General features: G+C 47.7%; 1 protein-coding gene and 2 long non-coding RNA genes across 4 annotated transcripts; 2 read left to right on the top strand and 1 right to left on the bottom strand.

Annotated features, from left to right (window-relative positions):
- Positions 1-41144: 41144 nt before the first annotated feature.
- On the bottom strand, positions 41145-44385 carry LOC147237764 (uncharacterized). 2 transcript variants are annotated; one of them, XR_015106874.1, is made up of 3 exons: positions 44274-44352; positions 42739-42884; positions 41145-42664 (listed from the first exon to the last, which is right to left on the bottom strand). It is a non-coding gene; the product is annotated as an uncharacterized LOC147237764 (long non-coding RNA). The 2 variants fall into 2 exon arrangements; XR_015106875.1 differs by lacking the exon at positions 42739-42884 and having other exon boundaries at positions 44274-44385.
- Positions 44386-54922: 10537 nt separating this feature from the next.
- On the top strand, positions 54923-56506 carry sox11a (SRY-box transcription factor 11a). Its single transcript, XM_086153711.1, has one exon. It carries the CDS (start codon positions 55103-55105, stop codon positions 56216-56218), a length of 1116 nt encoding a protein of 371 aa, XP_086009837.1. The 5' UTR covers positions 54923-55102; the 3' UTR covers positions 56219-56506.
- A 4072-nt stretch (positions 56507-60578) lies between these two features.
- On the top strand, positions 60579-70951 carry LOC147237762 (uncharacterized). The gene is made up of 3 exons (XR_015106865.1): positions 60579-60699; positions 62578-62661; positions 70844-70951. It is a non-coding gene; the product is annotated as an uncharacterized LOC147237762 (long non-coding RNA).
- Positions 70952-72089: the final 1138 nt, after the last annotated feature.

The raw sequence follows: 72089 nt of genomic DNA, 5'->3' as shown, positions 1-72089 counted from the left end.
TGTGGTGCAGTGGTAAGCGTATCCATTTCACAGCAGGAAGGTCCCCGGTTTGATTCCCACTCCTGAGTGGAGTTTCCATGTTCTCCCCGGGTCTGTGTGGGGCTCCTCCTTATTCTCCGGGATCCTCCCACAGTCCAAAGACTGAATTGACCAGACCCAAAATATAAGGGTGAATAGTTGTATGTCTCTATTTGTGGCCCGATGATTGTTCCTGAACCCTGCCTCCTGCCCAATGACAGCTGAGATAGACTCCTGACTGCAGGAAAAGTGGGATAGATCATGAATGAATGATTGAATAGTCCTTCACATTAGTAGCTTCAATAAAAATTGTCACTAAATAAATAGAGTAGAATAGAATATTTGACCCTCTGTATGCCCCAGGGGACGAAGCTGGGTTTTATCTGCAAGAGCGGTTAGGAACGAAATGCCATCCTCAGCAGCCGCAAACATGGACAAGATCCTCTCCAAAGTGTGTAAATAATGGATCTCCCAAGCTTCCTTTTGAGGAAGTTCTCCGGGAGTGTGGCCATGCGGTCTATGAGTACCAAAGAAGCTCAAAATTCCCATCCCAGATACATTTGTGGTCTTTTGAGTCGAGGCAGGAAAAAAAGTCAGAATGACCACGGGTCACGGTACAACCTGAACTGCTAGTAAAAGCTCTACGAAAAGAACTAACAAAGTTCATACATCACCCAGAGACTGAAAACCAATGCCGGTGTCTGGAAGACAGCGATGTTGAAGTTGTGTATTATCGATTGTGCCACCTGGAATGCGTCCCCATAACAGAATCATATTGACAAGAATCACTGATGGTATGGAGTTTGTTTGTCCGCCCTGTGGACAAATTCAATTCTATTGATAAAAGCACGTTCGGAGGATCAAGTAAATACTTCCACGACGGCACATGGAGAAGGATTAGAGTGTGATATGAAGCTGAAATTCACATGCCATTTAGGCGTGTGAGGGAGCAAATGTTGTATGCCTCTGTACAACTTCTGAATGAAAGAGTAAATGGTTGTATCTACATATGAAGTATGAATGAAAGGGTGAATGATTGTATGACTCTCCAATGTTACGGTCCAGGGCGAAGCCTCTCTCTCACTCAATGACAGCTGGGATAGATTACAAACCCCCGTGACTCTGAGTGGTATAGATTATTAATGAATGAAAAAAGCTAAATAATCAGATCCATCATCTCTGGTAAAAAAAAAAAATCCCCTAATTTGCTCTTTTTAAATCAAACCGGGACATCCTGCTGCATACGTTGTACCCAGATTGATATGGCCGCAGCGATCACCTCTCAGTACGACTCATTTCTTCATTCCATTCCACTCGTCTTCCTCACGGGGTCACAGCCACGCCCGATCCCAGCTGACGACGGGCCAGAAGTCGATCATTCCGACTCTCAGTCACTCCGATGAGCGATTTCAGCCTGCGAGGGGAAATTAAGGTACCGGGAAAAAACCCATGGCGGCACAGTGAGAACACGCTGAACCCCACGCGGAGAGGCCGAGATTGAACCGCCAGCTATGCGGCGGGAATATCAACTGCTCAAGCATCATGCCACCCCGCATTTAATATGATTGAAAACCAATGCATCCCTCAAACAGATCCAGCAAAAAAATCTAAAATCCTCATAAAGGACGCATTATGAAACGAATATCAGATAACTTTGAAGCAAAAGGTGAACTAGAATAAGTATTATACTACTGACATGTGTTGTATTGCATGTGAGTACACACATGCCAGTGGACCAGAGCCATCTTAAGGTTGAAGCAGATCCAAACTTCTATTCAAATGTAAAGGAGTCTATATTTAGTTTAAAAAGCAGACAACAGCCGTTTCAACTTTAAATAAGAAATAATGGTTGATAAAATCACAACATGGACACTGACGTGAGCAGTAGCTGTGATCCAAAAGGAAGCTATTCCACATCGACCATATTGAAAACATGATGAGTTTTGGTTCGCTCATGAGCCACCGACCACTGACATTGTTCATCTAACTTATATTCTATGCAAATGTATTTTAACATGTTAGACGTTCTGGAGGTAAAGTCTCTCTGAGATGGTATGGACATAGACAGAGGAGGGGTGGTGAAGATCTGTGTAGAGGGATGCTGAGGTTTATGGATGGAGGGGAAGAGGACAGGAAGTGAATTGCTGTTTGAGGTTTAGATGGAGGCATGTGATTGGCTGTGGGTTAAATGGACGCAGGTGATTGGCTGAGGAGAAGAAGAAGAAGAAGAAGAGTTTAAAAATGGAGCTCATGAATGCTATACCTCTGTTTGCGTGTTGAAAACACACCCGGGAGCATCTGCTTTGCCCTAATGGCTGAAATATTACCTTCAAAAGAAATCCCATGTGATAAATCTATAATCCAACAATGGAAATAATCTGTATGTTATTCACGTCATGCTAAACATGGATGCAAATTCAACAACGTGTGTGATTGGATCAGAAGATGGACATGAATAGAAGCCACGGAAGATTAGCACTTAATCTGGGTGCGTTTCCTCCTCCTGTCAGAATCGTTCCAGGAAACAAGAGCCCGTGTGAAATTCATCCAAATCTAATAAAAAAGGAGGCAATACGAGGAACTATCTTTTTTTTCTTGATTAATTAATTTATTTTTGATAGCGTAATACGAGGAAAGAGACGCCTCGGGAGTGAAGGCTCTCTGAATTGGTCTCACAGGAGGTGCCGCGCCACTCGAGGTGGGTGCTTTTCATTGTTAGCAGAGGCGGAGAGGCCCGGCTGATAAATGTGAAAATGTGTCGAAACTCTGGAGGGAAGCCCAGAACATACCGGAGGTAAATGTGGCCTACTTTAGTCTCATTACAGTTATTGTGTGACTGATAAGTCAGTTTATACACGCACACGCACACGCACACACACACACACACACACACACAAACACAGGACACAGCAATGCCATGCTGAACCTTCATCATATTTTCTGAATGAATATTCATCCATTATCTATGCCGCTCTCGTGTCACCTTCTTACACACATCTGGATAATATAGCGTCATCACTAAACCTTCCGTATATGTTTGGACGGTGGGAAGAAACCCGGAGAACCCGCTGAAACCCCATGCAGACACGGGGAGAACATGGAGACTAAGTCCGCGATGAGCGTTGTATACTAACCAAAACACAAGATCAGTATGTTTGGATATGATAGAAAAATGTGTACACAAACAGAAAAATCATTATTTCACATCAAAAAAGCCCTCAGGCAACCCTGCGGGATATCCAACAAAATGAAAATATTTACCCGTCTTTTTTGTCGCCTTTAATATTTTGATTCAGGGCAACTACATCAATGCAACAAAACAGTTGCTCATCTATAAATGAATTTACAATGTAAATCTGATCTTTAACTGCCCGGCGACAAGCTCCTCCGGACCCCTGACGCCCCCCTCTCCGAAGAAACCGGGCCTGCGAACGCGACGCCCCGCTCCCTTCACCCTCTCACTCAGCAGCGGCAGCATAAGTAATGTTAGCATTCTTGGCGTCCATTGTCATGAATGAGGACCTCTGCTCCTTTTTCTCCTGCGGCGGCAGCGGGCGGGCAGATGGATGGGCTGCTGCTTCTTTGCCGCTATCAGGACGGACCAGACGCCGGACGCCGGACTTGCAGGACAAAGTGGGAGAAATGAATCCCCGGTGGGGAGAAAGGGGTTAGCAGGGGCCAGAAAGACAGGGAGGAGGAGAGAGGGAGGAGAGTCAAAGGAGGGGTGTGACGGAGAAAAAAAAAAAAAAAAAATGGGTGGGTGGGGGGCAAGGGTGAAGGAGCAGGGGAGGCCGGCCCTCTCCTCCCCTGAATAAATTAGGGGTTTCATTGTAAGGGGTGCAAGAGAGGAGTGTGGCTGCTGTCTATGGCGGGGGCCTATATTCTCAGCGGCCTGTGGAGAAGAAGAAAGGGGGGCCGAGGGTACACACTGCCCCATTACCAGCCCCCCCGCTGCACCCCGCAACCCGCCCGGCACCCCCCGCCCCGTGATGAATGTCGGTGGTTTCTGAAAGTGAAGCCTGCTGGCGAGCCTCAGCTCCGGCGCCGAAGCACAGGGTGACTGCATAGAAGTTCGTGGGGATGGACTCAGCTGACGTCAGGCGCAGGCACACACACACACACACGCAACATGCAAATCTCAGCTTGTGCACAAACAAGAGCTACATTTCCTGTAAGTAACCTATATTGATAAATTGTTACTTCCTGAATTTCTACGTATTTTTGTTTGGGAGATTGAGACAAAACACACCATTTGCAACGTCAGTTTGTAAATATGGCGTCTCCTGACAGCCGCAGATATAAATATTGTTTTCATGCAATATTCTGCACATGGCGGTAATTGTAGAAAACAAAAAAGGAAAAAAAAAAAACTAATGAGATGAGTGAATGCCCCCCTGCAAACACACACAAACCTCATTCTCCCTGTGCGTCACACATGCATATAAACGGCAAAATAGATCCCTCTCCCTCCCCGAGTGGGCTCGCAGCATTTGGGAAGGAGCTTGAGAGGAGAGGCGGGGAGAGCCTTGGGGCTACCCTCTGCCGCGGCTCCCCCAGCATCTCTGGATCTCGGCCATCTGCCACAGCTGCTGCCCGGCTTTAACTGCCACTCTAATTGACAATGAACCCAGAGCCCTGTGATAATTGTGGCTGCTCGGTGACTCGGGCAGGTAATGCCTCCCTTTCAGGATTTATCAGGCCCCATCTGTTCCTCGCCATGCTATATGCGGCGGAGAGGGCCCCCCGAACCAACCATCAGCACTCCGTCCCTCGCTCCTCCTCCCTCTGCACACCATACCCTCTTCCCACAGTCGCACAACCTGACCCCCCGCTCCTCACAGACCTGTTCTGTCTTCATGCGCGTTGTCATGGCCAACCCATATCTTGCATCCCGGCAGCTCTTCTGTCCCCCCCTCCAGTTGCTGAGCAAATATTGGGCTTTTTTGGCGAGCGTGCGTGAGCGGATGCTTATCACACGCGGCTCCTCGGGCGGGAGGGGGGGTCGGTCACTGCTACCGAGGGGGCACGGCTCCGGAGTTAGGATTATTTGTCCAGCCATTAAGTTAAAATAAAAAGACTCCTCGCTCTGGGTGCTGCCGCCCTCCTGACTCCGGCTGCAGAGTTGAAAAGGGCCGAGCAGAGGGGGCACCCGTTTCGCTAATCCCAGGTGATACCGGACTCCTCCGCTGTGTTAGCAGGTGTTGCATCCGACGGCGCTAAAATATTATAATGCTCAATCTTGATCACACCCTCCCCCTGCGGCCATCCCCCGTCCTCTCAACTGTCAGTGTCTGCAGCGCAGCGCATTTAGCATGTCTGGAGTGGTAATGCTGACGGATTGGGAGATAATTGTCGTATCATTCTTTGTATGCATAATTGACAACGCCGATACGTGGCGTACAGGAGCTCAGGCTCAGAAGCCTGCAGGTTCAGTTCCGTTCAAGTCTGCAAGCAGCCGTGTTTGGAGAATAGCTTCACTTCCAATTCCGTCTCTGCAATTACAAATCGATAATAGGCACATATATACGACTGGATAGGGTGACCGGGGTCTGTGCCAAACGCACTATTTTTCCCTGTTTTTTGCCAGATTAATGTCAGATTCTGTCAGATAAGTGAAAAATATGTCAGCTTTGCTTTCCTGAGACGGGCGGATCTTGGCCATGTGCTGCCTGATTGCGGGCAGTGTTTTACCATCTGTTAGCAGCAGATATAATTTTCAGACAGAGTGATCAGATATGGCACACATTCACTATCATTATACTATATTGAGAATATGCATTATTTATCGCGGGGGGGGAGGGGGGGATCTGGTGAGGCGCTCCCGTTGTTACAAATCAATCTGGAGAGAGAGAGGCTCCGGCTTGCTCCTTTGCCAAAAAATAAATAAAATAAATAAAATTAAATGGTTTGCTAGTTTTGATCAAAAACAACAAGTCTTAACAGTTGGAGAAATGATTTCCCCGATCCGCAGCGGGAATCCAGCTCTTTGTTCCTCCTCCTGCTTACACCAAAGGTAATTTTATTTCATCAAAATACAAAAAGCTGATTCCAGCCTGGCTTCCCTTTTTTTTTTTTTTTTTTTTGTTCCCCTCAGCCATGCATCGAAAAAGCGTGTTTCACAAACCATTAAGCTTACGAATCCACCCACACAAATAAAACCAGCCATCTGTAATTCAGCATTATTTTAGTGCATTAGGAACAGAACATTTAACTCGGCCTTCATTTTTAAGTAAAGGATCGTGTTTGGACCGGTGCGCCGGACATCACAGGAGGAGCGTGAAACGAAGACGCAAGTCTATGTTCATCGCTGAACATCCTTCCATCCATCCATCCATCCATCTTCTGACATGCAAGGAGTCAACCGGGCCATCAGGAGCAACTTGGGATGCAGCTCCCTGCCCAGGAACACCGACGTGCAGGATTGAGACGCCTACAGACAGCCGCTCTGCCGGCTGAGCCACGGCCGTTCTTTGGAATCCAGCAAAGACCTCCACAGACTCCAGGATCTCCTGAGTGAAAACCTCAAAAGGCCATAAAAGCCTCTGCCTATTGAGTCCAAGGGGTTTTAAAAACTGAAAAACATCCTCTTTCACCTCGACATTTACACGTTTATGGAGGAATACGCCGGCTACACACTCGGTTGTGAACGTGCCATGCAGTGTGTGTGAGTGGGGGGGGGAGGCCTATGACTAGCATTATTCGGCTAACTGGTGCCTACATTGTGATACCCTAGGTGGTCATTTTATTATGGATTCAGAGCAAAAGCATAGACCGGCTGAATGCATCATTGTGTGTTTAAGCATCTATTTATTAAGATAAATAAAAACAAACGTTTTTAGGATTCATAAAATATCACATACTTCCCCCATCCAAGTGAAATTGTACTTGATTTATTTCGCGTAAGAGTGCAATATGTCTCATTAGACCCCAGGACTCACATTCAAAGTGAGGACGAAAAGGCAACGGCGTGATCTTAATCAAAATGACAAGAACATTAAAAATGTAGCATTGCTCAACACAAGCAGAGATAAGAATCGATTCGGGCTGCTGCTGATGGTTATCACCATTAATTATTGAATTAGTTCTCCATTATCATATTATCATAGAAGCTCTCTGCTGCATCTTCCAGGGGGAGGATGACAGGAACACGCCTCTCCCTGCTAATCCTACACACTGCCCTCGTTTCCACACCGCCACCGCTACATCCCGCCCTGAGCTAAATACACGCTAACAAGTAGAATACGTGGACATTTCTTGTTTGGTCTCTGTGTTTGCTTCTCTGTACCTCTTTGTCTGGAATACGTCCCACAGGCCAGACCTTCAGAACCACAGACTCCTGACTTTGCCCGCAGGGACGGCCCTGGCTGACCCCCGAGATTTACGGCCATCGCTGTACCCGGGGTCTGTCGAAGGCCGCGGCTACAGGGATTGACGGGTCTACTTTCATGGATGAGGATGCCAGTCACCTCCTGAAAGAGTGGCGCGGATCCTACACGAAAGCTATTGCATGTTCTCGATGTGCGAGTGTTCGGAAGACGTTTAGAATGAAGATGGATTTTCCAATACGCGGCACCTGAACTGCATTCAAGTCCATAAATGAATAACAAGTCCCCGTCTTCATCCATCATCGTTTTAGACTGTTTACCTCAATTAACACTCCACCCTTTCACAGAATCCCTCCTTCAATCGGATGCGCGGAGGTCCAGTCGCTCCATATGTGTGTGTGTGAATGCAGTCCAGTGTGCAAGAAGTTGGGTTCTGGGCAGTTAAGATAAGATAAGATAAGATAAGATAAGATAAGATAAGATAAGATAAGAACAACTTTATTAATCCCGAAGGAAATTGTTGTGCCAGAGTTACAGAAAATATAACAGTAATAAATAATAAAAAGAAAAAGGCAGAATTAGAAATAAAAATAAACTATAAACTATAAAGTGTCTCAGTGAAACTGGTAAGTGTCTTAGTAAACAAGTGATAAAACTATAAGTATCTTAGTAACAAGTGAGGTAAGGAGTGCACAATAGTATGATAAAAGGAAAAATTGTAGTGTAGCTGTTATGAAATGAAATATTGCACATTTCTGAATATTGCACAGTTGAACAGGGAAGGAGCTCCTGCCGCTGCCCTTTGGCGTTTTTTAATTGTAATTACAAACGACCCATTCCTGTTGGTCAGGTTAGCTCTGAATGCACAAAGCTACGCAATCCATCTTGTATTCATTCATTTATCGAGACTCGCAGCATAGAGGGGATTTAAGAAGTCCAAGAAAATATTTTCTGAATTGTAGAATGACTGCAAACGACCACAGGCTCCTCTCTTTATCAACAGCAGGACATTATTATGGAGGTCTTGATCCATATGATCCAACAACGGAGAGCCCATTCCTCATAAACATACACTAATGGTTTGGACAAAAACAGGCATTAGAATCATTCTGTAAACAAAAATGTTTTTATCCTGGTGCTATATATGGTGCCATGTTTGCGGTAAGAAGATCCTCCATTCACAAGCCATGTATTTCAAGTCAATTAATGTCAGCGGGACGAGAGGGTGCGGACAGACAGACGGCCAGAGAGGCCCGGCTGCATCGGGTGGCTCGGCGAGCCTCGCTAAATTGTATCCGACAGCCGGCTTCATCATTGCGGCGAACACGCTTTAATTGTTTGATGGCTGCTGTTTATGCCGTGTCACTTCCAATCCAGTCTCTCCGTCGGACAACGGAGCTTCCCTCCGAGCCGCGTTTGGAATTTGACGATTGCCGCCAACCGGAGAGGGACAAACAAGACGAGGTGCAACATGTAACCGGAGTTTGAAAGGTCAAGCGAGAAAACGTTGACATATATGGGATATGGTTTCAACTTATATTCACTGCATAGCACACACACATTTATAAACAGTAAAACCTAGGCTTACTAACAGTTTTCAATTACATTTTGCATCGATCTGTGAAGAAACGTGCATGAACACACAAACAGACCGACTCTGGCTTTCCGTGTCGTGGCGTTGTAGCGTAGCATGGTTTATATAGTTTTTCGTTGTGTTCTCTAGTTAGAATGCTTTTTTGTGTTTTATTCAGGAAGTTAGCCCTCATTATGGCTCGCAAAAAGGATCAAATTGCTGGTGATAGTGTTGTTAAAAAGAAGTTACCAATTCCAGTCCATCCAAAAAAGGAAATAACAGCTAAATGTGAGAGTGTTGGTGTCAAAGTCAACCATCAGTACGATCCTGAAGAAAAAAGCTGCGTTAAAAATGGCTGATGTGGCAAAAAGGGCGACTACGTTAACGAAAGGAAGGTCTCAAGTCTTAGAAGTAAAAAAGTTGTTGTTTGTTATTTGTAATTAATGACAACTTCCTGGATATAGCATTAGTGTTAGCAACTGTCTCATATGCGAGGAGGCCTTACTTTTGCTGATTTAGCGAAGGAAAGGCAGAGTAAAAGTGACGCCAAGAAGAGAAAGAATACCGGAGCAATAATTACAGTTATCTTTAATTCCTCTGTATTTTTCCCACAAACAAACCCATAGAAATGTCTCAAAAGAGTGCAGTATGTTTCAGGGGCTGGAGAATGGATCAATGGCGTTTACCCTGATATCAGTGGGGTAAACTGAGGTTCTACTGTGCACACACACACACACACACACACACACACACACACACACACACACGTATATATATGTACATATATATACAGTATATGTTACTTATTGACTTAAGGTGGTCTATTTGCACGTGGATTTAATGCCATCGTTTTGCAAGCTTGCACTTGGAACGCCATGAGTGTTCCACCTTCAAAACTGGGAGGGAGCAGATAAACTGAAAGAGACCAAAACAGAGAGAGCAATGGAGGGAGAGAGAGAGAGAGAGAGAGAGAGAGAGAGGGAGGCATAGATGAAAGACAATGTAATCAATAAGATATATAAGATAACAAATAATGCTCTGGGTATCTCATTAATCGTAACATGGGCTTATTATGCTGAGCACAGGTTTATAAAGCTGGGTCACTTTGGTTCTCTTTATTGAAATATCAGCGAGTTTAAAATTCCCCCGCCGACTAAAACTCGCCGCCACTTCAGCGAAAAACACACGACGGAAGGTCAACAACTTTATAAGGGAGCGAGGACCCTGCTGTTCGGCGATTCGGGGTTTCGGACGGATGTGTTCCGGCCATTTCGGGGCACAGCGGCCTGAAGGGAAGGATTTAGATTCACTGCGCCGCGTCTCTGCAATCCCCACAGCGCCAGCTACCCTTGTGCATTTTAAACAATACAAACGATCCGGAATAACTCAACGTTAGCCGGCATAACAATTTGTTGTTGCATATCAGGACGTGCGTGTGTGTGTGTGTGTGGTCTGGAGAGTTGCAGTGTGTTAGCCGGCATGATGACAGCGGGCCTTCCGTCATTCTTCCCCTCATGCGTACGAGCAAGAAAATGATAGCTTATCCCTCAATGCCCTTGAAGCAAGGTGTCCTTGCATAGTATATCCATCACAATCAACGCCTGATCATTTATATTAAATGTCGTCTTCTTTTTTTTTTTTTCCCTCCCAAGCTACACCCTATAATACGTCGCCTCAAATGCAGAGTGAATTTAAACGGAGTAATAAACAGTCGTCGTCGTATACAACTCGCCTTTCTAATTTACAGCCGTGGTGCTGGGCACGGGGCTAAGGAGAGAGGAAGGTTGGGGATCCAGATTCATAATGACATATATTTCCACCCGATCTCCACTCTCTGTGACCGGGGTTCACAAATAACAAATCCTGTTCTCGCTCCTCCTGCCGTTAATCCACAAAATGTATTTTGGGTGCAGATCACAACAAGTCATGACAAGTTAGCGAGTCAAATTTGTGTAAAATATCCCCGTTTATCAAAAGGTGGTGTCCTATCATCCAATGCAAGCTTTCATGCAGTTTAAGAAAAATGTTAAAATATCAATATGAGCGCTCTGAACCGAAGGAAACCATTAAAAGGACTTTCTTATGCAGAAGCATGCATTAGATCACTATTCAAAGCAATGCTGACTCACGCACTTACACACACACGCACTCGCACACACACTGTCCATCCATTCATTCATTCGTTCATCCAAATCATCAGATCTTCAGTAATGTCACCCGGTGAGTGTGCCGAATGGGCTGTTTTAACTGGTTTCACCGCAGTGTCATCAGACACAGATAAGTGAGGCCCCCGCCCCCGTTCATATGTGCACATTTCCATACGAGGCATTTTTCACGAATTGGAAGTTTCCATCCCCGAGTTTTTCACATGACTAATAGCTGCTGCTTTCTGACTCACAAAGATGGATATAGTAAGAGCCGCGCCGCCGCATAATAAACCGACTCCCACATTTGTCTTTGCACGTACGATAACCTGCTGTTGGTTATATAGCAGGATTTGATGCTTGAACCAGTGAATCGCAGGTGGCATTATAGCATCAGAGCCCAATGTAATTGATTAAGATCTGGGGTCCGGTCATCTGTGGACGGCGACATGCATTATTCGCAGGATGCGGAATAATGCAGGGGCTGCTCGCTCTGACCTGCACCTCAGGCTGACATACCTCAGCTATAAAGATTTCCATGGATGATTAATAAAGGAATCGTGTCAGCTTATTAGGCCTCAATTCAGCATTCAATGGACGGGGTATGAGCATGCATTTTTAAAAGCTATTCAAAAACAGGACAACCTAGAGGGGGGTGAAATCCTGGGCAACTTGGATGTGACGCGTGCATGCACACTCACGCACACACACACACACACACACACACACACACACACACACACACAGCACATTAAATGAAAAAAAAAATAGAACCAATCTGAATCAGGTCCACCCTACAATACATTTCAGTGAACACCGAAATGCTTGAATGAAGATGGATAGGATTTCCTGGAATGTAATCCGAGGGAGGCTGCTGGTCATTGCCGGACCCATCTTGGTTTTCATGTATGCTGTCACTTATTCATCCGGCCAAGCAGCCGGCTCGCGGCGGGACTAAATGTGATGGGCTTTACGTGCCCTTGATTCCCCCGCAAAGGGGAAATTACCAGGGAAACTCACTGTGAGCAAGACATTCACGGCCGTGCCTTTTTCAGACGCCGAAACTCAAGGTCTCGGTCACTTTGGCCTGCTGCCTGTCCCTTCCCCAACTCGTCTGATCAATATGTCATATAGCGCAGCCCCAATCAAAGTGAAATACTCGGGACACGCCTCCTGATAACATATTTGCAGCCATAAATGTAAAGATTAATGATAACAAATGACCGAGCCGGCCTTATGTATGCCCTGCCTCTCTCCCAATGCATGAAATTTCAGGCTTGCTGCTGCTTTTCTTCAGGTTCATTACCCCCGCGCGGAGGCATGGGGTGGGGGTTTCAATCATATCACCCCAAAATACAACCCCATCAAGCCCAAAAACACACACACACACACACACGTACACCATCTCCTCTCTTCTAATGAAAACATAGGTTAGGCACACATTAATCAATGTAGACACCAGCTTCTATGAAAACTAAATGGGATAAAGAAATCAAAAATATAAATGGATAGAATTTCAGTGAAAAATGTATATATATATATATGTATTAGCAAATGTATCTTAATGAGCCAAAACAAGAATGGTCTACTTCACAGAACCTTGTCAGCCAGTGGATCACCAATGTATTTCAAGCCAGAACAATGTTATTAAATTAGGGATACTGTTTCGCTCAATGAATTTGAATATTTATTTATGTGGCTTAACAGACTTGTAAAGTCAGCATGTCTCCTAAAAGGAAAGCTACTGGGAGCTGGTGTTTTTCCCTCTCCATGCTATCACTGCCATGTTTATAGAATGACTTGGTGATTGTAGGTAAAGAATTAATAGGCATGGCATAATAAATCCGGTTTAAAACTGGTTTAAAAATGATTTATAGCGCAGACTTTATGAGCATTCAGCTGGTAACACTTCAGAAGGTTAGAGGATTGGACGTGGGGTCCCACAAGGTTCACTTTTGAGGCCTATTCTAATTATTTTCTATATATAAAGGGTTGCTTAGCATTGTATCGCTGAGTACTTCTACCTCACAGCCAGAAGGTCCCTGGTTGGATCCAAGTGTCCGAAAAATTCTTCTCCCACATGCCAAAGTTATGCGGAAGTTGTCCAGACGTCTAATAAGAGGGCGAGTGGTTGTACGGCTCTATGCGACGAGTGAATGGGTGAATCTTCTATATGTCGGCCTGTGACAGACTGGAGATGGGTCCTGGGTGAAGGCCACCTGCACCCACCGCCAAATCTGGGATAGGCTTCTTCTCAAAACTCCGATAATGATGGTCCAGCTGATAAATGGTCAAAGTGAACAAATGACAATTCATCTTACTGCTCTTTTCTAGTCATGAAAAGTGTCAACAGAAATATTCATTTGAATTTTTGTCATTCAGCTCCTCCACAGTGGGAACAAATCATAAGAATATAAAACAAATCAGTTTTTGCTCACCTTTGAATTTTGAAATGTTTTCTTTCATCCTCCATTTATTAGTCATTTTCCGCTGGAAGCCACACACTAATATCATCTACAACGCAGTCACGTTTGACAAAAGAGGCTCCGACCAAAAAATAAACATCTGAGACACAGATTAAGCAGTTATCACTGCCGCCTACGGCCATGATGGGCTGAAGGGGGAGACAGTACCAGTTGCCCTTTACTGTGGTGCAAATTACGTGTAGAAGTGGCATGTCTGACATGTATGACTGTTGGCCTATGAATACATAGGCAGTAATCAACATTGTTTAAAATACTCATTTGCATATGCATGGATCATTAATTCTATGCAAATGAAGCGGCGGGGTCTGCACAAGTGTGACTCTCCTTGTAACCCAATAGTATATCTGTCAAAGGAAGGTTACCGAGGGAGGAAAGTCATTAGTACATAGTAGCACCTTCACATAGGCGCGTTCTTCCACTTGACGATTAATGAATAAGTAAAGCAAAAGTAACTTAAGTTATGTATGCGTCTTGTCCAACATTGTGCAACTGCAATATTTAGACTCCCATCGGGCACAAGACGCTATCATAACACGATTGTGATGAAGGCCCTCTCACGGCACGCAGGACCCCCGCTTACCCCTCAAATCGTAGGTTTTTTTTTTCTATTATGTACATACTCCTTCAGAAGTGTAATTTATAAATGATTATTTATCCTTCCTGTGTTATCTAGAGCGAACGCCGCCGTCTGACCCAATTTGTGTTGTGAGTACAGTACATCGGGCGCACACAATCTCCAATGATATTCCGCTTCATCTTTTTTCATTAGCCACAATCACGAAAGGGTGATTCAACGCACGCACAGCGGACTGAAGTGCTGCAGAAAAAAAAAAAAAAAAAACAACTGAAGCCCTTCTTCAAGAAGAAATCTTGTCTGTAATCAACACAGATGTGTACATGTTCCTAGCTTAAAAGGACGACGCTCTATATGAGCACGATGTGTGTACCTTGGTGAGATACTCTAATTACCAAAAGAAGAATATGGTAAATGTTGTCTTCTATTCACCCGACCGCACACCAATGGAGGCAGAGCTGCCTTGCAAGGCGCTAACCGGACCATTGGGAGCCACCAGGGGTTCATTGTATGGCCGGCTTGTTGTGATACGACCGGTAGAGCAGGAGTCCCTCCGATTAAGAAGGTTAACTCTTCAATTCCCGGCTCCTCATTGGTTACCCAGTTGCATTATAATCCATTGTAAAGCGCTTTGGAACCGCAGAGTGATGAAAAAGTAATACAAGTTGAGACCATTTGTCGTTTATAGACAGGGGGCGCTGGGAATCGAACGCCCAATAACGTACTTCAAAAACGGACTCACAGTAGCCGCTCCAGAAGTTTTGATCCTTCCAGTTCCTCCTTTCTGCTCTGTAAGGAATTGACCTGATGGCAGCGTAAGAATGACATCTTGTGAAATCGAAGAATCTGAATAGGCGCCCGCCGATGCCCCTCCCCTTCCTCCATCCTTCTCCACGTTCCCCTCCGCTGACGTGAGGCTTCCAGCGGAGCCCGGGAAGCCGCGCGGTGACAGCCATGCTCGGAGCGAGACGATAACAAGATGTGATGCATAACACATGAGAGAGAATGGGGTGTCATTACAGAAAGATGAGCGGGCTTCATCAAGCACATTACAGATACATCTCAGATGACACCACTTGTGATGCACTTCAGGAAAAAAAACATTTATTTCCTTGTTGTGTTTATTGGAAATATGCAGATGAATTAGGCGGCTGCGGAGGATCCACAGCGCGATGGATTAGTGACTTCCGATTGGTTTGACGTATAAACGGCCCGACACTTTTTTCTATCCGGTCTTCTGTGTGAAGTGTCTTGCGTGGCGTTGCTTTTGAAACCAACTTGATTACTTTGGAAATGCTGTGCAAAGCAAATTTGAGTTTCATTGCCTAAACTGAGCTGTAGAAAAAACAATCATGGGGAATAACCACGGCCTCTGAACAGCATCTCACAGTTTGCGTTGTCAAATCATGCCGTGGCAACTGGACTTTTAGTTTCTCGTCCGGGAAGCTTCTTCAGTTCCATCACGCATTGTGATGCTAACTGATGGTAAGTTATGCACTGACTGATGCGAGCATGATAGGATCCCTCTGAGAGTAAACACATGAAGGCTGATACAAGGTACGAGGGTTGTTGACACGAGGAATATTGGGTTTACTGGACATAGGTGTTATTTAGGTCTGCATGTGTCAACCCATTGCAGAGGTCCCCGGGTCATTAGTCACTGCACTTGACACATTTGTATGTTTTTTTATGCATCAGTGAGTCGGCAAGCTGACCCTCTGATATTATCCCCTCTGTCTGATATTAAAATTGTCGGCGGCCCAAAAAAGGGTCTGCGACCGCTGCCCTTGAGGGGTTTGTTTTTTCAGCCAACACCGGTGAAGAACGGGGCCCAAAGCGATCCATCTGTTAACTTAAACGATACCTGGATCTCTAACGTATGCTTTCCCCTCCGTGAGCCGTTTCTGTTGTGATCACTGATGCAGACGATACCCAATGTGACGCCAGCCAAAGGCGACATCTACCACCAGAGAACAGGTGGGCAAGCCGGGAGCTGCAACCCGCAGCCCTACGAGAGGACACGGCGTCAAGCAATATGTGATCAACCTGGTGACCTTCTTCAAGGACTGTAGAAGTCAAGTCACACGTCATGCGTAGCTGGGAACTCTGGCGTGCAGGCATCTGCCACCATCACCCCCCCAACATTTGAAACTATGTACAAAAATTGACGCTATGAGCTAGTTGCATCGCTGTCCTCTTGGAGTCTGTGGTGGTCACTCCCTTTTTTAGCTGAAACCATCAGAAGGAAAAGTGACACTTTCAGCAGGAATATATACAGGCAAATTTAGATTATCGGCTTGAAAGGGCAGACCACCCAGCGTGCAGAGAAACAGGCATAAATCCCACCGTGTTGAAGCTCGGCTGGCCTTTGTCGTCTGACACCCTTTAAAAACCAGGGGGATGCGTAAACACTGATATCTTCCCACAGCTTCCATGGCAGGATGTGAAAGGCTACAGCACACTCTTTATAAAGTAGGGTGATTTAAATTGTTATCTGAGAGAGAGAGAGAGAGAGAGATAGCGTCAAATGAAATGTAGGGGCCACCGTGCAGGATCTGAGTGCCTCCACACATTGAAAACCATCTCATCACCCAAAATTAAGAGAAGGATTCTCCTTTGGGTATTTCATAAAACCGCAGATGGACGTGCGCATTTTTCCAGGTGCATTGACTTTGCAGCCAGGTCAAAAGTTGCTTGCTAACTAAGAATCAAAACGCAAAATACAGAATGATGTATTAAGAAGCAATAAATATTGTCTTGTTTTCACAATTTGGATTGGTGTGTGTGTGTGTTTGTGTGTGTGTGTGTGTGTGTGTGTGCATATTCATGCATATTTGCCAACTCACTGTCAGCCATATCGTACATGTCTCTTCTCATTAACTCAGCACATTGATGGAAAGTGCTCTATTATTGTCATATATTTTGGGGGCAGGAAATTTCTGTCTTGTCAGTTAAATGCAACATATTTTGGCAAGCATCTGAAGAAGAGCGTATCTTTGCCTGAAACATCATGCTATGTAAACTAAATATCTTTATTTTTGGAGCACTCTTGGTGTGCAGATTTTTTTCTGCACGTTAAATGCAACAAAACATGGCCAGCCTAAGTAATCAGCACAACAGAATGGTCCGTTGGTCCCTTGCTGAAATGATTCAGGTAAGTAGGAGTAATGGGGGGGTAATCCGCCAGGTTGTTAAAAGTTAAAAGCTATTTGTGTTTTCCTTTCTTCGTGCATCAGGATGGACCTGTTTACGTTCAATCGGACGAATACACCGGAGAAATCACTCCAGATATATATTTGGAGGGGTGGGAAATCAACATTTGAAAGCTTCCTCAGGTCACCCGGCTTCCCCGCACAAAAAAAAGTCATTATAAAACCCGGGGGGGTCAAAAAATAAGACAGGCAGTGCGGCCAATGCCACTGCCCCCTTCCCCTGTCCCGACTCCAAAGCGCCCCACCGTGTCACTATCCACATTCTCCTTCCCCGCTCAATGTTCCATGACAACAAGGTGAGACGGACAGCAGAGGTTAGGCTGAACAGCTGCTTCCTGGGTTGGAAATTCCAGCCATTGAGGGCCATCTGTCTATATGTTCACTGAGGTATATGGGAGCCATCTATCAGGCTGCTGGCCCTGCAGCTGCTGGGGCCGTCACAGCCAAGTCTGCCATCCACCTGCCTGCCTGCCTGCCCGCCTGCCTTCCTGTATGCTTGTCTGCTTGTCTGCTTGCCTGCTTGCCTGCCTGCTTGCCTGCCTGCCTGGCTTCTCTCAGCCTCAACCCCAACACAATGAGAGCCCCTTCTTCACTTTGTGTCACACAGAATGGGCTGATTTGATTAAGTCCCGAGCTCTCATTATGTTAGGTAGGGGTGTAGAATTTCAATGATAATCCATAATGCATGACCGGGGGTTTTGTTGCCATGGTGACATAAATTCAAGGTTACCAGCTCAGACGCATAATTGGGTGCGCATTGAGCGCTGAAGAGGTGCTGTTAAAATTCCCCTCATGAAAGTGGAGCATCAATCATGCTGTCGCAGATTGCAAAGTACTCATAATCAGATGAAATGCCTGGCAGAGGGAAAACGTCATAACGGGACGGAGCTTCCGATTCTTTGAAAACCAATCCCGCATCTGGAGGATGGACTCAAGTTAACATATTTTTGCTTTTTGTTTTCTCCCCTCTTCACTGGGATGCTTGTCTGCAACCAGGAAGTTGGCGCCTCTTCATTTGGTCCTTATCTTACCGTCCCAGGCGGGGGGGAAAAAAAAAAAGGATACCCCATTCTGGAAAAAGGCTCTCCCCAAATGATCGCAATCAATTCGCCAGCAGCTTCAGGCTCATATTTAAGGAGCAGACAAAAACGGATTTTTGCCCCAGTGTTCATGCCCTCTTCAAACTCCACCAGAATTCTCTTATTGATATCCTTTTTGTGGTTGTTTTTGTTGGGAGAACGGGGGATTGAAAAGGGGATGCGCTCGCTCGGAGGCGTGTGCGAAACGGGCAACGGTGTCATCCCCCCGATGGCTGACAAGAGAACAAAAATCAAAGAGCTTGCGTTCGGCACTTGAAGCGAGATGTTATCTGGGAAAGTTTTTTTTTTTTTTTTTTTAATAACCAACGGCAACTACAAAAAAAGACTGGGTTGAATGGAGTAAATACAAACTGTACGCCGCGCTGTCCGTCAGATAGACGTTCTCCGATCGCACGAGCTCGATCCTGAAATATCCCGCTGTCCATCAATGCAGCGCGGCTGTGATTTTCCTTCGGTTAATAACCATAAATCAAATGGGATTCATAAACCATTAAAATGGTGCTTATTATCTCTTACACTAGGTAGTCCAGATATTCATAGCCTGGAGGTACTTGCCTTCAAACCAATAATCTGCGCCATCAATGCAATATTTCCCTCTTTTTATAACATGAATTATGCTTTGTGTCATAATTTACCGGAACATTTCTCATCGCAAGATTCATATGCTGTACTAAATTAATTTTCCGCCGCCCCATGCGCCACACCATGGACCTTTTTTTTTTTCTTTTTCTTTTTTTTTTCCTCTCCTCTGCAGCCTTTTTCTCATCGCTGATAGGCAGAGTTACAAGGTCAGACGTCGACTCGCGGAGCACAATTCGGCGCGTAGCGAACAAATCACGCTTTTGAATTAGGAGAGTGCGATGTCTGTCTTTTGGACAGGCGCATTAAAAAAATAGAGGCGGTTTACTTTAACCCTAGTGGAAGTGAACTCCTCCAAAAAAAAAAAAAACAGAGGGGGGGAAGCGAACATGAAGAGGGTTAGACATCAAATTAAGGGTGAGGAAGAAGTGTGTGTGTGTGTGTGTGTGTGTGTCTGTGTATGCAAGGCACGGTGCGCATTAAAAGAGCCTGTGTGCAGCGGTGGAAGCCATTTTGTTTGAGAGTAGAAAGGCGAACAGGTTATTAAGGGGAGGGTTACGGAAAAATCCAGAGACAGACGTTTTATTTCAAGTCCAATTTCCCCCTGCTACTGTGTTTGCCACCTATCATTCTGATGAGCGGGTTGCTTTTAAGTGACTCAACAGGGTTTTTCCCCCCGCAGAGGATCTGGATCAAGTTTTTAATGAGCCCCGTCATCCCGGCTCTGCTGTCACAGGTGTGGCTTCGCGAAGCTCAACGGCAGCCTTAGAACGTCAATTAAACAAAATAAGGTATTCACCCACGGCGCGAGCTGGAACTTGAGCAAAGCGGGGCATTGTTTACCCCCTCCCTCCACGTCGCTTTCTGTCAGGATTGTCAAAATCAGAGGTTTTTTTTTTTATGTAACTGCATTCCATGTTCCAAGATGGCCTCCCTGGAAGCCTGGATTTCAAAACATAATCAGGGATTGGTCTTTTTATTAACATTATGCTGTTAATCAGTTGAATTTAGGGATTCTTAGCGTCACCCCCGTGTCGATTTAGCTGCAGAAATAGGATGAGGATGCAGGAGGCCTGTGATTCTATGTCCTCTGAATGAACCCCCAGATGCTGTCTCATATGTTACATTCACCCATTGGACTTGTCAAATGCCTGAATTGTGGCCTCTGCGGCGAAACAACATGGGCGTAAGTGATCCTCTGCCACGACCCGTCCCGTCGGCGTCCATTTACGTGCAATGTATCGCGCCGTCGCTTTTTGAGCGAAGTGCATTTGGGAAAATTAGTGGCGAAAGAGGAAGTAGAGAGGAGGGGGGATAGCGAGAGCGGAGGAATATATTGGTCGAGGGCGCATTGTGTCGGCAAAGCGGCGCAGACTTGTCACTCCCGGTCACTGCTCGGTGACTGAGGAGGAATGCATTGGTCATTCATCTTGTAGAATAGGCGGTGCTCCTTTGCCCCCTTCCTCCTCGCGCTCCGCCATTGTATCGGCGAGAACATTGTTCAGGAGAGTCCTTTGTCCCTTTCGGATTTTTTTCGGAGGTCCATTCTCAAGACATCCACTCGGACCCCCTGTGCGGCCAGGCCACTGTCGGTCCCCCAACAGCTGTCCGGGATCAAGCTGAAGTCACTCTAAGCCAGCTCCCATTTACATCGATGCGCTGCAGATGTTAATCAATGGGGATGAGCGAGGCCCAGGCTAGCTGGAGGGAGGACGATAAAGCGCACGTATAACGCTCGACTCGGCGCGGTTATGAATTTCAGCGCCGGGGTCTCAAACCGCGTTGACCCCTCGGTTAATATTCCTCTCCTCTGTCTCTTTTCAACGCGATTGAATTCAGTCCTGGCTCGGGGGCCCATAATAAGCTCTTCCCAGTGCTCCGCCGAGCAGATCTCTAATGCACAAACCGTGACCTCCCCCCATTGTGGTGTTTACAAGGTCAAGGTTGAAGGGTCAGTGTTTCTGGCTCGGCATAATTGGCAAGACCTTTTTTCGGTAAGGGATTACCGACTGGACGCTTAGTGTCACTTTTATCAGGGCCCGGAGAATAATACGAGGACAAGCTAAGGATTTAGGTCCAAACGCAGACAATTGAAGCATCTCAACAGATATCGAACGCACGGCGGCAGCGAAATTTGCATAACCTGGTCGGAGGCAAATGGGATAGGGAGGAAAAAAAATACACTCTCTTGGACCTGACAGTCTGAAGGATCATTTGAGTGATTTATGCAGGAAATTGTATTTGCAAAGCAAGGGAGATAATTTAATAAAGCAGGGCCTGGCCTGGTCCTCAAGAACGGGGGGGGGGAGGGCTCTTTGCTGAAAAATGATACAGCCTCCTGTCTGGGGGGATTGCAGATAGTGAAGACCAATATTTACTGTGGATTTGTGCTCCTCCTATTTCCTCTCTTAGCCTTACTATTATCTTATCCCAGTTTCCTGAAATAAGCGAGCGTATTATATGCATACACATAAATGTTTAATATATGCAAATGTAACCTGTTTCATTTCCTTTATGCAAATGTTGTATCGTCATTATTATTAGCAAAAAAATGACGAGAATATCGGCGGATCACGAAGACAGCCGTAACTATGGCGGTGAATAATTACGCAATTACCGACCGGGGAGAAAAGCGCAGAGGAGCCAGATAAGTTCCAACGCACAACATAGCGCGCATCAATCCCTCACAGATTAGCGCGTCCTTTATTCAAAAGCAGTCGCAGGTGACAATGTGGCCGCTGTGTTCCAATTACACTGCGACGGCTGCGTCACTCAAGACGGCGTTAAGGAAGCTTATTACGTGGCGCAGAAATCGACGAAATGTACGCGATTTGAGGAGGACTTCGCTCTGAGACCTCACCCCGGGTCCATCTCAACGCGCCTGTGAATCTATATATGCACTCAAGTAAGTGATACGGTTTCACTATTTCCCCTCATTGGCTGCATCTAACACACACACACACACACACACACACACGCCGTTCCTGATATCGTAAGTACAGGGAGTGACTTGGCAACGGTTAATGTTACGTGTCGGCAGAGCGAGGGTCTCTCCTCCGCTTCCTTCTGCGGCGAGTCTGTTAATGTTTAGAGTCAGGAGGCCCGAGGGACTCTAAATCCCTTGGACACAAAGAGCCTCTGTGTGCCGGCGAGGTCACATCTGCCCAATGACTCTGCGTGCATACAGGGAGCACTCTATGGCCCATCGGAGGGGCTTTCTGCAACTGCCCCACTTCCATAATGCTAGCCCCGGTCAGCGGGCTTGATGAAGGTTGACGTCTCACAAACATGCACATAAACGTCGCCGTCGCATCCTCTTCAGCGGTTCGGGGGAAATGGAAGGTCACAAAAGGCCAAGCGTGATGGTCGCAAAAAGCTTCGGAACGCGATGATTAATATTTATCGCAGTGTGGCTGCGGCTAAAAACAAAAAGACACGTGACCGAAATGTCATTTCTCAAGTAAAATGCGTGTCTGCAGATTATTGTCCCTTCCCGATGCGGTGCCCTGGGCAAGATTTTATTTGACGGCCCTTCTCCATCGGTGAAATACATGAGCTTGACAAAACAAAAAAAAAAAAAATAACAGCCTTGTGTTCACCAATGTCTTTAATTGATAAGGTATACATGTCACCCAATTTATATGCTTAACAAGTAGCAAATGAAAAAATTTGACATACAATATAAATACCCCTAAGTACCCAAAGTAAGCATCAGCCATAGGAGGGGGCGGGGCTTATCTGGTATTATTTGTATTAATAGTAATGAATCAAGATGAATGTATCAGTTTAAGTTAATAAGAAATTGTTTTTAACAGCATAATTGTATTTATTCTTTAATGGATTTAGCATTGCTATTTTATTTAATGCATAACAAATTGCAGATCAATACCAAAAAAAATCTGAAATAAAATAAAAATACCCTTGAGTTTCCCAGGTAACGATCAGCCAGAGGAGGGGGCGGGGCTTAACTGGCATATAGCAGCAATATCAATTGGGCATTGCTTCACATTTGAATCAATAGAAAAGTTTCCATTTTATTAGTAGTAAATAGTTTTCTTTATTATTTTTAATATTTTTTTTAATAGTTTCAGCATTGCTTTTTTTTTTTTAAACACAGATTGACAAATATACACTCTCCATTGCAGGCACCGGTCTTGCGAATCAGTGAGTGCAGAGGTGGGTCAGAGGAGTGATAAATCACTCCGGCCCGGTGCCGTAAACCGGGGGCTGCACGCTGGGCCCAGGGTTGATTTGATATGGAGATATCAATGAAGCCCTTTGTTTTGTCCGCCGCCGCAAATTAGACACGCCGCCGCGCTAATGTACTCGGCGCTGGGATTTCTCGTAAAGTTGGACGTCTTGTTCCAGTCGGCCGAACGGCGTGAATGCGGCTCAGGTGATCACGACACGGCGAGGAGGGCTGCGGAGCGGAACGGAAACAATCTGTTAAATGAGCCGGAAGTCACGGGGCCAGAGGGACAAAGGTAGCGGGCGACGCATTTTTTTTTGACCGGGAAACTTGTTTCTAATCCCCAGCTGTGCACATTGAAATGGAAGCATCCAGCCTGGTTGACCTTTGACCTTTGGTCAGTGTCTCCACCATACAGCCGCAGAGTCGTGGCAACGCAGAGAGGTCTTTTTGGGAGGAAGCTGAAGAGGACAGATTAGGTCAGGCGCTTTCAGGCTACCTTTTCAGGCCTTAATTGCTCATCGACAGGGCTTTAGGGTTCTTCTGTGCGTCTCCTGAAGAAGGGCTGAAGCTGAGGAGCTAATTTATGACTGGCAGGATGAGCCTGGGGCGTTGGGAGGGGGGTTGGGGGTGCGCTAAAAAGGAAGGTATGCAAGGCTGGCCACTCTCCTGAGCTCAAGTGGCTAAATAGATGGCAATCGAGCTACTTGGGAGGTGGAACTTCAGTCTCCCCTTGTTCTTTCAGCAGCGGTCTCTACCTCCGCTCGGCTTCTTTCGCTCTCCCTCTCTCTCCATGATCGGCTCATCCGGCCGCGCCAACAGCAGCAGGATATCAATCTTAATGAAGCTGCCAGACCGGTGTCGTATCAACTTTGGACTACAGGCCTTGATAAGCATACCGATTCTCTGTGACAATGCCCGGGGTAATAACCAGGACAATAAGGTCTCACAAAAGGATGGAGTGTGGAGACATCTGAATTTTATGGCTGTGTATGTGTGCGCATGTATGTGTGTGTGTTCAGGGTGCAGGACAAGCATTTTTTTAATAATGGATTCCATCGAATGCAAAATTCACTACTCGTTCCAATGCCCGCTGGAGCATCGGAGCCGTTCGGCCTTCGCTCATCACTCCGTGTCCTGTGTTGGTTAATGAACTTGTAATTTGAGGTAGATTTCCAGCGGTTCGAGCTGAGGTGGTCACGTGAATTCCCGCCGCTTCGCCATGGTTGATTTGTGACAGGCAACGCCATTTAAAAAACAAAAGTTCACCTTGAAATGGCGTGAAAACACGGTCCGGCAATAAGATGTCATAAATGCAAAAATGAAGTTATAAGAAACAGGGAGATATTTGAGCTCTGTCTGGACCCGTCCTCAAGACAAGAGCGCATGTTCTTCCAGTGAGGACTTTTTTTTTTTTTAAATCACAGATGGGTTTTTTTAGATTGGCAGGTCTTGTCTCTAGGGTGAAGGCTTCAGAAAAAAAAAGTGAAAATGAACATATGTATAAACAACTTTTCTGCTGTCGCAAGCCAAACTAATAGCACATGGCTGGCAAACAAAGAGGTTGTCTTTTCCATGTCTTTTTTTTTTTTATTAAATTTTTTGAAAAACGTTACACTTCCTTTTATTGCATGCCATCTAAGTGCTGTTATGCCCCCCATGAACAAGGTTTGCAAGCGTGCAATCCAAGGCGTCTCTGCATATAAGGCTGGCTACCACTGTCAAATGATATCTTAAAGTAAAGACCTATCCAGAACCTGCAAGGTTTTGCCTCAGCAGCACTCCGGGGTGACTTAGCTTGATAAAACACCTCGGACTTGACTTCATGCGCGTCGCATGAGTTCGACGCTTTTCCTCCGCCGTCCATTCGACATTGATAAAGAAACAATGAACACACACACCGCTCGATACAAATCTAGAAACAATTCACACATTTGTGTGATCAATAGGAAGATGACTTACAGAAGGGGAGGTTTTTTTTTTTTCTCTTATGCTACGCATCCTGAATCCGTGAGATCAGTTAATGCGGGGCGGACAGTCTGCTTCAACTGGACATACGAGATATTTATAGATCTCTGGGATTGATCGCCCGGCGGGTTGTTCTGTATCGATCCGCGTTTCAGGAAACAAACACACCTCGGGAACGAGGCGCCTGAAAATACTGTATGCTCTTAGCAATGTGTGTGTTTGGGGGCGGTGGGGCAGCACACGTCATGTCTCTAAGAATAGACGTTGGATGCTCTAATTAGAATTCAGATGTTCGAGATTGGGGGGCAAGACGAAAATAAATTAACGTCCTGCAACAGTTTCTATCTTTTGTCCCCGTTGATGTCTGGGGGCCCGTCTTCTACCAGGCGCGTGAGGCGACGCCTCGTCGTGTTTTAATTTCTCTTGTCTGTAGACAGTGGACGCCATTAGTGTCAATGGCCCAAATAATAACATTTTATCCGTACACATGGTGCAGCCTGCCGGGGCCGCTCGTCTATTGTGACGAGATGGAGAGAGTAATAGAGAGAGGGAGAGCGTGAGGGGCCACTAAGCCCCTGCTGCTGTAATTTAGGGCACTCTTATCCGTGCCATCAGTTCAGATTGTAATTCAAGAAGCAACATTGCAAAGGGCCCCGTTCCTTTTTTTATGCACAGCCATTATTGGTGCCGTGAGATACAGTAGTGGCTTTTAGCGCAAGAGAGGCCCGGCCCGGACGGCTCCACGAGGTGTTTTGCAATTGAATGCGGTAAAAACTGCCTCCACCAGCCACACAGGAAGCCCAAAGACGAGGTCTTTCTCGCCCTCTCCCACTGTCCTCTGAGCCATGGTGACGGCAGAGAGGACCGGGCTGTTATCCCTCCACCCCCACCACACCCCGCGGTAATTACCACCATTAAAGCTAATCCCGCTCCGATTCAGGCCGCTTTTGTTTTGAGTTTTATCTCCTCAGCGCTGGAGAGTTTCTCCTTTCAGGGCCGAACACAAAGACACAGTTTTTTTAGGGTCGGTAATTATCGGTTATATTCCGTCCACTGGGAAAAAGGATGAAAAAATACTGGCGGTGGACAGGTGGAAACGCTCTCGCTCACAGCCTCACTAAAATCGCCTGACCTTTGTCAGGTTTTGCAATCTTTCAACTCTCTCTTTCACCATTTTCATTCAATGTGGCAAAAAAAAAAAAAAGGGGGTTGTCAAAACTCTGTTCTGGACGTTATTGAGAGATTAACAAGATTGGACGTTAATTTGTGAATCTCTGTGACAATAGTGCAATAAATGTAATTACATTCAGTACTTATTAGCACCATGGTAATGTTGGCCCCCTAATTTTTTGCTGTACTAGCAGCTCCATTTTTTTTTTTTTTTTTTTATGAGGAGTTAACCGTTATTAATCACACTGATGACTCTGTAAATGTGGCGAAAAGATTTCCCCATTCAGCTCCATCTCCGCTGACCTATCTGCTCGCAGATCTGGTCTTATCAAAGAAATAAAAGATCATTATTGTAGAGAAGAGGGAGAAGAGGAACAAATCTCTCCATGCAAAAATAATTTCCAATGGATTTTCTCCTCATTTTCCTCACATTAAACTTTCAAAAGCTTCATTATGCCAGTTTTAATTGCATTTTTCTCTACCTGAGTTTATATACACCAGAAAGACCTTCTGTGCATGATAACCTGCTTTCAGACAGAGATGTTCTGAGAACTGTTGAGTTCACATTTGGTTCCTTGAACTTGCTTCCCCCAGGGAAACCTTTTACTACTATATTCCCACAAGCAGTCAAGGACCAAGGCAGGAACCGGTCTGATGCAAGCGTCTGCCACGTGCACCTTCAGCACCTTCAAAAACAAACCACCGAAGAAGATGATGAGGTAGACGACATGGATAACATGGAGGTGGAAGTTGCCATGACATTCATGGAATAATAACCATGGACTATCGGATGTTTTTATCTTCTACCTGCACTTCTTTTGTTGTGTGAAGAACCCCGTTAGCTGACCCGACACATATTCTGGCCAAAGTGCTGAGTTCCTCTGTGAGCCTTGGAATCCCCTTTGAGGCCTTGCAGGACAGAAGAGCTTGGAGCTCTTGGTCGCTCCATTTCTTGCCGCTTCTGTCCATATTGTTGCAAGAAAACAGCTGAGCAGTGACCACCAAGGTTGGTACTCAACAGTTCACAAGGTAATGGGTGTGGCTGAAGATGAGTTCCACCAAAAAGCTATGAAAAATGAATTTTTATGGTGCCGTCTAAAGACCATGTTTGGTGTAGGAGCTAAAATGGCTCTAGGAACTGAGGTCCTTGGTTTCTAATGCTGTCTAATTGGCCTTGTTCCTGAAAAGTTTCTGCAAAAAGTTCTTATCAGGAGAAACCGGCTGTTGACATCAAATCATGCGCCAAATGATTAGTGAGCCATCGAATCTGACTCACACCACAAGTATCTACAGTCAACCAATGACGCCATGAAAATCAAAATGTCATTTGGACAAGACAAGAGTGCTTTGATTGTCTGGCAAAAGAGGAACGTCGATCAGAACAGAGACGTTTGAACTACCGGGACGAACCCTTGCAGGCAAGTGAGGTGAGCGTCATCCAAATATCCAACAGAGAAGAGCAGGTTTTGAAGAGACGCCTGCATGGAACGTACCGAAAGCAAAGTAGTCCAACCTGTGGCTGGAAATACCGTGAATGAAAGCACAGAAGCACTGATCTGCGCAAGAACCAGCACTTAGCGCAAGATCAATAGAGGCCGGGGTCTTTGGCAACAGACAGGACCCCAGGTGCGGACTATGCCAAAAGTACCCTTGAGACGGTCCGACACAAAACAATAGAGCATAAAATGCATACAGGAAAAGGATACATGAAACCTCATAACTAAGTTGAGAGTGTTGTATAGAGCAACACATGTACTAACTATCTGTTGGAACTGCTAAAGTAAGTATGGGCCGAGCTGATATCCTGTTGAGCTTCCAGACCTATGGTCCAGCAATAGTAAAGCAAGCCGACTTCATGTTTATCAGCTGACTGGCAAGGCAACATCGAGTAGGAAAATGTAAACGTCCTACATGACCAAAGAGGCAATGTCAAACAGCAGTGATCAGACAGGTGTTCTCACTAAAGGAGAACGTGGCACCAGCAGGTACCGAGAACATCTGAACACTTATAGGTACAGCCGAGATAACGGACAGAGGTATCTCCAACACAGACGGGTGTTCTAAATAATACAGGAAGCGGTACTTCTGATATTTAAGTGGTGCCATCTCATTACAAGCTACTGAAGTGGCGTGATAGGCAGCACAAATCCGGATCCATTAATTCCTTCATTCATTATTGAGCATGCAACATTGCCAAGGTGCTGGAGCCAATCCCAGCTGCCCGTCTGGCCAAAAGATGAGGTGCGATCTGGTTTGGTCGCCAACTGATCACAAAGACCACGATGAGCAACTTACTAAAGGTGTTTGGGCCATTGGAGGAAAGAGAAGAACTAGGAGACAACCCACCCAGGCATGGTGGAGATCCTCATTGGTCACCGGACTTACACAGAACCCTTGCTCTGAGGCAGGGTTTCTGACCACCGCCACCCATGAATACGAATGTTCTCGTTATTTCCAGAAGCACACCTCGCAAGTTTTTTTTTTTCTATTTTTTTCAACGTATCACGTTTCACTTGGCCACTCACAGCTTATCTTCGCTCCAGATGGTACCGCACATCCTCGTCTCAGGCCCGCTGTGCTGGGACCGTCTTGATTGGTGGGCGATCCCCCACCATAAGACGGATGATTGACGTACTCCCTCCCCAAACAGGGGCTCTGTTTCCGCTAACATTCTGCCGTTGAGTGACAGCTCCCATGGTGTGGGACTCCCAGCTGATGATTCTGGGCACGACATCATTAGTATCTCTCTATCAAACAACTGTTCCTCACTCCCGGTCATAAAAAACAGGCATCTGACTCTGCATTTAGTCCATTAGCCTTTGCGTACTTTGTCCAATCACAAGCGGCTGGATGTGTTGTATTTATTGATGAATATTTGTCAAATATTTCAGACACCTGCGTCTGGGTCATTAGCACCTCCGCCTCAAAGCAAGAAGGTTCAGTTCCAACAGGAAGCCTTTCTGTGTGGAGTCTCCATGTTCTCCCTGCGTGGGGTTCCTCAGGGGTTCTCCAGTTTCCCCCCCACAGTCCAAACACACGATGGAGGTTCAATATAAACCTTAATTTGTCCAGATGTGTGACTTAGAGGGTGAATGGTCATATGTTTATACAGTAGAACCTCATCTTATGAATTTATAACAGCTGTCATTGGGTGAGAGGCAGGGTACACCTTGGACTGGTTGCCAGTCAGTTGCAGGGCCACATATACAGACAGACAAGCACTAATTCACTCACTCATTTGGGTCAACTTTGCCATTTTTTTTTTCCAATTAACCTGCTGCATGTTTTTGGACTGTGGGAGGAAACCGGAGGAAACCAATGCAGACACAGGGAGAACATACAAACTCCACACAGATAGTGTTTCTGTTCTTCCTCTTCTTGCCAGTTCCGTCACTAAATCAGCAAAAGTAAAGCCCTTCTAGCATATGAGACCCTCGCTAATGCTATCTCCAGTAAGCTGTCATTAATTCAAACAATAACTTTGCTCTGTTAACATAGTCGCCCCTCAAGCCACATCAGCCGACTTTAGCACATCTTTGTTCTTCAGGATCGTACAGATGGTTGATTTAGCCGTGTCGTAGTGCGCGGCAAGATCTGTAACACCAGCGCCGCTCTCACGTTTAGCTTATAGTTTATACTCTAACTTGTATTTCACAAGACCCATCCACATAAAACTTCAGAAATTGACCGAACAACTTCCAATAAAATCAGAAATCCATAAACATCTACAATAAATCCTGATTAAGAATATCTTGCATGGATTTGTCTCCCGATAAAAGGAGCTCTTGCTGCCATCACCGAGTACGTCAACGCAGTCTTACCTCACAGCAAGCAGAGCTCTTGTGCCGTTCCTTCTCCACGTACCCCTATCTTCCTCCCACAGTCCCATGTCGCGCTGTCAATCAAAAAAAAAAAAAAAAGACTAAGTCTCCCAGAAGCACGAACAGGCAGGATAAGACGTGATAGAACAGATATTTAGATAGAGAGTTGCCAGGACCCCTGCTTTATTTTTAACCAACAGGAGCAACCAGAAGCTATTCGCTGCCTCATGGGGGATAGCAGGTAATTAAGAAAGTGGATTAGTTGTGAAAAGTTGACATCCCAAATGGTGTTCATTCATTCATTGATATTTTTTTTTATCCCTAGAAACATGTCAAGCATTGCTCCTGAATTTTTGGATTGGTATGGAACACAGCAGTCTTGTATGGGTACTTTATTTCAGAATTAACGGGGGGGAAACACAACCACTCTTGAGTTCATAAGTAGCAGGTTGTGTTGCTTGTTTATGTAAAAGATGTAACTTTTGGACATCCAAATGCAGCATGGTGACCTCATGATCTGAAGCAAAATGTGTTTGCATCGTAGGCGAGAACATCATTACCAAGTGAGACGATAGTCCAAAGGAGAGGAAAGGTCCAAATCAGACAGAAGAACCGCAGGAATCTCTCACACCACCAAGAACAAATGGCAATTGTGGCGAGAGTTTGAGGAGCTCTAAAAGTGGATTCAGGTGAGTGCAATCAGGTGCGTGAGTGGGAGCAGGTGCATGGTGGACAAAAGCTGATGAAAAAGTACCAAGTCCAAACTGATGTGACCGCAGACCATCGCACCCATCAGTAACATCAGTCACAACAAATAAGTTTGCATCTTTTATTAAATATGCCATTATTTGTGTAAGATTTTCAACCAAGATATTTGGCCAATTCAGATTCCACCCTAAATTGCTCACAGCTCAAGGCTTAATGATATCGTTTTCCGTCAGGGCGATAATACCGAGCAGATAAGGAATACTGGAACGGCACCTGTGCCAACAGTGCCGGCTGACAGGGCTGACGGACAGGAGCGGGGCGACGTGGTCACGGCTCTGGAGACCGAGGCAGCGCGGCTCCCCGGAATCCTCGGCCAGATGGTACGCTTCAGGTATGCACGGCATGCAGGTGTACTGTTTGTACACTCGGGCATCTCCGAGAGGAAGGAAAGCGTACGCAGTGCCGGTACGGTTCGGATTTCCACACCTGCAGACGTCCTTGAGCGATGTACGGCGGAGTGCCAACCGGACTCCATCACCGTTGAAGCCACAAGCTTAGTTTATTGTTTCTTTATTAATTGCCGATGCGTGGGGACACTCACTCCCACAGTCCATAAAAATCAACAAATTATTCCAGCCCTCGCCGCCGGCCTCGAGCGCTGATGTCTGTGACGGAGTCCGTCTGAGTGGACGTGATTATTGAATTTGTTTTGGCAAGAGGGGCCTCTGCGTTGTCCTGCCGTCTCCTCATAGAGGGCACTCTGAGACCACAAGGCATTTTCATTCATGGCAATTGTGCACGTCTTATTTTATTCTCTCCAATCTGACTCCAAAATGTGTTTCCTATTCCGCCGAGATTAGCCATCTGGCTGTGGGATGCAGAGAGGAGGAATCTCTCTTGCTTGTTAGCGGCTGGCTTTCACAGCTTTCCCTCCGCTGAGCTCAAAGCTCATTGAGTGACACCACTGCCCACTCGCACAGACAAAAATACCCCACTAACTGGATGGCATATGTGAGACACTCACCGCGGGGTTTCGGCTCTGTGTGTGTGCAACAGAAAGACAGACCGTGGGTGAGGGAAAATGTGCGACAGCAGGAAAGTGTCTTTTTTTTTTTTTTTTTTTTTTTTCCCCTTTCCATACTTCAATACCTTTTCAAATGGGGTGTAGGGTGGGAATAGTGGGGGGTTAGACCTAAATATGAAAAAGAGGGTGGCTGTCGTTGATATACCGAGGAGATTCTGAAGTCGTTCTTCTCATACCGTTATATCACATATTTTATCCGGACATGGCTCTGAAAGCGGCGAGTGGCGAGCACATGTGGAAAAGCCGGGCTGAGAAATGCCGGACAAATTGGACTTTGTCAGCTCTGCCTGCTTGCACCTCAGATGGTCTAATTGAACCTGACGTGGCTTTACTTCTGCGGCTTCCTCTCTGGCATGGCCTGTTTTTTTTTTTGTTTTTTTTTGCTTCTCAATCGTGTTATAGTCATTAGCCATGTTCATCTGATTGTCCTGCTGTGCTGCTAAAACATGTATTCCACAAATAAAGCCTCCATTGTGAGCGACACAGTCGCACCTCTGCGATCAAAAATACATCTCGTCCTCCCGATAAAGTGTGAAGCTTAGTTGGAAATAATGAAGCTCCACAAATACTATAGAATGGAATCAGTCGAGCCATTTGGCTGTCAAACACACACACACACACACACACGCGCAAAGATTCATTTATTTATTCATTATTGATACTTCTCATCCTGTACTCAGAATCAAGGAGGCGGCCTGGGGAGCCATCACAGAGCTGCATTTAGGGGATATACAACCATTCACTCTTTAATTCCTAGGTTTTATATGGACAAAAAAAACAAGTCACATAGGGACATGAAACCATTCACACATCTAGGCATTTGGGGTTATTTTGATCTAAATAAATAAATAGTCCAGTTAGTTGGTTGGCTGGGTCTTCTCCTGACTTTTTTACATGGTTCCTTTGTAGCAGAGAAATTCAGTCTGGAACCATTTAGGCCTTGAAAGAAACACAGACTTGTTGTAGATTTCTCAAAGTAAACAGTTTGCCGCCTCAAAAATAACATCACTATGAAAACAAGCTAGCGGGACCAGGTACTTCAACAGGGGGCGCCACGCCATAAATCCAGACTCAAATCACTGAAAAGCTCACAAGGGTGAGGAAATGCTCACAGGAGGCACCTGGCTCATTCAAACACACACATACACACACACACATGCTCTCTCTCTCTCTCTCTCTCTCTCTCTGTCACATACACACACACACACGGGTGGGTGCCTGTTCAGAATTAAAAACAAGTAACCTCCCTGACATTTACGCGGTGCTGCTGCTTCTTTTCAGCAACACTGTGGGGATATGACAATACCCGCGGCAGGAGAGGTATTGAAAGGGCTTGTGGGAAGACGGGAAACGGCGGCATGATGCACCTGGACTATCTAAACAAGACACACAAAAAGACCCACTTGACTGAGTGAATGTCGGGAAGAATAGGGTGCGTAGAATTAATGGCGCAATGAAACAAAGTCACCTGGCGGTCCGCTGGACCGCCGCCAAATTGTTTTGTTGATCATCCTGTCTCTCCGCCATGGTTCTGTTTATTCTACTTTTCTTAAATTATTGATGATGGGAAAGCCACTTACTGTGCCATGAGATGTTTGAGCTAGTGACTCGAAAATATACCGATATTATAGGGTTACCTGAGGTTGACAAGAAAAATAAGGAAAAATAAGGTCAGTTATTCAAAAAAAAATATTAAAAAAATGTAAAAGATAATGAATTAAGTTTATTTAATTCGTCATTTTAAAAAATTGTATATTTTCTTTATTCATAAACACACACACAGACATGTGTGTGTATATATTCATATCATAAAAAGTCTCAAAATTGAATAAAAAAAATCCCTGGCATTAAATAATGATAGAAATTCAAGTCTTCCCCCCAAAAAATAAATAATTATTGTAATTTAAAGCCTTTCCTGTATTTTAATCTTTTTTCTTACATTATACATCTTACTGTCATTTCAATGTAATTCTGTCTGTAATAAAAAAAGTAAAGTAAACATTTGTTTTCAACAAAAAGAACCACCATTATGGTATAATATGGTCCTTTACCAGGCAACTACCGTAGTATTTTGTGCAAAGTGCAAGTCAATTTAAGTACATACTTAATGGTCCTGAGGAAAATTATGAAAACCGAATATTTTGAATCCGACACCCCCCCCCCAACTCCATTTCCATCACAATTCCAGACTCAAAGAAATTAATTCTCTCATTTATTCACCCATTAACCCGCGCACATCGCGAGAGGCACGTCCAGAGACTTTCAACAGTTCATTTGATACCCGCTTCAGGTTTCTACCATGCAAAGTTGGAGGAAGCCAGGAGAACGCAAAACTCACAAATACTGTAGAATGGGCTAAACTGGCAACGGGATCCACTGTAGCCTTGTCGCTCTGTGAAAAAAGAAATAGCAAGGAGCTCGATTAGCCTTATTCATTCACTGAACCAGTTCTGTGGAAATAACTAGAAGTCAACATGGATAGAAGTAAACCAATAACATCCGTCTAGATTTTGAAACCACCAAAGCTAATTGACTCATTTCAGATATCTAGTATGCGTTCCAGTTGGCTGGCTTAGTTTTTTTTCCTGGGTTACAGGACATGACGGCCAATCAGAGGTGGTATGTAATAGAAGGTGTGATGTGACTTATGAAAATGTAAAAAGACACCCAATGACACCAGAAGTACAGTTTCCATCACTGCGATTATTGTACTTTTGTTCAAAATGTAAAGTAGATGCACAAACCGGCGGGCCGCAGGAGGGAGTGCAGTCGTCTTTGGAACCAAACATCTCTGTTTTGTTTCCCGCCTCCTCCTCGTGTGTCAAAGTGTTGTTCAACAAGACGCTGAACTTCTAACTGCTCCCCTGGCGCTAGTGGACAGCATGCCTACTGATCATGGTTCATCCATGATGGGTTATTGCAGAGAATGAATTTCCCCATAGGGATTAATAAAGGATGAATTATTATTATTGTTATTAAACTCTGGATTGTGATTGGTTGAGCAACAGTGGGCACCCAATACCCAGCCTAATAGACTGAGAGAGCCTTGTGGAAGTGGTACAAACCAAACTTAATGTATCCAGGTTTTTGTTTAGCTCGTGTCTTCACATTGTTGAACTGGACTTTCCTACAAAAGAATAGCAATATTAGAAGGACAATATTCGCGCTCCGCCTCCACAGCACCCTTGGAAGCTGCACGAGAGTTTACCTTGGCTTCGGCTCATCGGCGGTTGGTCCACGTCCATACCCAAATTAATGAACCCTCTCAGGACGGCCTCTTTGAGGCAGTGCAGTGATGCCCTCGAACCTTCCAACCAGTGGAAAGTGTTTGTCTGCACCTTATCTTAGTGAACACCAGCTGCACCAGGCATTAGCGCCCCATGCTTTACCATGAATACAAAGCGGGCCCAGGACACCTCCGACTTTTTGCCACGTTTGTGGGGGTGGCACGTCGGTCCATGTGGGAGGGATCTCTATCCTCATCCGCATACAGCTGCTGATCACTGCTGCCGTGGTATGGGTATTTCGCTGCTCTGCATTCTGGCTGGCTGATTTCACGAGTATCGGATCGCCTGAACCTGTGCTTCCCGTGCCGCATCTCCATTTGGTTCCAATTTAAGCCGTCTCACAGCCTATAAAAGTCCAGTCAATTACGACCAAGCCGGGAACTTCATGTGAAGGAAATATGCCAATTACATTAAACCCAGAGAGCTCCCCGTGGCCAGCATCCCAGGGGTTAAAACGGGTAAAAAAAAAAAAAGAGGAAAATATGTAAAGAGGCAGGGAGTCGAGCAGAAAGGCAGACGTTTTAGGGTTTAAATCTGCAAGTTAATCTTCAAACAGCAAGCTGGCAGTGTGCTGGTCACTGATAAAGGCTGCGGTCTGTCATCGCACAGCCTCACCTCCAGTCCCTCAGCCCTTTCTGTCTGAACCTTATTTGGAATCCGGGGGGGGGACAGCTAAGAGCAAGGAGAGGAAGGCTGTGGAGGCCATATGCAAGTAGCGGAGCTGTGTGTGTGTGTGTGTGTGTGTGTGTGTGTGTGTGTGTGTGTGTGTGTGTGTTTGGCTTTGCATGCGTTTGTGCCTTTCAACAAAAAATGCTGTTTATGCTTGTGCCCCTGTCTGGGATCCCCCCCACCCTCTTATTTTTTGCCAGCCCTTCCCAACACACACACACACACACACACATACACCATCACACACACCTCGGGCCTTACTCATAAAATCAAACGCTCATTGTGTGATCATGGGTAATTGTGTGCGGAGAGGCCGTAAAGTCCAAAAGAGGGTGTATTAGTGTTTTGTGGCTGTTTTACGAGAAGGTGCGCGCTCACATCTGGGGATGGCAGCGCTGAAAGGTGAGACGAGAAGGTATCAAAGAGCTGACTCGTGTTTTTAAAAGGCAGCCAATCCCCCCCCGCCCCCTCCAAAGGCTGACTCTTGTTTTTAAAAGGCAGCCCGAGGTAGACGGCTGCTGAGAGACGATGTTTACTGCTTATGGACTGACACCCAAAAGGTACCCGGGCTGAGGAGCTGATTGGTTACGGCACGAGGACTCGCCCGTCTTCACGTCCGAACGACTTTGGCCGTTTTCGCATTTGACAATTTGAGACTCCTGCAAAGCCACCAGGCCAATATTTTTTTCAAACAGGCATCGCTGAAATTAACTCTCTGAGCGACTTGCCTCAGTCATCGGATCAATTTTCAAGCCAATGACAAATATGCTGTTACTTATAATTACTAAGCCTTGTAACCTGCTCATATTCTTCTCACAAAAGCTTTGAATCAGTGCCTTCCATGGTGAGGCCAGGCGATATTGGCCGTTCAGCTTTGGGTCGCCGACCTCCGGTGTAAACTTTAATTGTGTGATACTTTCAAGCGTGCGCGCTGGGTTTGCGGTTTTCAAAACGCGTTACTCCTCGTGCAAGTGATTTGCACGAGCAAGCCAAGGTTGCTCGCTGCGCTTTCCTGGTGCAGCGCGTTGCCGTGTATCCACACAAATTGGTCATCGACAGGGGGCGGGGGCACGGTTCGATTTATCGTATGACGGTCTTGAAGTAATGCCGGACTGGTGCTGACAAGATGATGGGTGGGGTGTTTGTCGTGCACTCGCACACGGGTTAATTTAAAGATATCCATGTTACACCAGACTAGTATTCACTCTGGAATAGTAACGTCACAATTAGTAGCATTGTCACCGACAGCGTCTGTTTTTTACAACGATAAAAATTACGATACATGGGAATTTGAAGCACGCGTAAAATGTCTCCCAAAATGAAAAAAAAAAAAGGTTTGGGGGGGGTTAATCCAATAAAAATAGCCCTAAATTATTGAAAAGTTAGTCATCAAATTCCCCAAAAATAATTGAGCTGAGAACTTCTAAACTTCTTAACATGTGTTTATTCATGGGTACACCGTTTATATGCCATATTTAAAATATATATTGCTTAACTTACCTCAAAACTTCGACATGTTTGGCACAAGGGTTGCATTCGCTGTGGGTGGCCAGCCTCCCCTCACTTCCATCATCAGCCATGGTGGAACGTTATTTGGATCGAGATCTCGAATTGGCCATATTGTTTGTCAATCAGGTGCTAAACACTAACGGGCTAACAGCTGTTTTTTTTTTTTTTTTTTTAATCCCGCCGGCTCACAGCTGACTTGTTCTTACGTTGCACGGCGTCCCATGCGCGGTGGAGTTCATTGTCGAAAGCCAGGGCTCTGCGGTTGACCCGAGTTGCAATCGCGTCGGGCACGATCTAAACCATTCGGTTATGAGGGTTTCCACGGCAGATACGACGCTAATGGTTTTTGGCTGCGAGTGATCCGGGAGCAGGAGTGTTTGGATAGAAGGTCGGGGAATCCGCAGACGGCGACGCCACGTTACTCTACGGTCATTTTGATTTGACACCGCTTTCTGGCAAAGTTACCTGAGCTCTTGGTTCATTTCCGGCCGCCTCACGTCCCATAATATTTGGTGGAACGCCACCCTGGCATTGTGAGGTGAGTCAGTCAGTCTTTCATTCAGCCCCGAGGTGAACGGGGTCACGCGCCGCTCCTTCACAGCCAAAGACAAGCAGCACATCTGCTCCGGGGTCGATGGCTGGAATGATAATACCTCCTTCTCCTCTTTCTCCTCTCGCTCCTGTATTCCCCCTCTCGCCTTCCCACCCCCTCTTTTCATCTGTCCGTCTCGCCGCCTCTGTATCTCCCCCTCACATCGGGAGGTTGTCGTCGGAGAGGGCGGTGGCATTGTGTGGGAGCTGATTGTTTGTGATCTGCCGACTCAGACTTGACCTTTTCCGTGTTATCCTTCGGACCGAAACCAACATTCACGAGCCGACCTCCTCCTCCTCCTCCTCCTCTTCCTCCTTCACCCGACTCTGTCCGAGTTGCTTTCAAGTCTCATGCATTCTTCGCGGAGAGGGGACTCCTGACCACATGCCTGCAGTAATTGCCTCCCTCTAGCTGTAACCCATAGCCGCTTTTGCGGTCGTGTGTGCGCGTTTGCGTGTTTACAATTGTCGGAAATGAGGATTATAATTACAGGTGTTGCTGTTTTAAGAGGCCCATGAAAGGGATAAGTGATCTCAAATTGTGACTTTAACGCGTCGGGGGGCTAATTGCTTTGAATGAGGGGGTGCGGCAGGAAGCCATGATTCGGCAGCGTGACGAGACAGCACGACCACTGATCCGGCGTATTCCCAAATTACGCTAGAACGCTATTTATAAAAACTAAGTTTGGTTGTTAGAATTAGAGATCATAGTCTGCGGCCTCAGGCCGAGGCCCTCTTCATCCGACTCCTCGGCTCAGCCGGCAGCTGACTCATCTCAGCCATTCTTTTTTTATCCTTTTGAATTCATGAATTATATCACGCGCTCTGCAATTTGTATGTTTGAATCCACTGACGGGTTTGAAAATGCGAAGCCCTTCATTCCCCCCGTCAGGTCCTCATTGTTCCACAATCCCGCCGCCTCCCATAAAAAAAAAAAACAAAAACGATATTCAACATTGTGATCCGCAGCCACCATGTTAGACGTGCACAGTCACTCGCGCTCCCTCACCCCGGCGGAGCCGAGGTTCTTGTTTCTGGACAGCTGCGCGCCTCGGCCTCCTCACAGCGGTCGAGTGAGTTCCGAGGAGCCCGACAAAGAAGCTTAGAGTCCTCCCTAAGTCTCCGGCCCCCGGGTCGTCCGCATACCCGAACCCGGCTCTGCAAAAAGCCTGAATGAAAGTTTAGCCACTATGGTTACATTCTGGCAGAACCCCTGCCGCCGCTTTCACTTGTATTACCATTTTTCCCTTGACTGCCCCAGTGTTATAGCCCGGCAACAGGTTCCTCCAGCGCTCTCCTCTCCTTTAATAACACGATGAAAGATCTGACAGGCATGCTGCCGCTGCTGAGGGAGTATATGCTGGCTTTTCCCCTGTGGGAATATGTGGGTGTGCATGAGCGTCTATGTCTGAATTTGTTGCCGTGGGCCGCGCACAGACATTTATAAACATAATCAAACAAGCATTCGTATTGTCACATGGCTGATTTCAGTAGCAACTCATCAATATGCTCGTAGCTTTTCGGCAACCGTCTGTATATTAGCGGCCTGACGCTCAAACAATAGTGACTGGAGAACGGCACTCGAAATAAAACCTCATCTTTGTGTGTAACTGCTACTGCTCAAAGAGATCTTTCGCTATTAGCGCCCACTCTTCATCTCCTCATCAGTTAAATTTTATAGATTGTTTTAGCACATGGTCCCCGAGGCCCCGAAAGTTTGCACTTTACTGAAAGTCTATACAAACACAAATACGTTCTTTGTGACGGTAGCAGCGCTAGTTTGCTTATTAATCTACTCCAGAAATAGTGTGTGTAATATGGGTTTATATTTATAAAAATTGAACCTATATAAGAATATGTACGTAAAATATATCAGAATATATACATAAAAAGAGTAGTGAGAGTAGACATGAAGAACCACGTGAGGAAGGACATGAAGCAGAGGCCACAAGAAACAGACATTTCAGCAAAACCAGGGAGGAACGAGTGTGTGACTTTGCATGTGTGTGGTAGATGTGTGTGTATATATGTATACATATAAGTGTGTGTTCTATACAGGGCCAGTTTGTACCTGTGTGTGTGTGTGTATGTCTGTGTGTGTGTGTGTGTGTGTGTGTGTGTGTGTGTGTGAGGCAGCTCAGAGTGCATGCGTTTGTGGGAGGAGGTATTCAATGTCGGCAGCTGGAAGCACTCAAAGCTGCAGCTTTGGGGAGAGAAAGAGAGAGAGATGACTGAAGGAAAAAAAAAACGGAGGCTCAGAGAGGTACCAGCACAGGCTCCCCCTTTACAGGGGCTGAGCTCTTGCAGAGTGAAAGCCCCTATAGAAAGAAAGCAGGGTCATCTCAACAGCGCCCAAGTCTTTTTTGCTTGTGCACACACACACACACACACACACACACTGGAGCCGAGCACCAGGGCCAGCATGAGTGCAGTCCTCCTCAGGAAGCGGGTTCTTGTTGAGACTCACAGCTATGTGCAGAGAATAATAAGAACCAGGACGATGTTGGTACAGACGTGCAACACTCCAACTCCATACTTTCATGTCTGCAGAAGCCACCCCCCTCCCAAAACACGGCCAGACACCTCCTTTGTATCATGGTGTTGACAAAAAAAAGAGATTAGGCATACCTGAGTTATGGTCAGTGCCGAAACATTCGGAAAGATCCAGTGATCTACAGGCATCTCCTTGAGTTCACATCGTTGCTTTTCTGTCGCCTGACAAATCCACGTCTTTTACCTCATTTTCTATTATGGGGTAATGATGAGGAACACCGTTGCCGAGGCTGTAGTCGTGCCAAGATTGTGATTTTTTTTTTTTTTTTTTTTTTTTTGTACTGTGAAATCTTCAAAGTTACAGTGCACAGCTGAACTTGTATATCCGAGCGTTTGGCAGCATTACAGCTCCCCAGCTAAGCCACATGTTTCAAAGTTTCAAATTTAACAGCAAAATGAACAGGTGTCTCAGACAGGGTTTCTGCTCTTTCCTAGAAACACGTGTTTGTCCAGATTTCTGCCAAAGTATGGAGCGTATGGAGAGGTCTTCTCCTGTTTCGGCCGCTCTAAACAGGTCAGTCCCAGCTCTGCATACCTGACCTTTTGCTTTTTTCAAATTTTCTTTCATATGCAGATCATCGATGTAATGTGCACGTCTTTATTTCGCCACCAGAAACAGAAAGAAATGTGGGAAGTACAATGTTGCAGTATACAGAATGAAGAAACAAGAAACCAGCGGATCTTGATATTTTATCCTTGATATGATTAATATGAGGTTCAGTCTCTCATTTATAACAGCTCCTAAAAAAACATATTAGCTCTTTTTATTTCAATATCCTCCATCATAACCGGCCTTTTCCTTTGGATTTGGTTTTGTTTCTGTGTTTTTAAGCTCATGCTGCAGAAGTTCCCGGAGACGCGTGTCAGCCCTCTCCTCTCCCAGCTGCAGACCGGTCGGAAAACGGCAACGGCGGAATTCAAAATCCAATAAAATGTAAATGAATTCACCCCACCCTCTGCGTCAGGGAGAAGCCACGCGGCGTGTAGCCGGAGTCCGTGTTAGCTCTTCATTACATCATGTCTAGATTGAATGGATATTGGATGCCACCACATCAAGCGGAGTCCCATCTGTGGCTGCAGGGTGGGTACACACCAATCACACATGAGAGACGAGCCAGAGGACACCTGATACGCCGCCCAAGCCAAGTGGATGGATTTACTCTCTGGAAGCCAACGGACTCGCAGGGCTTTGAGCCATGAGTAGTGAACATCTAAAGGCCCACCTCTCCACTTGTAATTGAAAGTGCACTCACCAGCAGAGCAGCAAGAACGCACGCGTGTGTGTGTGTGTATCGTTCTCTGGATATTCTCCCAGAGGGTGTCTATGGGTTGTTCCATTTTAAGTTGCTATCTGTCATATGAGCAAACTAATCAGAGAGACAGATGAAAGGTGGAGGATGGAGGAGGGTTCAGCTGCACGGTGATGGCTTCCTCTGATGGCTGAGCGACCTCTCACCCCTGCCAGAGGATCCTGGGTAAGGCGAGTGCCGAATGTGATGATGAAACTGCAATGCAAGCGCCGCATGACTTAACACCTTTGTTTGTGTCACAATTTCTATTTTATCTTATTAAGAATGGATTATTTGGATTTACCGGATACTTTTTTTTTTTTTTTTCGATTGACAAAACCAATTTCTTGTCCCAAAATTCAGTTTTCTGTTTTTTTTTTGTCGCGAGACCACATTTTGCTGATTTAATCTCTGATTTCAACCGGCTTTCATTCGGTCATGCTGTGGTTGCATCACAGTCCAGTTATAAAGTGATTTTTTTTTGTTTGTTTTTAAATTCTATATTTTTTGCCAACATGGAATTGTCATCTATTTCAAATTATTCAGTCATTCACAACATTTGACACAGTTTTCGACTCATTCATTCATTCACAATCTGTTTCAGCCGAGCAGACGAGACATCTACGAGTACCATGCAAACGACCTCCGCTTCGAATGTGTCGCAGGGCAGACGGCGAGGATTTTGGGGCCCAGATGGTTTTTCCGGGACGACGTGAACCTTCCAGCTGCAGCACGGCGGTGAGGGAGAAGTCAAACCCTAAATCCAAAGCAGGTCCTTCTTCTCTGCGTGAATGCCGTGAGAACTTGACGTTCACCTGAAAGAAAAATGATTTATTAATTGTCCCCCATGGTGGGGGGGGGGGGGGGGGCCTTCGGCGAAAATCGAAACCTGGCGTTGAGCGCAGAGTAGAACGTCCACATCTTCACGGCGTCTGCAGAGTAAACAAAGCGAGCAGAAGCCTCGCTGCCCCACAGCTGCACGGCCTTTTTCGCTCCCCTTCGCTCATGTCAGCGCATGTCCGCTCCCAGGGAACGCTGCCAGAAGACCTCCAGCGCATTATATTATGTCTGATACGCATTCATCAAATCTTATAATTGATTTTCGGCTGCGGTACGGTCGACTAAAGTCCGCAGGCGAGCTCTCCGCACGACAAAAGGCGGCGCATTTGAGGGTGCATCGAGTAGAAATGTCATAATCAAGTTCCGAATGACCACAAATGCGATTTCAGTGACGATGAAGTCCGGCAGATGCAGAGCAGCAGAAAGGCGCTCTGCCGTCACATTTCGGACGGGTGGAGCGGCGTGTAGTTGATGTCACTCAGGAATCCATCTGCTTTGAATGCAGCCAGTGAATGTGTGTGTGTTTGTGTGTGTGTGCTCTTGCAGTATTACTGCAGGCCTCTAATGCCTTGTATTTGAAGACAATAATAATGTAAATAGGACTTTTTTTAATTTTGCCACCAGGGCGTTGCTGCGGTTAGCACTTCCTCCTCACAGCCAGAAGGTCCCTGGTTGGATTCTCAACTTTCTGTGTGGAGTCTGCATGTTCTCCCCACGTCTGCATTGGGTTCCTCGGAGTTCTCCGGGTTCCTCCCACTGTCCAAACACATGCAGGAGGTTCATTGGAGACCCAGACGCATCGTCCAGACGCGTGAATGACACTGTGAGCGTGGATGCTTGTATGTCTCCTTGTCAAAATCTTCTTGTCGTGGCAACTGGACTTGAATTTCTTCACTTGAACATGTTTCACCCCTCATCTAAGAGGCTTTGTCACTTCTAACGACCTGCGGGGAGTTTCTGAATATAACATTATATTCAGAAACACTCCTGATAGAGAACCTCCACAGACATCTTGTATGTCTCCATGTTATGCGTAAAGTGACTGGTTGTATGTCTCAAAATGTGGCCCTGTGACTGGTCCACGACGGCAGCTGAGGGGCTCCGGCCCCCAAAGTGACCCTGACTGCAGGACAATCATGTGGTTGAATGAATGAATTTCACCCCTTCGTGTTTCCTATCCGCAAACCGTCTGGCGCGAAGAATCATTTTTAGATACTTTTACTCTTTGTTTTGACTCCCAAAATCTCCCTTTTTTTCCCCCTGCCACCTGCGTTGTCACTCCCCGTCTCCCCGTATTAGTGAGTGATTAGTGAGGTATGCTTCTGTTCTCACTTTCAAACAAAGTTTTTTTTTTTTTTCTTTTCCTGTGCCTGTTTGCGTTTCCCCTTGATCCCAACACAAAGCTCCCGGGTTCTTGTCGGTTCACGTCGTGCCTCCTCCGCGCCTCGGAGAGCTAATCGTGGTCAGCAACATCACAGCGTTACAAGGCGGCTGACTAATGCATTCGCCGCCACCGCGTTTGATCGACGCCAGGGGAGAAGCCCGTTCATAAACACACACACACAGACACACACACACACCTACCCTTGTTATGTAGCCACGGCGGCCTTGTCGTCACCGCTCTTGTGTTCTGATGGCGGCCGGTGTCACGACTGGTTCGGGCGTTTGTTTTGATCCGTGCCATCGGAGCCCGGTGAGCTCACACACACACACACACACACACACACACACACACACAGCTGGCCTGGGTGGAGCTCCTGGAGGTGCATGGGGAGTTGAAGGACGTGGATCCTCGCCAGCACATTTCATACATGGCGCATATCTTACAAGTGCAGCTGAGAATTAGAGATAGGGGACCCTCAGCCCTCGCCGCCCACCCCACCATCTGCCCGCCAGGGGCCGAGGGCTCCATGGCTTAGCTTCTATATTAGCAGGCATGACAGCCCTGCCCTCAATCAACCCTCACACACGCGCACACTTTTTTAAAGACAGGCGGATTCTAGCTTGACTTCCCCTCAGAGTTGGTGTAAATGAGAGATTACTGGCCTTTAACAGCAGTAAAGAGTGTGTACTCTTTTTTTTTTTTTTTTTTTTTAATTCCCCTTTCACAGTCTAATTGGTTGTTGCATCAAGGAGACCGCGGGGCCAGTAAAGGTTACTGAGAGAGTGTGTGTGTATTTACACATATATGCTGTTAAGCATGCAGCTGTTTATTGCCGACTGTCTCGGTGGAGGAAGCAGGTCTTCCAGTGGGTAAGAATTAGAAACTTTGTCGCAGATAGCAGATTCCTCTTCGATGTCCACCGTGTCCCTGCTGATGATTTCCGACCTCGGTGGTGTGAATCCGCCACCTTGAGACAGAAGCCAGGGAAATCCCGAAGACTGTACAAAAATAAAAATGTCTTCAGCCATCAAGCTATCTTATCTTAAGCATGCGTTATTAGTGCCACATCGCAGAGTTCACTCTTTTACCGTCTCCGATCCCTGTGGGGGCGATCGGCTGTTGGCATTCGAACCGACCCCTCTAGAAACCCCGTTTCTGTCTGACATTTTCTCCAGCGGACACGACGCAAAGCCGTCATACAGTGACCTCAGTGACCCTTCTGTTTTCCACCTTGCATATGTGATTGAGAAGCCAGGGTTTATTGCATTACGGCGTTGCGTTGTCACATAAGCCCCCCCCCGCTGAGGTCCAACGCGGTCTCTGTCCCATCAGGCAGAAAAAAAAACCACCAAGTGGCGTTGACATCTCCACATTTGATAAAATAATCACCTGAACCTGACAAGCCTCGCCAATGGAGTCATATTCCGCAATAACCTGTAACCATTTCCGGTCACTTCCTTCTCAGTAATTAGCTTGCCGCTAGCATGACAGCCAGAGAAGACCCCTCAAATGCACACACACACACACACACACTTATATGTTTGGTTCTCAACTGCTGTATCTTGATGAAAATGTTCTCATTTGACTTTGCACGCGCACCTTTGCACATTCCGGCTCCCATCGAGCCCACCCGAATGAAAAAAGAAAAACACACACACATACACACACACACATGCGAGCCTGCCCACCTGCCCACCCGGCACCTCATACATAAACAGCCTGGCATCTGTCATGGCGGGAAGAGGTGTCAAATGTGCACACACACATGCAAACACACGCCGACACACAAACAATTGCCGCGTTGTCTAGCAGCTCGCGTCCCCTTTGACCCCCTGACAGGTACACGGAGGAGCTCAGAGCTTGGAGAAGAGCCTCGGAGCAGTTCTACACGTCAGAGACGTGCCCTCTCTGTGGGAAGCTGTCGAGCTCCTCGGGGCTCTGGGGTGGAAGGGGGGTGGCGGCGCCTCTCCCAGGAAGCCATAACTCTCCTCTCAGGAAGTGAGGTGTGTCTGGAGTTTTATCTACATCTGTCCGGGAGAAAAGCAGGAGGACAAGAGGTCAGACAAGGGTGGGACTGCTACCGCCATGTTTTATGTATGATGTTTGCCGTGCGTTTGATGGCTACGTGTGTCTGCGGGAGATGCAAATGGATAACGGAAAGGGGAGCTTTATGAGAGCCGAGCTGCGCTCGCTGACGGACGCGCCAGGACGGAGGAGAGTGATGCAACTCCGGAGCTGGGCTGGTAACTTACACCTCTCTCGTCAGCCGTCGATCGCACCTGCACTCGCAGTGTTCGGTCCGCTTCGGCAGTTCAGTCGATCAGATCCATTATCTTATTATTATGGAGCCACAAGAATGATTCTTATTCATTCATTCATTCATTTGGTAGACTGCTTATCCTGCACTCAGGGTTGTTGGGGTACATCTCTCATTGGCCGAGAAGTGGGTTCACCCTGGGCCGGTCGCAATCCAATCACAGGGCCACATACAGACACATCCAACCATTCTAACCTTCTAATTCACACATCTGGACCATGTAGAGTTTCCTGCGTGTGTTTGGCCCACGGGAGGAACCCGGAGAACCCGAAGGATCCACACGCATACTCGAGGAGAACATGGAGACTCCACATAGAAAGGGCCCATGTGGGAATCCAACCAGGAGAAAGCGCTTGCTGCTGTACCCTCCCACATTTAATACAATCCACATCCGTGTTTTGCTTCAGATGTCGGGCAGACGGAACCAAGAATCCAACCATAGACCTTCATGCTGAGAGAGGGAGGTACATTTTATTTGTAATTTTAGAAGTGGATGATGTCATCGTAAAGTTCCTCTGGCCGATTTCATTCTTTAACTGTGACCCTCGGGGACAAGCAGTGTTTTTTTTTACCCGTACTCATCTTTATGCTTTCCCGGCTGCATTTGGAATGGATCACGTTGTGGGAAAAGAAACAATCAGGTCGCACAAAGTCGAGTTAAAAGCTTAATGGCGATCCCCACGCGCCTCCTCAAACACTCTGCCACATCATCGGAAGGTTGAGTCTCATTTCTGTGAGAGGAAATTAGCACTGCATTAGCTGCATTGCTAAACGATGTCGATGGCGTGCAGCAAGGGGAGATGGATTGAATGGATCGGAGGGGGTTGGACAGTCAGTGGATAATTTTGGCAATGGGGTGGGGTGGGGTGGGGGGGGTTCAGGGGTTCATCTATCACTCAAGTGCATACATGAAAGTTTTGACAGGTAGAGGTCACGGCAACATGGCAGCAGCCGAAGGAGATGGATGCCTTTAATTTGGGTAATGAAGAGTTAACCATCACTGGAGATCGCGGGGGGGGCGGGGGAGACAGGAGGGGCACTCCGCCATTAAAAGGAAGTCTTATTTAATTCCTCCGGCCCCTAATGAAAGACATCAGAACACAATCCTTGATTGACAACGGAGCCCCGGCCGCTATTCCCCGCAGACAGTTCGCTTAAGTTCCTTCCCCTGTTAATCTCCAATATAATGAATTGCAAAACTAAGGTTAAATGTAGCAGCGTGAATTCATTATCTCTAACACATTAGACTGCCGGATGATTTACAGTGCGGTCTCTCTCTTATTTTCATTAACGGTGACCGGCTTTGATTTAGCCCGGGATATTGTTGGCCCGCTCGTCGCCACCATCAATCTCAATAGCGCGGTCATTGTCCTCCTTTGTGTTTGACCTCTTCACTCGCGAGCCAAGCAAAGGAATGGGAAGTATGTCGGAGCGGACGTCCAGGTGGGGAAAAAAGGAAAAAAAGAAAATTATTATTCCGCTTTTTAGCTTGGACCCCCCGGCGTTATCGCTGCCTCTGAAATTATATTCATCCCCAGCTGTCATTCAACTTCATCCTTGACCCGGGTCTTATTGTTGCCAGCTTAATGGTACTTCTTCCTGCCGAGATAATAGTTAATGTTCTCCCGTCTACCAGCACGAAGCCCTGCAAAGTACATCTCCAGCCAAAACACCAGGGACCCCCATCTTCATACGGCGCGTTACTCCATCTTTCATCAAGCAAGGAGGTAACACAAATTTTCCATCCAAATATGTGATTCCTTTGCACGGAGCGCAGACTATAGTGAACACGGCTAGAACCCGGTGGGTATCCTGCGGCCTTGCTGTGCCGCCGTGCTAACGCAAGGAGCTTTGTCACCCGGTGAGGTTACGTGTCCACATGCTAACGCCGGGCCGGCCCGAGTCGAAGTGACGATGTTCGCTGAAAAATTGCCGGACGCTGCCGGAGTCCACGTGACAGCTACGCCTCGGCAGCTCCGATGAGTGACGGGAGGTTAGCGGATCTTAATGACGGGGTTTTACAGCTAATGCAGCCGCTAATTGAGGTGATGCGTCTGTCCTGCGTCCCCCCAAGACATGTCCTGCTACAGAGGATTAGCCATGATTAAAGCACTGGTCTTCCCAGTGCCTTCCCTCATCCCCGTTGGTCAGGTTACCTTGGTGATGGACAGATCAGCATCGCGGGGGCCATGATGTATCCAGACAGTTAGCTTAAAGCCTATTATAGCCTTCTGAGCGCATATGGTTCTGTATCTATCTATCTATCTATCTATCTATCTATCTATCTATCTATCTATCTATCTATCTATCTATCTATCTATCTATCTATCTATCTATCTATCTATCTATCTATCTATCTATCTATCTATCTATCTATCTATCTATCTATCTATCTAATCATCTTACCTGCAATCAGCAATCATGAGGCCATTAAGTAAAAGCATCAGTCGTGAATCTTCAAAATTTTCTCAGTGCAAACTCAAAGCATGACATAATCGAACACGGCGGTCATTGTAACCATATTGTTAGGGACAGCATTGCCGTCTTCCAGCTGCTCCTCTGCAGCTTGGATGTTTGACAGGTGTCTGCTCGGCGGCCGCCACTCCACCACGTAGCAGTGATGGGAAACTCGAGGCGTTTTACCAAGTTTGAGTCACTGAGTTAGTTTCTCGTTTTCAGAGAAGGGAATCAACGCTGCGCTACTGAGTGATTCGTTCATTGAGTTACTGAGTGAGGCGTTCATTTTTTGTAAGTTGGGAGGGCGACTGAGCGCTCTGTGATTCATCATCCACGGTTTGAAGCAGGGAGAGAGGGGAACCAGAGCTGTTGCTCCTCCCACTTGGCTCATTTACTCGTTGTATTTATAGAAATTCAGTCCAATACAGACATGTTGTTTTTCTCCTATTTGCTGTTACCAGTGAGAAGAAGAATCATGACTCACTATTTAGTCAAATGATTTATGACGTTTTGAAAGGTTCGTTCACTACTTGAAAGCCGCTGTCTCTGAAATCTCGATTGATTAGCAATTGATTTGGGATCGACGTGTATAGAAACGGTCGCCGGGGCTTTTCCATTTTAATCTGAAATTCTGGTTGGTTATCTGTCAGCATGCGGCCCAGGATTGATTTCCTCACCACTTGCCTCTGGGAACTCGTGCTGATAATTCTGAGCTATCTTATCTGGTCGCCGTTCAAACAAGAGCGAATTCTCAGATTCGCTTAGGGGTGTTTGTCTCCCCGCGGCCCCGCTCCCTCTTACCTTTTTGTTTTCAAGGTCACGGTGCGACGGACGGACGCGGCACACTCGTGCGTCCCCCCTCCCCTTCTTGGAAAGTTCAAAATAAGCTTTCGTCGTTAATGTAAAAGCAGAAAATGCAAAAAACACGCTATCGCTGTTTTAGAAAGAGACAAGCGTGCTTTTAAAAAAACAGAAAATGCGGTCGAACTGGAGGAGCAGTAATCCTACCTGCTAATTACAGAGAGAGATTTGTCCACAGGGCATGGATTCTCAATTTGTCATGCCGCTTTGAACTGTCACTACGCGACCGGCGCTGCAAAGATCATAAACCAGTAAAACTTCAGAGCACAGGATGCAACTAAGGGTGACTAAGCAGAGCGGAGGCCCCTCACCCCTCCTCACCCCTCCTCACCCCTCCTCACCCCTCCTCACCTCGACACCCCGTCACCACCACACAGGCTGGCCTGTAGTCAACAATATCTTATCTCACGAGGGGGGCAAGTCCGGGCGGGCATGCAGGCAAGCGGGAGCTCCGGCGGTTATAGTCCGGCCTTTTCCCGGAGACCACCTCTCGGAAAACGCGACAAAAACAGATCCATTTCTCCTCGGCTTATTGTGAGTCGCTTGTTTGGACTCTGTCCGGCCGAGGAGGCTTTAATCGATGGATCGTGGTGGACAGCGTCCGCGAGCGTCATCCTGCGTTTGTGGGGTTTTCACTCGATGTATAGTTTTCATCTTTAAAAAAACTAGCATAGTAAACTTTCTCTCAGTCCCTCGACTGTATCCGTGTGTGTTTGTGTGTGTGTGTGTGTGTGTGTGAGGGAGTGCAAGACCTGACCTGCAGCCATGCGATCCATCAGCATTAGTCCTGCACGCAGTCTCCAGACTAAACACACTCTCATTACAGTGGCTGCGAGTGCCTGCAGGGGCTCTTCCCTCCGCGAGTTTATTAACACAACACACGGCGTGCACTGTGAGCCGGGGCACTCGCCGGAGTCATGCCGTAAACAACGTCTCAGCGCTGCCGGTGTGTGTGATTAAAGGATTTGAACCGTCGGAGCTTATGAGGAATGACATGGCAATATGATTACCGGGGAACATACTGTACTGTGTGAGCCGGAGCTGCACAGAGATGATGTCACCCCACCCTCCGTCCCCCCTGGGCTGCCAGTGGATTCCTGCCGCTGTGTCTGTGCTATGAAGGGTGTGTGTGCGTGCGTGTGTGTGTGTGTGTGTGTGTGTGTGTGTGTGTGTGTGTTCACATCCCGCGGGAAAATCACAAGCCCGTCATCAGAAAGCTGGAAAGACTCAGCAAAACGTTCGCGTCCAGGTGTGGCAGGGTGGACGGGTGGACACCGCTCTCTGAGATCTATCCTTTTTTTCAGTTTCCAACCCCCGGCGAAGGTCACCGCCATTGTGGCTGAAACCGTCTCCATGGCATCTGTATCCACGACAACCCAAAAGTAAAACACGCGCAAACCTGTTTTCGGTGTGTTACATAGGGGCACAGTACTCCTCACCTTGAGGGAGTGATATTTGAACGGGCTGATACTGTGAGGCCAGGATGGTCTAAACAGGACCTGAAGTGTTTTGCTGTTATAATATTTAATTTCAGTCAAAACTGGTGGGTTGAGAGTCATGCAGGTCCAAGAACAGACAGATCTCCAGGTACATGGTGTCACTCTTCTTCTGTCGGGTGCTCCCTTTATCGCCTGCCTCCATCTCACCCTCTCCTCTCACACCAGCTCACTTCCTGTCCTCTTCCCCTCCATCCGTAAACCTCCAATCTGGTCTTCCTTTAAGCCGCCTTCACCTCAAGCATCCCTTTTACCCAGATCTTCTCCATCCCTCAGCTGGCCAATTCAAACCATCTCGGTGCGACTTTAACTCCAGAACATCTATCATGTGCTGTCCCTCTGATGGACTCCTGGTCCTCTCCGTCCTCCTCACTCCCAAAGAGAGTCACCACATTTCACCTCTGCTGCCTCCAGCTCTGCCTCCCGTCTTGTCCACACTGTCTCCAGCCCAGACACCACGACTGCTCTCACGTCCGTCTTCTCCATCTTACCTTTCGTAGTCTTTAATCACGCCGACACTTTTCATCACCTCTACTCTGGACTGTTGCACTTAAACTCCACCTTCTTCACCTCCACTCCCAGTAGCTTCATCATTCCTCTTGAGCTCCTCTTATCCACACACCCTCCTTTCCAGGTCATACCTCCACCTGTCTAGACGTCCCTCCACCTGCTCCCTGCTCTCACCCCAGATCACAGTGTCATCTGCAAATGTTGTAGCTGACTACGGCTACCGGTCCTCCGTTTTTAAAAAGGGACGCTCAAGTGAAGAAGCGAAAACGTTGCAGGACTGCTTCAAATAACACGTCGCTCCGGTTGCAGCTGTGCAACAAAACATCTCAACGCCGGCACCTCCCATTCATGACCAGAGGGTCCGGCAGGGAGCGTCCACTCGGCGTCAGACCCCGGGGAGCCGCGGGGTCAACATAGAGCCTGACGATCGGGAGACACATTTGCATTGAGAAGCCAAAGGTGACGGTGGGAGGGAGGCGAGGCCTTAAAACCGGCCTTAAAAGTCATCTAATCTCGGAGAGAGAAGCTCGGCGTGATGTTTGCGGAGCGAGGTAACTGGAAGCGGGCCGGTGGCGCGAACCCGACCGACGCCACTTCCTCCGACAAAGTTAAGGCTGAGGCGGACACAGAAACAGCGTCGGGGGGCTCCCTCTGGCCGTGGAAAACCAAAAATAACCGGCGCTCAGTTCGCACCACCGCCGGAACTTGTTCTGTAGTCGATGCGTGGCAAACCTGTTAACATGGATTTCCTGAATGGTGCTACCTGAGAGCGCAGGACAATGTGTCTGTCAACAGAGAAGTTCATTTGCCTTTTTTTAAACATATACTCCACCAAAAAAATCCCGACCCCTCAACCCATTGTGAAGCCATCAGATAGCGGCTTCCAGGAGTCCACACCTGTCTCAGGGCTATGCAGAGGAGATGGATCCATGCATGTTGAGTATCAGATAGCCTCCAGCCGGGGTCGGTATTGATCTAACGCTTCACTGGCCCTTTGTGAGAGCAGCAGCTGCTTTCGGGGGGCTTTCAGATAAGCAATGCAAAGGGAATTGTTTTTTTTTTTTTCTCCTTTTCTTGAAGCCCTCTTTCAAATGTTCGTCCATGAAAACCATCACTTAATTCAACACTCCATTGCTCTGGAATAAAAATGTCCTCTCCCTTGACATGGAGAAGCAAATAAGCATTAAAACACCCCGTCTCCCCCCCAGGGGTATCGGCGGGCGCAACCCGGCATTAGAAATCACACGGTGATAATACGGCTCTCTGGATTTCCAGTGTTAAATCATGTGTAATCTCTCGAGTGAAAATGAAATGAAAACACAACATGTTTCTGTATCCATCGTCTCTCTCTCTCTCTCTCTCTCTCTCTCTTCAGGCTTCGCTCGGCCCCAGTCACAGAGCGAGACAGTTAGGGGGTGGAGGTTAGAGGGAGTGCATCGCCTTTGCATCTGAGTGAGGCAGACATGGCGGCGAGACCCTCCCCGAGATGACTCACAGGCTGTGCAAGCCGACACCAGCACCTCATTCACAGCCCATAATGAGCCATGCTAATAAGCGGGACGGCGACGCGGCGCGCTCATCGTGAAGCAGCCTGGTGATTCAACCCCCACACCCCCAACGGAGAGAGTGGATGGTGTGTGTAAATGAACACACACACACACACACACACGCACACTACAGACACATGTCCCCAAATGGTGAAGGTGACAGAATAACGCTGCTAATCTTTATCGGAACACACACCCGTCGGATGCTAATGCCTGTGTGCTGGTGCCGAGGCTGGAAACACACACACACACACACACACACATGCACCCACACACACAAACACATACAGTGGCACCTGCGTTCAACCCCTTGTGCATACGGGGTCAAACATTTGATGGCATATACGTATACGTGATGAATCAGGGCGACCCCCTGCACACACATCAGCACCGCTGAAAGTGACGGAGAGGCGTGCACGTGCACATTCATATCTGATAAAGCATTTATCAGCACAAGGGTGGGTGGGTGGGTGGGGGGGTGCATGATAAAGCATTTCAGCCCCTCTCTGTCTGAGCAGGGTTGGAAATCCAAGGGGTCTGTCTGAGGTGAACCCTTCTCCAGCCCCAGCTGGGGGAAATAAGGTGGTTGAGCAGGAGGGGGGGGGGTTTCAAAAGGGTAAGTGATTGCCCTCTAGGGGACGCGGCGGACAGGAGAAGGACGTCTTATCACCCCCCCAGCCCTACACACGAGCACTGCTGGCTGCCACCCGGAGCCCGGGGGAGGAGGGGTCGGGGATTGGGAAGGTGGGGACGGGGGGGTCGGACGGATCCTGCTCCACCTCCTGATACGGCAAACTCAGCGAGGAGTCTCTGTCAATGCCTAGCGATGGAGCCCGGTCGCAGTGGAGCAGAGCGGGCGGCCAGGGGTCGGCGGCCAGGCGCGGCCGGGTGTTTTACGGCGGTCGGATGTAAAAAAAATAAAGGAGCGAATGTTTGCCGGTATCCTGGAGCTCCTGGAGTCCAGACGGTTGAGACCAGAGCCCTGCCAACGCTACGCTCTACTGACCTACTTCCTCCGCAGACTAGAAGCAGGGGTGGGGGTGTGCGGGGGGGGGGGGGGGCAACAAAACACACTGACTGCACTGTGCCTCTCACGGGGACGAGTGTGAAATTCAAAATGAAGAAGATGCTCCACACAAACACACACACACAAACACACACACACACATACACACACGCCAGTCTGCTCCTGCACACGGTGTCCAAGCGCCACCTTCTGCATCCAGGGGCCGGATGAGGAAGAGGAACCGACGTCTCCTCCTCCTCCTCCTCCTCCTCTTCCTCCTCCATATGCATCCCTCTCTTTCTCTCTCTCTCTCTCTCATGTCTGGGAGTGCGGGATTCTTTTTTTTATTATAATTTTGGCGCACATCGGGAGCGCACGGCGCAAAAAAAAACAAAAAAAAACAGCGTGTTTAATATGCTCGTCTCGACACTGTGCGCCACAAATCCCCACCTCCACTCCAACGGGAGGGGTGGAAGAGGGCTGGAGAGGGGGGGGTAAAAGGGTTAAGAGGAGCCTTGGATGGAGTCTGCTGGGCGGAGCGGGAGGGAGACGATTGGCCGCGCTCCGCGTGACGCAGGGGGGACGCGAAAAAGCCGACAACTAGTTAAGAGGGCAGTTTGTAACTCCGGCAGGAAGAAGGGGAAAAAAAGAAAAGGGGGAGAAAGAGGAGCGCCGGGGAGAGACTGAGACGCGCCTCACGCACGGCACGGCACGGCACGGCACGGCGCGGCGGACGAACCGGCGCGGAGGCGCACCGAGGAGTCCGTCCGTCTTGGCCCGGGGGGGTGGGGGGGGACAGGGAGGAGGAGGAGGAGGAGGAGGAAGAGCCAGGGCGATGGTGCAGCGCTCACACCACGCCGACGCGGACGCGAACATGTCGCGGGAAGCCACGGACTCCGAGGAGGGCGAATTCGCGGCGTGCAGCCCCGCCGCCGTCAACCCGGACTGGTGCAAGACCGCGACGGGACACATCAAGAGGCCCATGAACGCCTTCATGGTGTGGTCCAAGATCGAGCGCAGGAAGATCATGGAGCAGTCGCCGGACATGCACAACGCAGAGATCTCCAAGCGGCTGGGCAAGCGCTGGAAGATGCTGAAGGACAGCGAGAAGATCCCCTTCATCCGGGAGGCCGAGCGGCTGCGGCTCAAACACATGGCCGACTATCCCGACTACAAGTACCGACCCAAGAAGAAACCAAAGCTGGACTCCTCCAAGGCGCCCGCCGCGTCCCCGGAGAAGTGCGCCAAGGGCGCCAAGGCGCCCGGCAAGAAGTGCCCGAAGACCAAGACGAAGAGCGTCGCCAAGAGCTCCGCCGCGCACGGATACGCGGAGGACGGCGCCAAGGCGGTGGCGGCGGCTGCGGCCAAGGCGGCGGCGGCGGTGGCGGCGAAGAGCGAGCTCAGCGACGAGGATGACGACGAGGACGAGGACGAGGACGAGGAGGAGGAAGAGTACCGGGCGGGGACGCGGCGGCCGGCGGCCGAGGAGCGGCTGCGGCCGTGCGGCGGCGCAGCCAAGGTGCCGGCCAGCCCGACGCTCAGCTCGTCTGCGGAGTCCGAGGGGACGAGCATGTACGAGGACGCGCGCAGCGAGCACAGACTCTTCTACAACATCAGAAACATCACCAAGCAGGGCGCCTCCGTGTCACCAGCATCCTCCAGGTCAGTCTCCACGTCCTCCTCCTCCTCCAGCAGCAGCAGCGAGGACGCGGACGACTTGCTCTTTGACTTTAGTTTGAACTTCGCCCCCAGCGCCACAGGCCCGGAGCTGGGCAACCCCAACTCAGGGAACCTGTCGCTGTCCCTCGTGGATAAGGACCTGGACTCGTTCAGCGAGGGGAGCCTGGGCTCCCACTTCGAATTCCCGGACTACTGCACGCCGGAGCTCAGCGAGATGATCGCCGGGGACTGGTTGGAGGCCAACTTCTCCGACCTGGTCTTCACCTACTGACCGTGGCGGAGAGCAGCTCTGGAGGAGGAAGAAAAGGAAGGGGGGGGGGGGTTGGAAGTCAGATGATGGGCGTCCTGGTCGAGTTGCCCCCCCCCATCCCCACCCCGCACTCCTGCCCCCCCACCCCTTCCCCCCCACACACACACTGAAAAGGGGGGAGGGCCTGCAGAGAAGGACCAGGAGATGCTTCTGAAGCTGGCAGCAAAGGAACCGTAAAAAAAAAGATGGGAAAAAAAGGAAAGTCTGCAGACATTTTTTTAATTTTCTGGCAGCATGACAGGGTTTTCCGGACACCCCTCCCCCCCGCCCTCCTCCTCCTTCACCCCACCCCCCCCACCCCCCACCCCCACCACCCACCACCACCATGTAGGTTAACTGTAAAAAAAAAAAAAACTGGCCACAGAAAGGGAACCGACGTGAACTTCTATGCATCTTATCCTCACCGAGACACCGAATCGAACCTGCAGGGAGACGTAGGCGACCGCGGACGCAGCAACCCGTGCCACTCTTCTGGACGTCAACTTTTACAAACCGATTTTTGACTTATTTTTCTTGTGTAATTTCTAAATGCCGTTTCCGTTTTGTCTTGATTTTCCGTTTTTACCTCCACCTCCTCCTCCTTCTCGGGAGAGGGGGGGGGACTCGAGCAGCCTAGACCCTCGGCAGATCACCCTTGCCGGAGGGCCCGAAACCCCTTTTCTATACATAACAGACCTCATCTTTTTTTTAAAAAAAAAAAAAAAAAGGAAAAAGGACAAAAAAAAGTGCAGATATTTTCAGGCATATTTTTGTACAGGTGGAAAAGGGGGGGAAATGTTCTTACTGTGCTTTTTTCTCAGTGAGTTTCAGGCACTTCTCCCTCCCCTCCTTCCCTCCCCCCTCTCCCTCCCTCCCTCCCTCCTTTTTTAACCATTCTTTCCAGCATGCAAGGGGAGTCCTAAGTTAAAATTAAAAAAAAAAAAAAAAAGACTTGCCTTGTGATTTTAAAAACCGGGGTTTTTTCCCCCCTTCTTTGTACAGTCGTAGAGCAGATCTGTGGAGTATTCGTAGAAAATACGTGGGGGGGGTGGGGGAACACATACCTCAGAGCCGGGATTAGTTTGGAGATTGTATATGTACTGTAATATAGTAAAGCTAGGAGTTTATGTATATCATACTGGTGATATGTGGGTGGGTCCCGATCGCAGGTGTGAAACTGGATTTTGTTTTTGTTTTTTTACGGCACATACTGTTTTTCCGCCCCGCTCTCTCTCTTGTCCTCCATTTTTTTTGTGCAATATAGATTATACTCCTAAACAGTTGTAGCAAAGGGACGGAGGTCAGACAGACTCGCGCACCGGTGACACCACTTCACGTCACGTCATGTCACACCCCCTCCGGACCGGAGGGGGTGAGGTGGGCGGACAAGTGGAGCAAATCAGCTGGAACTGATGATGTGGGGGAGGGGGGGGCGGACGGCGTCGTGTGCGAGAAAGGAAACGCGACGGGGAGGGGGGGGGGGCAAAAAATTGGGATTCGTCGACCGTCGGCAGTGTTTTGGGCGGAAGATGGGGACTGAACAGAAAAAGGGGAAAGGTCTGATAACCACGGTGGTCCTGGGATTTAAGCAAAAAAAAAAAAAAACAGAACAAACAACCTACATTCCACAGTCCTGTTTCATGAAATGAAACTTTTTATTTCCAAAACTGAAGACTGCCTTCTTTTCTAAAAAAAAAAACAAACGAAAAAAACATTCACCATGAACCTGTATTTTTTAATTTCTTGCACTTAAAAAAAAGCAGATATTGTTTATTTTTATGTGAGGCTCACATACGAAGTCTATTTGATAACAGAAGTTTTTTTTTTTTTTTTTGGAATAAGATATTTGTTTGGAAGCTCTGGGCAGTGGTCACCTCACATACCGGGTGTGGATCTGTCTTTGACTCATCTTTTAATAATAAATAAGTACCTGCCACCACCGGCCGTCCTTCCAGTTTGTGAGTAGATGTGCGCTTGGTGTGTGTCTGTGGCGTCCGTGGAAGCTGCACGTTTTGTCTTAAAAGAAAAAAAAAAAGGAAGCCGGAAAACACGAGGGACGGCTCGCTGCTCGGCCGCTCTCCTGAGCGGGAGCTGCGGCTTTAAGAAATTGAATCGCCCGCTTGCCCGGGGCCGAGCCTCTTCATTGGTCGAGGGCCCCGGCGGTCTCCTAGGAGACAAAGCCGTAAACGAGAGCCGCTCAGCGTGTGTGGGAAGCGCCGGCCCGCCCCCCTCCTGGTCGCACAGGGAATGAAATGTCTGTCCGTTCACTTTGGATTCACCCTTGCTTCTGGGAAATGTTGCTTCCTGTGTGTGTGTGTGTGTGTGCGAGTGTGCGGAGGGGGGTCTGCTAGAGCCTTCAGGTTCCATCTGCCTGACGTTATAGTTAAAAATATGAATGTCGATTGTTCTAAAAGTGGGGCGTTGCAGGGGTTAGCGCTTCCTTCTCACTGTAAGAAGGTCCATGGTTGGATTCCCCCTTTCTGTGTGGAGTTTCCATGTTCTTCCCGTGTCTGCGTGGGGTTCCTCGGGGCTCTTAGGATTACGTCCACAGTCCAAAAACATGCAGGAGGTTCACTGGAGACCCTTAAATTCCATATTTGTGAATGAGAGGGTGAATGATTGAATATTTCTATGATGTGTGAATGGTTGAATATCTTTTTGATGCGTGAAGTTTGTGTGTCTCTGTATGAAATGTGAATGACAGGGTGAATGTTCTTATGTCTCTATCTTGAGCCCACAGATCGACGGGTCCAAAGGTGAACCCCTCGCTAAATCACAGCCGGGATTTCCTCCAGCACCCCTGCGTGACCCCAAGAGCAGGATGAGCGGTTTAGATAATGAATGAATGAATGCATTAAACGTGCAAATTTGTTGCACCCCTCACACACACACACACACACACACACACACACACACACAGCCAGTTATGTCATAGTTTGGGGTGAGCTGCAGGAATTAACACCCCGCAGATCCACTGGGCTTGGAAGGGGGGGGGGGTGAAAGAGCTTGGCGTTCATCAGCGTCAGGCATGCCCCGCCCTGCCCCCCAACTCAGCATTAGGTCAGTTTGCAAATCTGTAATAAAACATTTATCTCGCTATTACTTTTCCTGACCTATTGGTCAAAGTTGCTAATGGCTTCCAGGGCTATTCCCTGCAGGATCCCCACATTGATTTTGTGCTCCACTGAAATATCTGCTCCGGGCTATTGCCACCGCTACACGTTGAAATGAAATTAGCGGCCCCTTTAAATTCCCGTCTATATCCTCCTTAAATAAATAAAAGGAAACTCCAGAATGCATAGCAGATGCTGAGGAAGGCCATCCCATAAATCTGGTGACGGGGCTGGGAGGGTTGTTTGGCAACAAAAGGAAATAATGCTTTCATAAATGCCAGAATGTCAAAATCACAGGCATTTGGCGAGGAATTTAAACTCCCAACCGAATCTGAGTCCGAGCTCCAAACACCTGAGAGAACTTCATTTTGAAGGTTGCAAAGCGTCAGACCCACTGAGACCCGTAACACACCCACAAACACACATACTCACACCTGCGCTTAATAAAAGAAAGAGGGATTCTGCGCATGCGTGGGACTACGAGATACGTCACCTGTCGGGCGGCTCTGCGGATGACGACGGCGTCCCCCCGCATTCTCAGGTGAGCTACTAAGTTGCGTGGACGTCCTGCAAGAGCAAGTCTGCGGGTGAAGTGCGTTCATTCTAATTTTCTTTATTATTTTACGCGGCGGAAGTGTGGTACCGGAAGTCGCTTGTGAGGAAAGTCCCACCCGTGGCTTCATTTTAGTCACCGCTTCATAGCGTTGCATGTTTAGTAGGCGTGTCTTCCTGCAGCGTGCACGCTAAAAAAAACAACGTGTGGGTTCTTGTGTTCCCACATTAAACGTATTATTTTCAGCCTTTGCACACACACACACACACAGACACACACACACACACACACACACACACACACACTCTTCTTTCAGTGAGCTCAGCCGCATTACATCATCGCCTCTGCAGCTGCGCAGTGAGATCCCATGTTGTGTCATCGCTGGTCCCCACATGTGCCCACACACACACACACACACACAAACACGCACACACGTATACACCTTCTCCGCTGGGAGCGCGCTTGATGTCGCCCTCCACGCTTCCAGGGCTTCGCAACAACAATAACAGCGTCGCTTGTCTGAATCCAAACCTGTTTACTGGCTGCTAATTGATGAGCGGGCAGGTTGTTTGTTTTTTTTTTTCTTTTAACCCCGAGGCTTCCATGGTGACGCCCCTCCCCCCCTCCTCCTCCCCATCCAGACTGCTCGCCATCTTGCTCCGTCATGATCAGGAAACATGACGCAACCCAACCAAGCTATCGGGATTGTCAAGGAGATTAGTATTATTCCACAACCTAAGACTGCAGGTTCGCTTCTGTTCCGTCCAATCCTAGGAGCGAAGACGCCGTCCAATCAAGTATGTGGAGCTGTGGAACGTGTCTTCTTTTCCATCCTTGGCCCGAGGCGACTCCCGCCGTTGTTGATGGCTATCCATTTACCCCCCCACCTCCTCCTGTCTATGGGAGGGAGGCAGCAGCAAGGGAGCATTAGCCCCATCTGCCACACTCATATTTACTATCCCTTCCCATTCGCTGTGTGTGTGTGTGTGCACGTGTGTGTTTTGCGTGTGTGCTTTAGCAGTCTGATCCAAACACCCAGGAGCTCGGGTGTGGACCTGAGTGACCCGTCTGCTCTGCCATTATCTCCTGGCTCCACCATTTGTTCGCAAACATCGGTCTGAGAAGGCCGGCGAGCGCCATCGTCCGAGCAGGCGCTCCTCTGACGCACGGCAGAAGATCTCCGCAGCTCATTTTGTCGTGTCGTTGTGTGACGGAGAGGGGGCGCGACCTCGCATCTACTCCTGCTTCCTTTCTCAACTATGAACCATTCTATTAATTACTCTACATTGGCTCCCCTGGATGGCATCTCCCAGATTCGGGCTTCGGCTTGCGCTCGGCGAACCCTCGGCATATTCCATCCAGTAAACAAATCCCGTAGCTGTGTTTTGGGAGGATGATTGCGCATGCACATACGCGCGTACACATACGCACATGTGTTGGCCTGATTGCGGTCGGCCGAGGCTTAAATGTGACTCAGCGATTTATTTGTCTCCACAGCAGTTGCAGGAAAAAGCTGCAGGAAAAAGGGCCGGCAGTTTTCACAGCAGACTCGCGCCTCAATCTCCTTTTAGCGCTGCAGAGTTTTAACTTTTAAGCTCTTTGGCCGTCCAGTCAAAGTAAATCGGTGTCGGCGTGTTATTTTAGCTGAGAGTTATCTTCTTGCACGGTTACATGTGCTGAAGAAATCCGTTTGGCCGACTGCCCGGATGCATGGATCTAAGACGGGAGCACTACCCCCTCCCCCAATCCTCTGCTTGGGAATGTCAGAGTGTGTGTGTGTGTGTGTGCGCGCGCGCATATGGTTTTCTAGGACTTTTCCTTTTCCTGACGCAGAGACTTAAAATAAACCGGGTGATATTAACCACCTCCCTGGCCGCTGAGTTACCACGCGGTTTGTGGCATGCGCACACTGCGATAGAGGCGCATGTCGGGCGGCGCTCTGGCTGGAACCCGAACGGAGTGGCGAGGAACGCCCCCCCCCCCCCCCCAAACCCCTCCATTCAATGACACCGGCAACAGGCCTGCCTCCCCACCCCTGGGATTCAGTTAAGCAGTAATCTAGATTCAAAACTGCGAAGGGAGCCCAGGAACTGCCCCCCCCCCCCCCCCCCCCCACACACACACACACACACACACAAAGCCAGAGCAGAACCAGCAGTTGGTCATTCATATGCATCTGAAATCTAACACCCTGCTGCCGTTCCCCTCGCCGGCCCCACCTCCCCTCACTCACCAGTGAGTCTCAGGCAATCTGACCGTTGTGCAGCTTGTGTTCCCCCCGCTTGCCCTCCCACCTCCCCCGTCTACTTGTGCACTGTCATGGAGTCGCACACTCGTTTACACGATTGTGTGTGACCAAGACGTGGGATTGGTTTTTTTTTGTTTTGTTTTTTTTTGTCCAGGGGAAATCCGCATTGTTACCTTTCACCTCAGGGTCCATTAGCATCACAGGGCATATGCTAAGCGCCTCTCGCAAACAGTGAGGCTCACAGGTCCGGGGCGTTTAGCGGTTGCTTTCAGAGGAGCTCAATGCGACCGAATGGTTTCACTGATTCGAGCTGGGCTCTGGGTGAAATCGAAAAACGTGCCCCTGTAATCCGCCCGCCGAGAGAAACTCCGCCGATTCGACATAAGTCAGCAGTCATGAAAAACTCAGTCACGTATCTTGTTTTCAGGAGCCGCCGAAGACCTTGACTCCTTTCCAAGTCATCGTGGATGGACGGATGATTTTGTGGAGAGGATGCCTGGCAGGCCAAGAGGTTAGTTGTTTTCGTCATGGAGACCGCCTCGCCTCCATGCCTGAAGCACCAGCTCTGTTTTTATTTCATTTATGAGTTTAATAGCCAATGCCACCTCTCTAAGCTTCTGATTTTCCTCCTGGATGTTTGGGTTTGAGTTACTGGTGGTTTGTGTCACGCATGGCAAGTTCTAAAAAGTGTCCATCTCGAATTTGGTTCCAGGAAGTAGCCCACCTCTGGGGAACCTTATAGTTTTTCATTCTCACATGCAGTGAGGGACCACAGCAGGAACCGGTGTGACACGAGGGTCTGTGACATGCACCTTCCACTCCACGCTCAAAAACAAACCACTGAAGAAGAAGAAGAAGACGAGGTGTTCATGTTCTGCATCGGGATGATCAGATGGTTGAAGTGTTTTTATCGTCTCCCGGCAATGCTTTGCAGCGTAAAGAATCCTGTCAGCCGTTTCCTGACTTTGCAGTGGTCGAAATCATAGATGTACCTCTCCGAACCCTGGAAACCCCTCTGAGACGCAGCAGGCCAGAAGAGCTTGGAGCTCTTGCTCGCTCCATTTCTCAGTGCATCTTCCCATTTTGTCTCAAGAAATCATCTGACCAGGATAGGTTTTAGAAATGGTGCTCTGTTACCTGCATGAAGTATCTGCCAATGGGTGTGGCTTATGAGTTCCACCAATCAATAAGCACCCATTAGTTCATATGGAACCGTGAAAAGACCCTGCCTCAGAGCAGGAGCCGAGTAGGAGTACATAGAAACAGACCTGAAAAGGTTCTAGGAACTGTAAAAAGTCCCTGCAGTGAGGAAAAAGGGGCTATTTAGGACATTTCTGCACAGATTCTGTTCATGAGGCCAAGTCTCCGCCAACCACTGATAGAAACAAGCATCAATGTCACACGCACAGACACACACACACACACACACAGCCTTTCTCTTGACGAGTCAGACTCATTGGTTTTGTTGAAAACCTCAGAGAAATGCTGTCTCTGGGTCATTACCAACACCCGGCGGGCAGTGAAGAAAGTCCTCGCAGATATAGAAGGACTACAGGCCCGCCTGCTGTTGTCTAGAGTGCCACGGTTCCAGGGTGACCTACATTTCCCTCCAACGGACATTTCATACCGAATTTGGTAAAATCATTGATTTTAGACCCGACAGGATTCGGTCAAAACGATGGTTTGTGGCTCTCCGGTGAAGGACACAGTGGTGGCCAAAAGAAAACTGCTCGTCTATGTTTTTTCTGCGAACAAGGCGAGCTGACTCGAATACACTGAGGCTCAAACCTAAAAGTCTGGACAGAGGAGCGCAGCACTGGGAATCGGTGAGGTTTGAAGTAAAAACACTGACAGAAGGCAGCCGACAGAGCAATAACTGCTGCGATCAAATTCCCTTTTTACAGTTTCCTTAACTAGAAAAGGCGAATGCGGTAATTAACGTGAGCGCCGGTCGTCCGGTTAAGTATATTACTGAGACAGACAGTGCCGTTTTCAGCCCCTCCTCTTAAAGCCTCGCTAATAGTTCCATTAGGTACGACCAGAATGTCACCCGTGTCTCTGTAGCCGCATTATCGCGGCGCGTTTAGATTAAATCGGCCGGCGGTGACTCTTTCGGCGTCTTGTAACCGTTTTTGTGACACAACAAAACACAATGCGGGTTCCCTCAAATCTGCCATCTAGGATTCGCCCTCCTGTCCTCTTTATTTAATCCGCCGGTTCCGAGAGCCACGATAATTAGAGGGGATGCCACGAGGCCCCCCGCCTCCTGACAAGTGATCAACAAACAATGATTTATGAGGCCATCTTGTATCAGGGGATGACCATTGATTTAAACACACAAACAAAACACACACACAGACGTGCACGCGGCGTCTGCCTCACATGACCCGCACACATAAATCAAATACAGTACCTGGAGCTGCGGTTTAGCTCGAGTTGTTTCATACCGCGTTCACGTTAATTAACATCACAAGTCCATGAGTTGATCCTGATGTTTGATCCGGCAGTACCGTCTTGAAATCCCCTTGAACATCTGAGACTTGTCTCCGACTTCTTAATTTACCAACGCCGGGTCCCAGCAGAGCAGCGTCCGTCGGTGGTTGAAGCGTATCAATGTGGCGGGGGGGTTGGCGCATCTGAGGTGACAGATAACGTGCATACTGTGTTTTATTATCCTGTCAACTGCCGGCGCAGAATGCATCACTCTTCCTCAGCAAAATCCAAGGATCGTATTTCCGCATGTACGTGGGAGCTGATTAATGAGTAACAAAATGGCTTTTAGTTATCCTGGGATGAAAATATTAACGCCGGGCACGGGGAGGCTAGGCGCTTTTATTAGGTTACCTGTCTGCTTCATCACCTAATAAATCAGTCATAGGTTTCGCAGCGTCAACGTGATTAAACAACTGTGTTTGTCTTCGGTTTAGTTGTGAAATTGAGATGAGCTAAATCTAGCTTAAAACAAGCTGATTTGAATTAGAAAAACGTAAACTTTTGTGCCGGCAAAAGTAGCTTTTGGCGACCGCCATTTCTTGCAAGCGCAGGAAGGGACGCACGTTTGAGAGCCTTTTCGAGACGCGGAACGGCGCCGGGATGAACTCAGCATTATTGTCTTTTCTTACCGCAGATTGATCGCCACTGCAGTCGGGTCGATATGTGTCCAAACATGACGTTAATAAGGTGACTGGACCGACTGTTCATACCATAATACAATGGAACATGATGAGGCAGAAGCACTTGCGTGTGAATATATATATAAATGTATTTAAGGCCATGTCTTTGTGTGAAAGACCTCACCAGGCGGTGATTAAGACAGCCCCCCTTCAGCTTGAATGGTATCTCCCGTCCTGGCGTCGGATGATAAGAACGGGTATCATTATGGTCATCGCAATTATAGTGTTGTTAGTGATTGCTGCTGGTCGCAGGCAGCAGATCAAAAGCAGCGGATCCATAATGATTAACCGCCATTGTCAGGGAATGACCAAGCGGCGCTCTCAGACCCCGCCAAAACCGTGCCACGCGCACCGTTGATTGACTCCTCCACCATTAACTCGCATTGTGGCGGTTGGAATAATTGAGCATGCGGAGTGAATCCAGTATTAGAGATTCATGCCTCCTGCCCCGCCTCCCTCGCCTCTTTGCTCCTCTCAGCCAGCGAGATGATTGAAGGGCCTCCGGTGTCCCTGCTCCACGTGGATAAGCAGTTGTCATAGGAAACGTCAATACTTGAATGGATAGACGGTTTTATCCATTGATTAAACGCTGAGCGAACGCACGGGTTCTCACCCCGTGCTGCTGGCCTCCATGCCTCGGGTTTTTTTTTTTTTTTTTTTGTGATTTAGGGCACAATCGCGCAATGGCGTTCAAATGCGGTGTCACTCCCATGCACCTCGACGTGTTTTGCGGGAGAATAATCGATAGCTTCATTTGATCCCCTGATAAGCGGGGCTGGAAAAGCAAGACTTGCTTTTTGTGAAAAGAGCCCGACGGTTATTGACGAAGCCACGACAAGTGGGAATTTACGTTTTGATAGCGCAATGCTATTTTGTAGCACTTTTTTTTTTTTTTTTCTTCCTATGCTGGTCGGCTCTCTAGCTTGTCATGGTTTGTATCTTCAAGCTGGAGCACAAGGCCGGGAAATATATTAGATGTCACGTTATGATCAATGTTCCACATCGTAACAACAACTAGCAACAACTCTTGCCAGCTAGAAATCCACATAGCTAGCGAGGGCCGATCTGCACCGCCGGTCACGTTTTATTCTGATAATGAAATGGGAGGAGGAAGTATGTGTGTGTCTGTGCGTGTGTGTGTGTGGGTGTGTTTGATTGACACCGGGCTCCACTGTAGTGCCTGGTCAAATAGAGCTCTTATTATCGTGGCTCATCTCATTTTTGACGGTCATTAGACGGCCGAATGGGAATAATCTGCCTGCGTCTCAATTAGAGGAAGCCAATTCTCCTGGCGTGCCGATGGCCTTTTGATGAACCGCCGAGTCTGACCAGGTGTGTGCTACCGCCAACTGCTCATGTGTACCCAGGGGATCCAGCGCGGTGTGGATGCTCTTTGTGAAATGCCAATGACGGCGCTGGAAATAGCCCACGCGAATACGGAACAAACATCGTGTGCGGTTGTTGTCGGTTTCGTTATTGGCAAACCTTCAAAAGGCCTCAGTAGATCTCCGGGATGCTCTCATTATGGGAATCCATAACCAACAGAAACGCCACATTGCGCGCTCAATATTAATTTCTCTATTCCGAGCTCTCTTTCATTTGATCCGTGTTTTATTATTATTATTTTTTTTTTCAGAGTTCACAGCAGATGCTTCGCTGAAATCTCGAAGTGACTCGCCTCCCCCCTGTATGCGACCTCTATAAATCTGAAACTGCTGCTATCAAGGACATCCTTTCACTGCTGTCCGCGGCCAAAGTGGCAGCGGTTGTTGCCCTCGGCATTAACCCCTGCTGGCTCCCGGAGGTTAAACTCCTCTCTTGATTTACGGCAGACACGGTGGCCATTAAAAGAGATGTAAATTTGGGCTGTTTGGTAGAGAGAAGACCTTTTCCTCCAAACAACGCTCTCAAACAAGGCTTGAGCATCCTCTTCATCTGCCCCCGTGACAGATGGATCATGTGCTCCAGTGGTTCCCCGAGTCTCTACGTAGGCATTGTTGTATTTTGTAGCCGTGGTGTTTGTCTCTGTCAGTTGTTGGAGTCACGTCAGTCTTTCATGTCATGTCCTGACATGCACTGCTGTTGTTTGTCACACACACACACACACACACACACACACACACACACACACACGCACCAGCAATTAGCCCTTGGTAAACCTCAGGCACATCAAAAGATGCTCCCTGGAAGCCCGAAGAAAGACCCAAACACACAAAAACATCTGGCGCTTCTCCCTTAATGTGATTGGCCCTAGCACCATCCCGTCAAATGCTATTACTTCTGGTTTCTGCACGCCATCGGCAAAAAAACAGCAAAATATATACGTAAGCCTCACTCCCAATCCCATAAATAATTTGAAAAATACATTTTGAAGCGGCGCATTGTAAAAATCAAAACTTTGTCAGGGCAGAAGGATATAGCTGCTTAAGGCCCGGTATGCTTGACATTTTCCCGCTGTAGGACAATTAAAGGCACGATCTAATCTCTTCTGATCTCCCCGTGTACCGCAAGCTTGTTCACATCAGCTCTATCACTTGGATTTTTAAAATTTTTTTATTTATTTTTTTTTGTGAGTTTTTACCCGTCAATATGGCTTGCTAATGTAAGGCTGATTCTTCCAGTGGCAGAGCACCGAAGCAGAAAGGAATTCCAAAAACACGAAAACCAACAAACATTGGCGTGTTGAACTTCATTTTTGTCATTTTTCTGTACTATAACTATGTTCTACCCTTCATTTTCCTACAGCCTACCTCAGTCTCTTGACACATACATACAACTTGAGTGTGTTTTGGGTTAGGTAAGAGACTTGGGTTAGGGTAGTCCAAAACCGCCTTACGTCGGTCAGTAGGAGCAGATCTTGGACGTAACTCGAGGACCCCCAGTGCCAGGAAAATAGAAGAGGGAATAGATTAAACCTCTCCAGAGCTGTAATTAATGCCGTACCACCGGCTGAGCACTGGGGCGCGCACACGCAAGCTAATCATTACTTGTGCTTCCCGTTCTCACGCGCATTTCCCAGCAGAGCTCGGCACCTCCGAGAGCACGGTGATAAAGTGGGTGGAGCCGGCCGAGAGGGAAAGAAGCCAGACGCGGCGCGAGAAGCGTCTGCCACCGCGGCGTCATTAACACCCATGGCGCTGGAGTTGGGGGGTGGGGTTGGGACAGGCCCCCTCCGAGCGCTGGGAAAGAAATTGCAAACCCAAGGTTTCTGATACAACCTGTTATTATTTTTGACACAAGCCATTTACAATAGCTATGAAGGTGGCAATGGAAAATGTAATATTGATTGTATGCCCTCAAGGCTTTGGTCCCCTGACTTCTAAACGTCACATGTTTCACATACTCCATGTTGGGTGTGATGATATGTTTTTTTTTTTGATGTTGTTTCTTTTCCACCCTCCCACACACACACACACACACACACACACACAGACACAACAAATCCCATTTTGGGTTGTATGTTGATACTCTCTTTGATGAGGTAATTACACTGGAAGGTGGGGGGGAGGTGGTGTTTTGGAAGTCAAGGAAATCCACATTACACGCCCGACAACAGGGTACGATACGGTTGTGATGTGACAGGCGTCGGTGTACCCGGTGGCGCCAATCACCATTTCATCTGTTTTTTTTCCACTCGCTGAATCCCGATCATGAGCCGCGACTTGTTTCCTCACCATGAAAACAAACTTGCATAGTCGCCACGCGAGGGGAATCTAGGCAAATGGCTCGCGTCGTCTGCCGTTTGTGAGGATGTGGTTCGGGGTTTCGGGAGCGGTCAGGGGGAAAGCGGAGGAAGCCGTTAAACTCCTGAATCGTGGCGGCAAAGCTAAACAAACCGTGGGACAATCGGGAAGGTAGGTGGCCTCTGGAATACCCCCCCCCCCATCTCAAAACAAACATGCTTAGCAAGGCCCTCAAAGGACAAGGTGGAGCGGAAGTCTGACTTTCTGTGGAGACCCGGAGGGGCGATCGGTGATTACACAAGGGGTCGTTTATCCGGTAGGTGTGACAACTGTGCGGTTGTTGCCAAACTGATTGCGGCGTCTTCACGACATCGACACCCCACCGCTGCCCTACCAGACGCTTCCCTTACAAAGCTAGCTTTGTATCGCACCTTGATGAGTTGAATTTCAAGGAGTAGCTTTATTAAACTTTAATATGCGCTCGGTAAGTGATGAAATGGAATGACCCTATTCTTTGTCAGAGGAATGTACAAGCAGTAGATGGAGCTGCGCGTAACATGAAATTCTCCTGTAAATGTAGTTGACACGTTTAAATGGGCGGCATGGTGGCGCAGTGGAGAGCGTCTTTGCCTCGCAGCAAAAAGGTTCCCGGCTCGATCAATAATGTTTAAATAAATAATTTCTTAAGTAAACTGACAGTCATTGGTCGGAAGTACAAATTAGAAATAGAGATGGACGGGGCAAGCAGGCGATTTGTCCACTTCGTATTTAGATCATATTCCATCTGGTTACTTTTGCAGTTATATATCAGTCATTGCTATAAAACAGTGCACAGTGTAGATTTATAGGTTGCCTTCAGTGGCACTGCACCTTTCTTGTGTTCCTGGGGTGGTAGCAATTCGCTTTTGTACCATTTGTACGGAAACTTCGGCGCTGTCGGATTTTCATGCAAGTCCTTTTTGGTTGTCATGGATTCCAATGTTGACACAGACACATTTAGTATCTCCCGGCCTTACTAAGGAGACGCACGGGCTATAAGCTTAAAGTTGAAAAAATATTGAGACCTGTTTTCTAGTTCTATCGTCACAAATTAGTCCCAAGATGAGCTGACGGAACTGTATTTTGTGAATAAATGCAGAGAGTAATAGTTTGCACAGCAGTGTTCCCAGTATTTTCTTTGTTCTCAGACCGCATGATGTTTGAGTTAATGCAGGGATCCAGCATGGAGAAATATACCACCATTCCGTCAGCGCTAATTGACTCCACATGCTCTCTAAGGCCGCGTATTACGTATAGATGTTAGTGAATCAGGCTTTGGCCGCACGCCGACAAAGAGCGGCTGCTATTCCGAAAGTGACCACTGCGAAAACAAGCTGACCCTAAACACTGCCCCCCTTCCCGAAAAAAAAAACAAAACAACGGATGTTGTGGCCAAACAGTCGGAGAAGATAAAAACAATCCGATCAAAAGCTAAGGGTGCCATCGGCGATGTGAGGTACAATTGATACCTTACATTTAATGGATAATCTTTTGGAAGCACCCTTCGGCTTTATTAGTTTTGATAACTGAAAGCAACTTTAAGCCGTACCATAGATTAGTCATTCTGTGGATGCAGAGCGCATTGATTAGTCATTGATTTACTTGAATCCCCTCTCAGAATGGCCGGAGTGCTACAAGGATGCCGGCGTGAGTCATGGCGCTCGCAAAACGGGACAACCATCCTCGGGGGAGGAACGCCTTTTAAATATCTGAGTGTTTGAAGTGTTTAGAGTTCCAGTGCTTTCATGTTGACGTGAAGCTAAGCCCCTGCTCTCTTTCTTACCTCTGTCCTCATCAGCGTCGTCCCCTCCACCGCCGCAGATGTCTTATTTCGTAAACGCGAAGATTTAGATTTGAGCCGAGGCTTCCCGTGACGAGCGGCTCGAGGAGATTTGACGTAAACCGGAGGGAGGGCCGTGAAAGAGGAGAGGCTCACGTAAGTGCCCCCGTCCCCTCCCCGCCCGCCCCCAAAGATAGAGCCCGCCAGGATCACAATGCTTTGCAGCGAAGCAGCGGGAGTCCCGGACGGCCGTCTCAAAAGGACCTGTTGAAGAGGGATGGGGTTCTGTCGTGCACAGGTTGAATGGGGGTCTTAGCGGTCAAGCCTATAGAATTGCTGCATGGACGCTGGAGAGGGAGCCGGTATGTGAAGGAGTAGTGGGGCGGGAGGTGGTGGTGGGGTTGTTGGTCATTATGTGAAGCCTAAGTACAACACCAGGCCCTCATTCTCCCGCTCCTTAAGGTTCACGTCCCCGCTGTGTTTACCACAGGCCCCCTATGGGTTCTTTTAAATCAGACAGGAATAAGAGGCATGGCCGTGCACTCCCACAGCTTCACAGTTACCTGAGGCTTAACCTTCTGACCCCAGCCCGGCAGGCCTCTGGACAGGACAAATTATATTCCCTATTAGCTCCTTTTGCGTCTGCATCATTTAATACAGCTTTTAAAATGTTTTTTTTTTTTTTTTTTTAAATCAGGGGAAAAACAATTTAGTAAATTGGACCGCGAGAGGGTGCGAGTTAAAGTATGACTTTACAAGCTCTTTTGTAATTGGTATGTAATTGGGTTTAGAATGTGATTACTGGGTCGGGATAAAGCCTTTTCCCTGATTAAAACATGGTCCCGTAACACTCTTGAAAACCTGAAATAAAGTCCAAACGCATATGTTTCTGAACAGTTGTGATGTGGTTATTCTTTTCCCTGCTTTCTGGATCATCTCTGAAACACTGCAGTTGAATGAGAAGTTCTGGGGCTGGATTTGCTTCTGCCTTTAAGTTTCCATTCGTTTGATATTCAGTGACTGTGCTAAAAACCAACCGACCTATTAGCGGTTTTATATTGAGCCCCCTGGGTCAGTCTGGTCGGTGGGTTTCTTTCAGCGTGGGTCATAAATTTGACATTTTCACGATATTTGGATCACAGGTTGATTTCAGCATTTTATCTCTATGACGTCAAGACGAGAGTGAGATTGTGATCCGCAGCTGTACCATGAGGTGTACTGGAAATATGTACTCTACTTTCTTTTTTATACCTTCAGATTTTCA

The sequence above is a fragment of the Fistularia commersonii genome, chromosome 1, assembly GCF_037954325.1.
Source record: "Fistularia commersonii isolate RoL2024-O1a breed Wild chromosome 1, RoL_Fcom_v1.0, whole genome shotgun sequence".
NCBI classification, from domain to species: Eukaryota; Metazoa; Chordata; class Actinopteri; order Syngnathiformes; family Fistulariidae; genus Fistularia; species Fistularia commersonii.
This window is presented reverse-complemented; position numbering and strand designations above follow the sequence as displayed.

What these genes read in the sequence shown, in the direction of transcription:
- sox11a (XM_086153711.1), top strand. Translation starts at nt 55,103, where the DNA reads ATGGTGCAGCGCTCACACCACGCCGACGCGGACGCGAACATGTCGCGG.